Source organism: Drosophila elegans, unplaced genomic scaffold, assembly GCF_018152505.1.
Source record: "Drosophila elegans isolate 14027-0461.03 unplaced genomic scaffold, ASM1815250v1 contig_476, whole genome shotgun sequence".
NCBI classification, from domain to species: Eukaryota; Metazoa; Arthropoda; class Insecta; order Diptera; family Drosophilidae; genus Drosophila; species Drosophila elegans.
Window position 1 is genome coordinate 20,650,556 of NW_024545863.1, and position 64,860 is coordinate 20,715,415.

Sequence of the window (64,860 nt, forward strand, 5' to 3'; positions counted from 1 at the left end):
TGGATGCAACTTCTTACATACAAGGAGTATATTCAACTAAAACTTGATCAATACGATTTCTTAATGCCCGATACAATTATTGATCACCCAATCATGTCTACTATTAAATGTAACTTTAGATTTCGGAAATCTGATAAGCAGTATGTTATAGTAATAAACCAGTACGGTAACAAAATTGAATTTGATAGTGAGTCCTGGAGATCCTTACTGAGATTAGGTATATTTTTTACTACATTTTTATGTTGGAATTCAATATTAAGTCAACAAGTTATATATCTTTATTATAATCACATTATTCCAAAGTGTGTTTCATTACAAAAGTATGATGTTCAATTATCTGATTTGGAGGGATCTTACGATAAAAATGTTAAAATAGATTTAACACGATTGTGTTTTGAAATTTCAAAAAAGATGCGTAAAGAAATAAAAAACGATGTACTTGTATATAAGCAATCACTAATATCTAAACGTTCATCATCACCTAATAAAAAATAAAGAAATGAGTAAACAGCAAGTTGTTAATGAAATTCATAAACAAGCTCGAAAAAACTTTACCCGTCGTAAATTTGTACAAAAAGGGATAAATGATACCTGGCAAATTGATTTAGTTGAAATGATTCCTTTTAGTAAAGAAAATGGTGGATATAAGTATTTACTTACTGTTATTGATACATTCTCAAAATACGCTTATGCCATCGCAGTTAAATCAAAGTCTGCACAGGATGTAGTTGAAGCAATGAAAACTATATTCAAAACAGCTAAAACTACGCCAAAAAATATTCAATCAGATCAAGGAAAAGAATTTTTTAATTCTACATTTGAAAATTTGATGAAACAAAAACAAATAAATCATTATCATACCTACACACATTTAAAGGCTTCTATATGTGAACGATTTAATAGAACATTAAAAAATAAAATGTGGAAAATGTTTAGTATGCAGGGAAAATATATATGGATACACAAAATCAAAGATCTTGTGTATGAATATAATAATTCATACCACAGAACAATAAAAATGAATCCTGTGGATGTATGCCCTAAAAATGAAGAATTCATATTAAAATCAGTTTATAATATGCCAAAGATATTTCCACAACACAAATTTTCAGTGGGGGATTACGTTCGAATAAGTAAATATAAGGGTGTATTTATAAAAGGATACGAACCCAATTTTACGGCTGAGGTATTCAAAATAATAAAAGTAAAGGCAACTTATCCTGTAACATATGACTTGGAGGATTATAAGAGTGAACCTATTAATGGATCATTTTATGAACCGGAACTTCAACGAGTAAAAGACCCTAATGCATTTTTAGTAGAGAAAATTTTAAAGAAACGAAAGAATCAACTTAAAGTTAAGTGGTTTGGTTTTGATGAAAGCCACGCTTCATGGATCGATAAACAAAATCTACTGAAATAATAAGATGGAATAGAAACACATACACAAAATTATTTCTTTTAAATAATAATTTATTTATTTATTTATATTTATATAATATAATATATTACAAATTTACAATGTATACATTAATATATTTTAAATACATTTTGATTAATCTTAATTCTCATCTAAAATATTTCTAATTTTAAAATGACCGTAAGCTAGCGTATGTATATTATCGGATAATATAAATCTTTTATCATCCTTATAATTAAGACTTATTTTGTTAACAATCTCAGTATAAAGGTTATGAGATCGACTTCTAATAACTCGTTGTTCACCATAAAAAGTTTTCTTTTGTTTAATACATTCTATATAATTAGTATGTGATAATTTATTTACAACCGATTTTTGAACTCCCTTTATCTTTTTAATACAATCATAAGGACTTTGATCTGAATTTTGATTAGGTTCCTTTACAACTAAGAGCGAGTAGGCTTTAGCCTTTAACCCTGCGAAAGACTTCATTATTTGACCTGCATTTTCATCCTTCATTAAACCCAATTCTTTATTATTAACTTGAGGTATATTATAGATGTTATTTTGTTTAAAGTTTGAAGTATCAAACCGATTCAGATTTTCTTTGATTAATTTATAAAAATCTTCTTGCGTTGACAATATAAAGGAATCAGTATCCATATAAATAACTTTTGATGAAGGACACTTAATCGATAGAAAATTGTAGAAATAATCATACATTAACCATTTAGAAAGTTCTAAAACACTTGAACCAATATATATGGGCTTATCATAACGTATGCGAGATTTTGTGGCTTCTATTGCAGCTAAATTGGGTCCAAAAAGTGCTACACTGTGAAAATTGTGACTAGCTATTCGTTGTCTAAATCCAGGAGAGTTCTGTTTTGAATGGTAATGGGAAACTAGAGCTATATCTCGTCTCTTTTCAACGTTTTCCATAGTTTTTCCGTATATAGCATTATTCATTAATTTATAGAAATTTTTTTCAAATTCATTTTTAGCTAATTTTCTATGTTTTGTATTTAAATCTATATAGGGTTTTAACCAACAAGATTGTCTAAATTTTAGTATTCTGTGAATTTTTTTATTTTAAGTCCATGTTGAATACAAAGTTGCAGATATTTTAAATGAATAATATAATTTTCTTTATTACATAAGTCTGCAATTAATTTTGATATTTTGGAGTCTGGAGGTATTTTACTTTCAGGACAAAAAGGCAGCGAATTATGAGCATCATGAATTTCAGTAGGGTATTCAAGGTCTACTTCTAGCATAAATCCGTAATCCCCTTCTGTTGATATATTTTTAATATCGAATTGATTAATTTCCAGATTATTCAAAAATTTAAATTCTGATATAGGAAGAGGTTGACTCATAGCCCATCCATATAAATTATTAGCATCTATGTAAGCTAAAAAGTTAACAGGTTTGTTACTATCAAAATCTTTCATGTACTTATTATTAGCACACGAAATTCTTTGGGTGCATTGAGTCAATCCCCCTCGTATAGATCTTTTAATAAAATTGTACATATCAGGATTGCTTATTAAAGTTAATTCGGTTCGCGTGAACTTTAACATAGCATCCCAGGAAATTGATGGAGCTGTTACATAATTAACTGGGTCAAGCTTATATATTTGTAGGCATATTATTCTAAAATTCTCAAAAACATCTGCTAAAATCATAACATCACTTTCTAAATACAATTTTAAATAATCCCTAATACTCTTACAATTAAAGGTTGACCAAACCTTTTGAGCAAATTGGTAAGCCTCAAAAGAACAAGGTTGGTCTGTTAGGGAATTATAGAAATATTCAATTGGCGGGAGATTTTTTCTTCCATTTTTTCAAAACTATCTAAAAAGTCATATGGGAATACCCCTTTTTGTCTCATTTGATTAAATTTCTCCCCTTGAAATTTAGTTTTTAAAAGTTTAAAATTAGATTCATCCATGTAGCTAGCTAGTTTTTCTAGACTAGAATTTAAAAACCTGTTGGAATCTATGAATTGAATTTTGTAATAATCTTTTTCATCAAATCTAATAGTTTGGGTCAAAGCAATATATAATTCCTTATTACAAGGAATCGGTTTTAAATTATTTCCTAATTCCTTAATAAATAAATGAATGTCATACCTAGAAAGGTTATGAAAAACTACTGGGAAAAACGCTTCAGTTAACTTATAATCTACTTTACAATTTTTATGGATATAGCCTATATGGCTACCAGAGAATTGATCATAAAACATTTCTGCGTTATCCCGTATCGGTAACTCACAGGCACAGCAATTATCGTTGTCGACGGAGATCGGTTCGCATTCATCTTGGAGCCTTGTTTGGGTGGTCCAATATTTGTGGTATAAGCCCTTGGTAGTATCCTTGAGTGCTTGACAAAACTTTTTAATGCAATCATCTCCTTTAAAAGAAAATATATTTATTAATATTAAATCACTTTAGATTGTAATATTGTTTTTACCTTCATAGGTCCATTGTCTATTAAGACTTGGGTTATATTTATGTACCACAAAAAATGATACAGCGCAAGCAATATGCTCTTGAGATGTTGTTGTAGATGAAATTGATGGATCGTTTTGGGTTGTGTGAACTTTTTTAATACCGCTTCAATGTCTGCATATATAACTACCGGTGGTGATAGTTTTTTATAAAAATTTTTAAATTTTGTTATGGTATTCGGCTTTGGATATTCCGCAGCCACTTTACCGCATTCCTTGGTGTCATGTGTAGAATTTGTTGACGTTATAAACTGTAAACAGTTTTCACAAAAATAGGCAGGGGTTCTAGATTTTGAATGCTGTGAGTAGCATAGTGTTCTCATACAGGTTATATAAGCATAATGCATCAAATTGTTGTTTGAAATTGCCAGCAAATTGATATGGGATGGTCTCCCCTTAAAATCAGTTCTTACTACTGGTCCAACAATTTGTGTTCCTTTAGAATCGTGTTCGTATACGTTAACACTAAAGTTGGGGTTCAATTTCTCAAATTTTTTTATCCCCTTTTTCGTAATAGGAAACTCTATTCCTGAAAAATTAAGTTCCACTTGTTTGTACTTTATTTTTTCTTGTGAAATGTTAACATTTATATATTTTATGGGGAGTTGTAATTGTTCTCTAGCAAACCTCCGTTGTCTGGGGTTAGAAAATGTTTCCAAAGAATGACTTTTATAAGCTATAGAAGCTAGTATACTCCACTTAAAACAATAATTATCATTGTTTTTAACATTAATTAAAGCGTTCTTAGCCTTAATAGTAGGAGGTGCTGAAATATATCCTCTTACAGGAATGTGCTCCAGTTTTATTATTGTAATATCAAAATATTTAAATGCTTTTATTGCCCATCCAGAATCTCTTTCCTGGAACTCACTACTAGCATTTGATAAATAATCGATACCTTCATCAATTCTAGTAGGTAAGTTATCAACATCATACACAGATATGTAGGCCGTTCCAAAATGTTTAAAGGTTTCAATACACTCTCCCTCCTCTGTGTATTTTACATATAGTCCATATACTTGTAAACTGAATTTTATTGATATGTATTCCTCTAGCCATCTAGTAAGAATTTGTTTAATATTATTTTGACATTGATTATAGAATTCTTTTATATCAATAAAATTGGATGTGCTGGTTGATTGAACCCTATAGGATTTGATTGGGAATTCTGTATCTGAAGCCAGATGAATTATTTCAACATCTGTTACTCTTCTAGCAATTGCATTCTTATGCTTTTCCGATTTTAAATGTTTGATTTTTCCGGTTTGGGGATATCTTTCTCCACATAGATCGCAGATAATTTCGATTTGAGATTTAATCCTTTTTGGATTACTCTCAAGAGCGGAATTTTCATCATTTCTACTTCGCTTAATTCCAGCACTCGAAGTAGATGGTAGCTGGTCAATAATATCATATTCGTTGATATCTATCTTTTTTGTATTTTTGGCCCGGGCTTGCATTAGCGCATTGAAAGCATTTTTTGGTCCTAGACACATTTTATAATGATCACTAAATTTTTCACAATCTACATCAATTGAACATAAATCACAACTAATCTTATTTTTTGGTGCAATACCATTTCGAGGTTTTGAGCACTCCTCGTAATGAACTTCGAACTCCGACAGATTAATTTTGTTATTACAAATATCGCACTGCACTGAAGCCATTGCTTAATATTTTTTGTTTATACTTTTTTATTAAGCACACAAAAATTAAAAACGAAAATAGAGTTTTAAACAGAACGCAGTAAACCGACGATGTCTATTCGTTCCTTAGATCCAAAGAACTAACTTTTACCTGGTTGATATAATTGAACGAAGACTCTTTTTTAACTATCTCTGTTTGGAGAATAGGGTAGGGGAGACTCGTATATATTCGATAAACATATGGGATTGTGGGTGCGTGTTTGCTTGTGTGTGTGAGGGTGGAAAATTTCTAGAAGTACATGGTTCTCAAACAACTGTGATGGCGACTGAATAGTTGTGTGTATGTAGATGCACCATAGAGTATATGGTGGTGGAGATCTTGTCGAGATCTCATACTATTAATTAAATGGGTTTACAATCAGTAGTTCCATGAATTAATACAACTACAGCTTTAAGTAGCTACAACTAATGCATTCGGCCTTTAATTTTATTGGGGTTGAAAAGGGATTCAGTAATGCCATAGGTTTCACCGAAATGTTCAGTGTGCATGGTTCTGTATCCCAAGATTTCGGTCACCAAAAACACAGGTACTTTTCCCTATACCTAAAAAATAGCCTTTGTATACACATAGATAGGATAAACCTAAAAAATAGCCTTTGTATACACATACATAGGATAACGAAATTTCTGATTTTAACTAGAAACTATCCTGACGGCTGAGAGGCAGAGAAAGAGAGAAAGTCTCTCTTAGAAACATTTGACTAGCTCAACTAGATACTAAATTATTTTATAACAGGTATATTAATAATTTCAAATCAGAGCGCCTTAAATTAAAAGACCGTAATTATATATTATATTTATTAATTATATATTTTAATTATATATTATAATAATATTATTCTTAAACAATTTAAACTATCTAAATAAAAATTTAAAATATATATTATTCATAAAAATTAACTGACGATTTTAAATTTTTATCATATTCTTACATAGTTAAAATTATTAAGAAAAAATGTTGTTTGTTATTTATCATATTTTTAAATCAACTCCAGCGCTCAACCGGTACAAATACAGCGCCTGCGCTATCGGATTAAATGTTATGTAATGTAAAACAAAAATTCTAGGCTGTTACTTAACATATTTTAAAATCAGATCCTGATCTCAACAGAATCAAAAACAGTTTCAGCGGTTAACCTGTTCAAACGACTATTTTACATTCCAGAATTTTACATTAGTTCACTATTTCGCCGCCAGGGGGCGACAATGAGAGTAAGGATATATGTAATCACAGTTTTCAAAGGGATCCTGTCAAATTGATCCTCATATAGTCAAGACACAACCCAAAATTAATGACTCTTAGATGACGCTTTACGAGCTAAGCCGCGCATACTGAGACATAGATGGCGCTTTGGCCGTTTGGCGGGTTGCATATATCCTTACTCTCATTGTCGCCCCCTGGCGGCGAAATAGTGAACTAATGTAAAATTCTGGAATGTAAAATAGTCGTTTGAACAGGTTAACCGCTGAAACTGTTTTTGATTCTGTTGAGATCAGGATCTGATTTTAAAATATGTTAAGTAACAGCCTAGAATTTTTGTTTTACATTACATAACATTTAATCCGATAGCGCAGGCGCTGTATTTGTACCGGTTGAGCGCTGGAGTTGATTTAAAAATATGATAAATAACAAACAACATTTTTCTTAATAATTTTAACTATGTAAGAATATGATAAAAATTTAAAATCGTCAGTTAATTTTTATGAATAATATATATTTTAAATTTTTATTTAGATAGTTTAAATTGTTTAAGAATAATATTATTATAATATATAATTAAAATATATAATTAATAAATATAATATATAATTACGGTCTTTTAATTTAAGGCGCTCTGATTTGAAATTATTAATATACCTGTTATAAAATAATTTAGTATCTAGTTGAGCTAGTCAAATGTTTCTAAGAGAGACTTTCTCTCTTTCTCTGCCTCTCAGCCGTCAGGATAGTTTCTAGTTAAAATCAGAAATTTCGTTATCCTATGTATGTGTATACAAAGGCTATTTTTTAGGTTTATCCTATCTATGTGTATACAAAGGCTATTTTTTAGGTATAGGGAAAAGTACCTGTGTTTTTGGTGACCGAAATCTTGGGATACAGAACCATGCACACTGAACATTTCGGTGAAACCTATGGCATTACTGAATCCCTTTTCAACCCCAATAAAATTAAAGGCCGAATGCATTAGTTGTAGCTACTTTCGCATGAGTGATTTCAAGACACTTGAGCTCTCAGATGTGCAATTTTTCACATTTTTTTCTTCGGTGTGCCGCCTAAAGCCATCAAAAGGCGTTGCGGCTATTAATCTTCAAGTGTTCATCGTCACCGAGTCATATGGAGCGAGTGGCCAGCAGACCTGCCACAGATTGTGTTTGTGCGCGGATTGTTTACTTTCGAAACAGCCAAACCAAACGGCTAATGAACATCGGTCCAGGGCGTTATTGTGAAAGGAAACTGTGATAGTTTTGATAGCCACGAATCGCCCCGGGACTGGCAAGCACACTGGGCACCTACGTTTCCGGCCGGCTTACATGTCGTAACATCGGATTCGGTTCGGATTACGCGCTTATATCACTGCTGGCCATATCCGCTGACATTGGCCACAGCCTTGAACCGGCGTTCTTAGAACCGGTACTACATAAGTGCCTATTTAGATCGTAACTTGGCATTTGCGTCCGTCCAAGAGTTCTCCGAAAACACCCCAATTAAAACCAGTGAGTAAAGAGAACCAATAAACAAAGTGAATGTCGAACGGGCTTGGCCCAGGGCAGGGAATTTACACATGCTAATTAGAGTAATCATGGCATGATAATGCCCCCAAAAGTCAGCACTCATCCACGCATTGGTTATTTCGAGCAAGTAAACAAATTCCGTGTGTCTCAATGCAAACAAATACCGATCCGAGGCATTATTGCTAACATGGCTAATTCTGCCCGCAAACCAGTTTCGATTTAGCGGCTGCAGTCACCTTTTTTGCATAACCCCTTTTAAGTGGGGCTTTTCACGTTTTTTTTTTTGGGTTAGCTCAGCCAGCGAAAATCGTCGGCAGAGAACATTTTGAGATTTTCATTTGCAGACCTGGCCCAAAAGCCCGAAACTCAAATTGCTCGGAATACTTTTCATTTTCAATTGGGTGCAAACAAGTTCGGTCCCTCAAAAGAGCCGGCTTTTAAACTATTGGGCTTTCACTGGCTCCGATATTGGTCAAATGTAAATGGGTTTCTGCATGCTTGTTATGAAACTCGATTCCAGTTCGCCTTAGTTGGCCAATTCCAGTGAAAATCCAGTCGGTGTGCTAGGCTCCAGCACCTGTCCTGCATCAACAACTATTTTTTATTTAAATATAATCAACAGAAGGTCGAATATAAATCTAAGAGATAATTGCTTGTGCAATCAATTGTGGGGCCTTAAAAAATGTAAGTATAGTTCTTAAAAAATTCCAGTCCCTGCGCTGTTGAAAGCAAACAGATTAAAATAAATATATCAATTATTTAAGAAGGCGGAAAATAAAACTTGTATATGACTGGTCAATTATTAATTGTTGGGGCTTTAAATATTTCAATTCTTAGCTCAGCTGGAAATCTAGGGAACCAATTAAAGTTCACATACCCAACAGAAGGTAGAATATAAATCTCAAATTTGACTGGGCAATTACCGAAAATTCAAATGCAACATTGAGTATTCCCAAAATATGCATAAAACAAATCTTCATTTAAGCTGAACAGGCCTTTCGAACTGGTTGTGGTATTTTAATTGCCACCGAACACATTTAATTTATAACTGTCTGTTTACCTTAAATTCCGCGTCATCACCATCGCGGTACAATGGACTCTCCATTGACAAAAACAGTCGCCGATACTGAGATGCTGATATAAATATCGAATTTTGCGAAGTTTACGAAAATAAAATTCAATGAGTTATTTATTGGCAGCGTATATTGTTGATAGCGATAATGAACTTGTAAAGAGAGAAAATCCAATTGCCGCTGCACATAACAACAGAATTACAACAATTGGCCGACAAGTTGCCAGCAGTCATAACCCGCACACTTTATGATGCAAATGCAATGAAGCGGGCACAACGGAGCGTATGAGCAATGTGTGCAACGAAGAAAAGCTGCTCTGAATGTCCGTCGTAGCTGGGTGTATAAGAGTTGCAATGAAGGCTTGCAGCAGGAGGAGATCAATATTGCTGTTAGACAATCAACAAACAACAAGCTCTTATAAAATTCGGTGTGCCTGACAAACGAAACGCAGTCGCAAAACGGCAACCGCATCGCTCAGACGTGTCGCACGATCGGAAAAATTTAAAAGCAGTGACTACAACGTAAAATAAAATAAAATAAAGCAACAACCAGCTCTAGCAAGCTGAAAAGTGTATCAAAGTAAGCTAATGCCACATGGAGCACATATTGGCCTGGCCACAAAATACAAAAGACTTAGGCAACGAACGCGGCAGTTGCTACAGCGACGCGAAGTGCGGTTTCTAACGGTTAAATTGCAAATTACTGTGCATTTAGTTAACTGGCGAGGCGTTGCCAATGCCACTCTCCCCATAATAAAAATCAGCAAAGAACCAAATAGAGCCCATCGGTTAAATTGGCAAATCAATAGCCATAGCCAAGGGTATTCGGTTGCACAGTTGTGAGCTACTAGCCAAATGCTCCGATCGCGTGTGTCAGTGCTTTAATTTGGTGTGTGGCCAAAAGAAGCCGCAGTCGGCGAACGGAACTGTGTTAATTAAGCTTCGTTGGCAAACGCATTTTTTCTTTTTGTGATACTTTTGGGCCCAATTAAAATCGATCGCAGCCGCTGAGTGCAACAATCACTTCGACGTGACTGCTGATTTAGATTGGATTTATGACCGCATATCGGTCTGCACATGTCTTGGCTTTAAGGAAGCTGAGACGGCGACCTTTTCCGCCGCTGGCAAAAATACGAAATTTACAAGCAGGTGTTAATCAACCTTCCGCTCAACTCCGCACCAGTCTTGTGTTTTATGAGAACACCAAAAGTAGCCGATTCAAATAAGTTCAAGGAATAATAGTACAACTCAATTGTGATTAAACATTTTGGGTCTCATGGAACGCGTGAGAACACGTCGACAGACAAGGTGCAAAACATTGTGATTCAGATAAGGCAACACACGCTCCAATAGCTCTATATGAGCCGCAAAGTCTGTGGTACTAGTTAGCGCAACTGAGTTGAAGTTATTTTTCTTAATTGGCCTCTGGCGTCCAAGGGGGAGCCACACATTTTTGTTGCATCACAACTGGCTATGCAATGGTTTCAAAGGGACCTATTAATGAATGACCTGTCCAAATCTTGCTCACAATGTATAAATTTATTTTGTTAGCCCAATTGTCTCCAAAAAGATTTATATTTGAAATGCCTTAATAAACAAAACTAAGCCATTGTTCAAAAGGTATTTTAAGCCTACCCTTTTGTAGCTGTTATGTTATGCTTTATTAAGGCTAACCATTTGTTTTTTTATCACCACATAATAATTAAATAAATTTATTAAAAGCATTCTTCTTGCAAGTTATTATTATTAGTATATATTTATACAAGATTTAATGAAGCTAACAATGTAGGTATAACGAATTAGCTGTCTTTTAAAACTATGAAATGAAATAGGTAGTTTGTTAGTTTGTTCATTTATAATCGTTAACTTTTCAATTTAATGCTATTATCATTGATTAAAAGTGTAGACATGCAAACCAAACTAAACCATTTTCTAAAGGTTACTCAGCCGAAGCTTTTAATAAAAAACTAGTATTTAAAAATTTTCTCAAGAGGCTTGTATCGTGCAGACAATTTGTTTTGAGCATACGCTTTCGAACTACTCCGTGTTCAAATTTAATAGGCAAATTAAACGAAAATTAAGCGAAATTTTATTAAGCTGCCATAGCTCATCACCATGAATGGCTGCCAAACAAAAAAATAATAAAAAATTTGTATAAAAAGCCAAGTGGTTTGGTGGTTTGCGGTTTGTAACTCTTGACTTGTACACTTTTTGTGCACGGTTTGTTCCGCTTGTGACAGTATTTCTCTACATTTCTTTATTTTATATCGTTTTCGGGAAACTGCTCGAGTTTCCGGTTGCACAAGTGTTATGTAAAGTTCACAAGTACGTAGTAATAAACGTCTTTCATGCGTGTGTGGCGCCGAGATCAGCCTTGACTTTAAGCTTTTTTTTATGTAATTTATCAAATGCCAGTTACTAGCTTGAAATTACAAAAATTCAATTATCTTTAACTGCTTATCGTGGCACGCGCCAATGAAAGTTTCGTGCCACACGTTGGCCATGTTTGTCTGCAATTTGCCAAATCCAAACGAGTTTGGGAGTTGGCTGCGGCAGTAAATACTATATGATTTGAGCGAAATCAGACACAACTGCCCACTGCCAATTGGCCAAAATATTCAAATGCCAACCAGTGAGTTGTTTTCATAAATTAAACTGCCAGTTCCTTGTGTCTCTCAAAGGCTTACAGAAATTAATAAACGCTTGCGTTTTGATAATGCACTGCGTGAAAACGGCTTAGATATTTATATGTGTTATAAATTGGGACATTAAGAAATACATTCTATCATTATATGTAGATTATGTGATTAATATATAATTAAATATTATAACATTTGATTTTTATTTAAAGTTGTTCAATCAGTGCAAACAAAGTTAATTAATATTATTTAATTTCTTATAACATTGTCGTTGCAAAGCGTTATTAAATTATTAATATTGGCTGATGGAAAAGATTAACTTATAAAAAGTAAATATTTAAATCTAATTCCTTTCATAGAGCTAAAATTGAAAGTGCTGAATAAATTAGAAACGGGACACCACTTTATTATTTTTTTCTCAGTGCTGCTCTTGCATATGGGTATTAAGATCGTGACTGCGAGTGGGATACCACTGGCGTGAGAAATTGCGCATGCAAGCGCAAGTATCTGATGGATACGGACACTTCAATCGCAGCACACATGGGACGTCTGAACTGACCCGGGTGCAATGCGAACTCATTTGAATACAATCGCCAAGCCCACTCCGAGTTTTGCGGTCTGCAATCGACAATCTGCAATCCACATACCGGCAACGACACCGGAATCGGTACATTTACATGCGATCTGTAACATTGTCAATAACTATACTTGCGTCTAGTTAGAAAGGGCATTGATAAGACAGTTAAATAGCCTTTCTGGTTCCATTTGAATTTATAGAATCGGCTGGGAATCCTACGAAATAGGTTAAAGCATTGTATGCAGATTTATAACCACACCCATTAAAAATGCATCATCTGCAATTGCTTATAACGACTTGTTAATCGTTCGGGGCTAATTCATTCAATAGCACGAACCAGGGTCTTTGGTACTTCACTGATTGGTTATCCATTAATTGCTGTGGTTTTCAAAGATTTAACACTACAAGAAGTGATTAAAGATGGTCAATAAATATAATAAAATCAAAAACAAATTAAGAGCTTTTGAAGTTTTTGTATTTCACAAATTACAAATTGATTCCGAAACAAAAACCATAAACAAATCATTTAAAAAGTTTTCAAAATACGTTAATACGTATAAACAAATGATTTTGTTTTAAAAATGGATTTAACATACAATTATATTTACATATATATATTGGAAGGTTGTTGCAATGAATACGAATTTATTAAAGTATGATTTGTAAATATTCTCAACGATCAATGCAATAAACAGTCATTTTTATGGTGGGAAAATTTCTGATTCCGATTTCCCCTCTCGACGATTGTCCGGCAAAATGTCCGGAAATAGAAATGATAGATAAGCCGCAGCAAAAGCTGAATTGCAGCAGTTTAAATTCTGGTGCGACAGTGACTGCAACATCAAGTAATTCTGGCTTGTTTTTTGCTATATTCCAGCTCTCTATCTTGCCATGTTTCGCATCATCATTGGAGTGGTTTGCGCGGTCCTTTGGTCGCCGGTTAGCCAGGCTCTGACTCCTGGCTTGCAGGTGGCTAAGCAGTGGAAACTCCTGCGCTATAACTTCGAGCCCCAGGCGCCGATCACCGATCCCAATTTCTATAATCCGCAAAATGTTCTCATCACGGGAGTGGCTGTTACGGACGATCGTATCTTTGTGGCCACACCAAAGCTCTTCTCTGGAGTGCCCTCGACTGTGAGTTGGGTTCCCAAGGCCCAGTTCGGGGATTCCCCAACCCTGCAGGCCTTTCCGGATTGGACGTTCTCCAACACCGGACGCAGTGACTTTAACTGCAGCGATCTAATCCTGACTTCGGTTTACCGGCTGCGTCTGGACTCTTGCAACCGCATTTGGCTGCTGGATGCGGGCATTTCGCGTTCTCTGGAGGATTACGAAATCACCTGCCCACCGAAGATCCTGGTTGTGGACTTGGCCACGGATCGAGTGGTGCGTCGGATTGATTTCCCTCCGGAGGTCCTGCGAGGAGAGTCCCTCTTCACCAACATGGTGATCGATGAGACGACGGCCAAGGGATGCGACGATGTATTCGTCTATATTACGGACACCGTGGAGCCGGGAATTATTGTTTACGACAGTGGAAAGGACGTCACCTGGCGGGTCTCTCATCCAGCCATGTATCCCGATCCGGATTTCGCCCAGTCTGAGATCCACGAACATCGCTTTGTGCTGATGGACGGAGTGGTTGGGCTGACTTTCGATGAGCGCACCGGTGTGGTTTACTTCCAGCCCTTGGCCACTGATAGGTGAGACATCTATTAAAGAGTTTTTAAAAGTTTTTAAAAACAATTCCTGAAGCTGTGTAACACAACAACCGTAAATTAGTAAACAAAAGTCCCTCAAAATATATAAAAATACCCTTATTGACTTAAAGTAATTGGTCACGTATTTTTAGCAAGGAGTTATTATTTATAATGCCTTACATTAGCTACTTTCAAGTTTCAATGCCAGGTTAATGTTGGTTTTAAAATTCTGCAATAATTGAATGTTATGTTAGCTTCTCATTAAATCAAATTTGTGCATGGTCGGAATTACCTTAACAAAATAAATATATATATATTTTAATTGTAAGTAATTTCAATGTTGGATTGTCAAATAGTTAAGGTCAGTTTCAGTGAATGATTACATACTAATTAATTAATTTTACAACCTATAAGGTTACTTGAACGTGTTAAAAGATTTTTAAGATTTCTTTCTATTATAAAATAGATAAAATAATTTTTGAAAAATATTTTTAACTAAATTACCATACTTCAATTTTCCAGAGTTTTCTCCGTGCACAAGAATGTCCTGCGAGCGGGTCCTTTGCCAGATAACAAAATGTTGGACGTGAAACTGGTGGGCAAGAAGAGCTCCCAGGGCATTGGACTCGCCGTTTCGCCCTTCGACGGCAGTCTGATCTTCAGTCCCCTGAGCGAAACGGCCATCGCATCGTGGAACCCGACGACTAATCAGCAATCCGTTCTGGCCTTCGATCGCGATCAGTTGCAGTTTGTGGCCGACATAACCACTACGAAATCGGAACCGGGTGTTATCTATGCCATTGCCTCAAAGTTCCACCGCTTCTTTCTGAAGAACCTGAATCCCAACGAGTTTAACAACAGGATTGTCAGGCTGGAACTGACCGCTGGCAACTCCCTTTTGGGTCACCGAGTTGCCCTTCCCGCAGCGCCCACTCACAATAGTTTGCTCAACTATGGGGTCTACAATACCCACGGTCAGACCTCGACGAATGCCCTGCAAACGTACTTCACCAGTCCGGCGTTGACCACGCCCTTTACCACCAAAACGCCCTTTAAGTTCGAATCCGGCGGAATTGTAAACTATGCTGCCCGCAATCCCTTCACGGCTCTCAATCAGGGCGAGGCCTTTCCGCCCAGCAAGGCGACCAGGGACAACTACCAGCGGTCGTATCTGGACACCCTGGTGGGCACAACTGCCCCGGCGGCTACCACTCGTGTGGTTTCGGTGCCACCCACTGCCTTCAGCAACCGCCACAGTGGCTACTACTATCAGCGAGCAACAAGATCGTTGGGACAGCAGTGAAAAACTACTTGCGAACACGCTGCGTATACGCAATGCGAGGAGAAGCTGATGTAAATAAATCTCTATAACTGTAAAATGAATAAATTAATTTAATAACAAATTTGACTGTGTGTTTTATCTAAGACGGCATACATTAAGAACTTTTTAAATATATTAATAAGCCAAATAGTCTATGAAAAAACAATTTTTTGTTCGTTTGTGGGTGGCCCCCAACATATTTAAATAGTCTACCTAAAGCTATATTGTATCGAAAGCCAATTAATTTAAAAAATTGTTAATCGATGAATTATTAATCCTTTCTCATTTGACTTTTGGCTCCCATGTACAATCTTGTAGTTTATTTATGCTCCATCAAGAAAACAGAGTGAAAATGTTTATTAATGTTTTGCATTTAACTTTAAACTGCTATGAGTATTTCTTTAGTTTCTTTTCTCTAGCAACAAAGCTACCAACTATGATTAATGCAGGCAATAGGGGAAACTCTTTAAGACTTTCAAACCAATTAATTTTACGTTAATATCAGCGGTGACACTTTACCGTGGATTATTTTCGCATTTGTATGCATTGAATGGCAGTGCCACAGCTTTATTGATTAACCAAGACATTAACTATAATGTCGGTGTGAGACTTCAACCTGTTGCAGATTAGTGTGGTAACAGTATCTGGCCATATCTGGAACAGGGTATTAGAGATTGTTAAAAATTTGCAAGGCTAGATACTCTTGCTTCCGGCAGATGTTTTATTTTACGCCTCGTTGGCTATAAATGTTATTCAATTTGGAATTTAATATTTTACTTTAGCACCTCTTAAAGATTTTTATTAAAATTATGGCAAAGTGGAGTAAGGTTAAATAAAATGTGCGAAGAACATTTTTTACGCTTATTCCAAACTGAGCGACCGACCAGTTTAAGTTGTCATACAATATTAGTATTTGAACGGCATTTATAATTTGAAACTTAAACCGGTTGATGGCAGGCGTCGTTGGGATTAGATAGTATCTCCTGCTCGAGACATTAATTGATGAGAAAACAAGAAACAAATTGTACAGGGGCAAAGTGGACAGATTTGTCTGTTATACCAGATTGCGATTTTTGTATGCAGTCAAGCGAGTGGGATTGGTTAATTGATTAGAAATTTGATTTTGGGGTGCAATCAATTTAATCACTTTCAAATACCAGTAATCAAATATGTCTTGCCTTCATGTCCATAAGGTAATCATGCAGAAATGTGTAAAAGTTACTTTCAAACATATTTGCAAATTGTGTATCTTTGACCAGCCTTAAAAAATCAGGAAATGTGCATTTGAGCTTAACAATTGTTAATGAAATTTGATTTTCAGGAGTTCAATAAATAAGTAAATATAAATAAATAACTTCCTCTTATCAGTGGATATACATGTGATAATTGAAAACCGAGTCTTATTTAATTAGTTACTTGTCATTAAATATCGAAACAGATCCCCATATTCATTAAAATTGTTTTTTAAAAAAAAAAAAGGAGTGAGTAACGAGCTCGAACTCATAAACATTTTATGAGATTGAGATCATTAAAAATAAACATTTTGAACGTTCAATAAAAAATTTGATTTTGTGACTAGATTGGACAAACTGTCTCAATGGACAAAATGGGTTTTGATTAATTAAACATATTAAACCAAGCTACCGACAAATGCACCACCGTTGCACTCAACTGCCACATTAACGAGGCGTGAAATGACAGACCAACTAGTTTTTTGCCACACTTAACGAATTGATTTGTTTTTTTTCTGGTTTCGGTATAATTCTTAGTGGCGTTCGGCCCACCACGGTAGTTTGCATATAAAATCAAAAGCCTATCAATACCCAATGATTTATTCATAGCTTAGTACTTACAAAGCTAACGGCTTTAACATAATTCTTTTAGATAATATAGACATGGTTAGTTCAGTGTCAATTTAGCTAGTAACAAATTTATATTGAACTCAATACCAAACAGAAACCGATTTTTAATTAAATCCAAAACATTTAAACCCACCAATTTATCTGATGAAGACCCTAAATAGGTTTCGGAGGTCTCATCATCTTTCCATGAATTCGTTTTGTTTTTTTTTCAAAACCAAAACATTGGATGAATAACAATTTCAATAAATAGGTTAGTTTATAAACATACATAGCTATTTGATGATGAATCTTATCGCAATTCTGTACAAAAGTTTAATACATTTGTTTTCATTAAAACTGAAAGTAAAAATAATAATAGCTTTAATGGCTTTTATATAAATTATGTATTTAATTCAGAAACAATTGTGATTTATTTGCATAGATTAGTTTTATAAGTTAGTCATTCGACTTAAAGTTGGATTCTACCAATGATGCATTTTTTAATTTACTGTACCGGTAGCCCAAATTTTCTGCAACCAATAAACTATCAAAATTCACCGGCTTGTCCATGGGCATTTGGATATTTATAAGTTTGGTTAGCAAGCCAGCTGATAAGAGCTTTGACATTAATCAGTCCATGGCTTGTTCGTGGCATTTTCAATGTCAATACATTAAATCAACACTTTCCTACCTGTTAAACTATGTTAGTGGCTTAATTAAATTAATCATCAAACTTCCTCGAGTCGACAATTTTCATTCCCTTTTGAAGTTTGTAGTTTATCAACTTTAAATTTATATATTAACATATACTTGTAATTAAATATGATTTAATTATCATTTTAATGATATAAATTATTTGTTATTAAAATATTCTTCGTTACCGATATAAATAACTTAAAAATTAGTTTTTAATTACTGAAGAAAGTGAATTACTTAACTTACTTTTTCATAGCTGTACAAACGTTTTGTCAAAAGCTAAATACTCTTAAACAGAGTATGGTATCAGAAGATGAGACTCTAGAGAAATGAGCGTAAATAAACAACCGAAGTGATACAATATATACAATTTAAAAACCAGTTGGAGCGAGTATGATATACCATCTTTAAATGGCTTTTGTTTTTGTAAATTCACCATTTGTATGGTTTTTTGGCGTCTGGTAGGTTAGTATAATCGCAAGAGCCCTCGAGTAAGGATCACTCACTGACCTGAAGAAACTTAAAAATGTAAACATTAAACTACTTCAACTGGTGACAAAATTTAGTGGTAACAATGTTTTCTGTTTCAGGTTTATTTTACCTCTTGTTCTGTGGATAGCTTCCACAAATCTTTGCCTGGCCCAGTATTTTATTAATCGCCCCAACCACAACCTTCGGGAGTTCAAGTTTCCCTCAGAAAACAAGGCGCTGCCAATAGTTTTTGAGTGGAAGAACATTCAATATGGTTTTCCCAGCGAACAGGAAAGGGAGCAGGTGCTCCGAAATGGTCGCTATAACCCAGATAGTCCTATACCCATCGATATTGATGTTTATTACCCACGTAAGCATAACATAAATATAAGGGGGATTTACATAACAAGTTAATTAAATTCGGCCTACAACCAATTTAATCTAAATTTATAAATTACGCAACTTTCATATATTTTAATAGGAAGTGGTTGGCATTTTTGCTCTTTGCTATGTTTTCAATGAAACCATTTTAAGCTTTTTTCAATAAAACAATATGGGATTCATAATACATATACTATTTATATAAGCCATTATTCTTTTAAATATACTTGTCCAACTTTTAAACGAATATCATCAAAAGTTAAACAATTTAAAATCAAATTCTGTTACTTCTTTATTTTTGTCTCCTTCTTAATTATATTGAATATTTCAGGCAATGGTGGTCCCGCCCGAAACTTTGTGACAACACCTCGTTTTGGACAGGGAGTTCCCTATTCTCTGGCCTACGTTACGAATGTGCAGGGGCGAAATGGCAGTGAGATCCAGGCATATCCCAGTTACCAATGGCACAGCAGCCATGGAGCGAACTGCGATGGTCTGACGTCCGTGTATCGGGTCCACATCGATCCCTGCGGTCGGATGTGGGTCCTGGACAGTGGCGAAATAGAGTTTGTGCAGCACTGCGCCCCGCAAGTGGTGGTCTTCGACTTGGCCACCGACCAGTTGGTCCATCGCTATCGCTTACCCGAAACCTCTTACAAGGCGAAAGTAAGCAGATTCGTGAACATCTTAGTGGACATCAGGGATCCACCGCCCAAGGGACAATGCAATGAAGTTTTTGCCTATCTGGCTGATCCCACCAGTAAGGCCATCGTGGTGTACGATGTGGCAGGACAAAATTCGTGGCGCATTGAGAACAAGTTCACCTATCCGGATGCCAAGTTCGGCACCCACACGGTGGCAGGTGAGAGTTTCGAGCTGTTGGATGGACCTCTGGCCCTGGCAGTGACTCCATTGGGTCTGGGAATGCGCCGTCATCTGATTTTCCACGCTTTGTCCAACGAACTGGAACTAGCCGTCCCACTGGATATCCTGAATAATGCTACAAACTGGAAAAGTGGCTTTAGTGCCTCCCTCTCGGCATTTGTATCCTTGGGCAGAAGGGGAGTTCAGTGCGCCTCGCATGCGATTAGCAGGCGTGGAATATTGTTCTGCGGCTTCCTAGAACCCATCGGCATTTTCGGCTGGGACATACGAACACCCTACGACCGGCAGAATGTCCAACTATTGGCCCTAAATCCGGATACCCTGCAGTTTGTGAGCGGAATGAAGATTGTGCAGAGGCCTGCGGATGGGCGGGAGGAACTGTGGCTGCTGTCGGACCGGCTGCAGAAGATATTTACCGGAACCATCGACTACAGGGAAATCAATTATCGGGTGCTGCGCTGCGATGTGGACGACCTGCTGCAGGGGCGGGGCTGCTTTTAGAACCCAGACCCTTCAGAACTGAGAGGCTGGCTGTGTAAACACTCTTTAAGCCGCCATAAAAGATGTCCATCCATTAATCTTGGGACTATTCGAAAGTGTTTGCTTGGCCGCCACAGGTACACGACCTTTGTCTTTGATTACGATTGACCATCGTAACATGGTTATACACTCGGAAAAATAATTACAAATAAATCAAATTTGATCGGGAATTTAATTTATTTTGTAATTATATGCAATTTTTAATTTCATTTTTAGTTTCATTTTTTGAGATTTAAGAATCCCATTGAAAATGGTTGATCCCAACGTATTAATAAATAAAATATTTACAAAAAATGTTTGAATCTTTATAATTTTTATATATATTTTATTATATATTTAATATTACTGTTTGAACATTTCTGAAAAGATTTCTTTAATTTACCAATTAAAGATAATTCAATTTCTAGCATAAATGGTTTGAGTGCACTTTCGACAAAGGCTAGCACCTTTTGCGCCTACCTGCACATCTTCAGTCTTCGGAAACCGTTTGAACAGCATGGAACTGTCACTTTGCAGGTCCTCACTTAGTGTCATGATAACAATCTTCCTCGGCTTGTTCTGTGTGGTTCGGGGCCAGCAGTTGGTCCTCAAGGAGCTGCACACACTCCACAAATGGACGAATCTCAGTTTGGGTGACAGCCTGTCCAAGGACAATCGCTTCCTGCCGGTGGATGTGGACATTGAGTACGGCGATGAGGGTAGACATCGCACCTTCCTGACAATCCCGCGTTTGGGCATGGCCACACCCTTTACACTGGCCACCGTGGTTGCGGATGACAACGCAGTGGTGGAGAATCCCAGGCTGGAGGCCTATCCCAGTGAGGAGTGGCATGTGCCACCCAATAATTGCTCGGGCATCACCTCCGCCATTAGGACGTATGTGAGTGCCGTGATCCTTATTTCTTTATATAGTTATACAGAACCTGCCTATAGTTATAGTTTATTTTACAAAATAAAACTAGTTTGGAGATTGTCCACCAAGCGTATACGAATTAGACAAAATGCAGAGCAATAAACTTTTAGAACTTTTAGTTTTAAGTATTCCTTTATAGCAAATCTGATCGTTTTATGCCATGATTAAAAAAAATACAAAGAAAGGACGTCTGTTGGCAACAGTGGGCATGAAAGTTCTAAGACGTTAAAAATCATATCTATGGGTTTTTAAAAAATATCATAATTAATTGTATGCAATTTTTAACTAAATTTTAAATTAATATCTAAGCTTTATACTTTAAACAAAAATGCATAACTTGCACAGATAGACGAATGCTGGCGGCTCTGGGTGGTGGACTCGGGACAGGTTAACTCCATACAGCTGTGCCCGCCGCAGATCCTGACCTTTGACCTGGTCAAAGATGAACTAATACAGAGATACTCAATTCCGCCTGAAGCCTACACGCCCAGCGTTTCCATCTTCACAGCTTTGGTGGTGGATCTAGCGGAGAGTGGGACGCCCAATCGTTGTGTCGGTGGCACGGCCTATATAGCCGATGCCTGGGGATATGGCCTGATCGTGTTTGACTTCCTGTCCGGCCGATCCTGGCGCATAGAGCACGAGTCCATGAAGCCCTCGGATTTGCTGAGTGCAGGATTGCCGCGATCCAGCACCTCCCAGGCGGGAATATTCACAGTAAGCCTGAGTCCCAGCGAAGTTGAAGGTAATTTCACGTAATTTCCAGCTGATAACTCTGAAAAACTCAGAAAATACATATATATTTTAATTTGAATAACAATTTCAGAGCGCTTCCTTTACTTCCACACACTGAATGGCTTCAATGAGGTCATGGTGTCCCTCGATTTGATCAACAATGAAACATTCTGGAAGTCCCCGAACGTCAGTGAAGTCGAAGATCATTTCCAAATCCTGGGCACCCGCGGAATCCAATGCGAATCGGAAGTGATGGATCAGTCCGGGAATCTCTTCTGCAGCCTCATCAGCTTGGGGGCTCTCGTAAACTGGCAGGAGAGCTCCAATTACACGGCGGACGACCTGCGAGTGGTGGCCTACAATCCGCACAAGATCAAATTCGTCACGGGCCTCAAGATCAATCGGAATTCCAAAGGAGAGGAGGAGCTCTGGGCCTTGAGCAGTCAGCCGAAGCTTTTTGTGGGCGGTGCTCTGCCCCAGAACGAGGTCAAGTTCCAAATAATAGGCTGCCGCACGGCTGACCTGCTTGCCAATACCCCGTGTACAGTGGGCGCTACAGAAACCACGCCCACTAACGTTTAAATAAATCTTAGTCTAACGAGTTTTAAGCTACGCATTTGAATTGCTCACTCTGGAAAGCTGACTGCTATGGTATTCGATTCTCTGTGCCAGAGAATGGCGTTGCCAGTTCAGGAAGATTATAATCGAAGTACGGTATCGACTGAACATATGTTTTTGTCCCATCTCTATGTTTACGTGTATAATTTTAGTTTCGATTTATTTACCATTAAACTTATTAATTAAGTAAATATGACGAACCTCCAACGTTGGCTGTTTTACGCATCGATATTTGCGGTGCCATATCTTTCAATTTGCTTGGGAACAGTGCAAACGCAATTTACAAACAAGTATTTCTTGCATGTTCAACTTTTACCTCTTTTACTTCTGGTGATTTTCGGCGTAAGTTCTTGGAAATAATGCCGCTGATAACACATATTATAAGTCTTTATGATTGTATCCTCAGATCTATTCCGTTTGGACTGTTCTATATAGAACTCTCACTTTTAACGATTGTCCAGAGGCCGCCAAGGAACTTCAGGATGAGATTCTGGAGGCACGCAAGGATTTAATAGCCAAGGGATTTCGGTTTCGCGACTGAAGAGCTGGGACTTCAACCTCCCAAGACCTGTGCATGTTGATCTGTAATTCCATTATTTATAAAAATTCACGCAAATGTTCTCTAGACCACATTTTGTGGGGGCGAACTGCTTGTAAGGGTTGATTTCCCCAGGTGCCTAAGACATTTTGCTGAGGTTTTGTAGACCAAAGCTAAGAAAATTCTTAAGAAATAAAAATGGACAGCATTCAGGAGTTTTACGTGCAATTCCTGAATCGTAATAGAAAGTAGTCAGTTTAAAATAATCCTCAACTAAATAAAAACTACTTAATACTGTCGAATTTTAAAAACCTTTTATTGGTATAATACAATTTAATTGGTTTTTAATATGTTGTTAAAATTTGAAATTTTTCAGGTTCGAATATGCTTTTTTACTGGGTTTTTATAATATAAACGTCTTGACTTAGCAAGTAAATAAACTTTTATATTTTTGAAGAAGAGATCGGGAAAAAAAATCAAAAAAAAAATCTTTGCATATATTTTATTTTAAGTGCGTATATTTGTTTATACTTAAAACCGAATTTGGAAATACTTTTTAAATCTCGTCTATACATTTGATATGGCCGTTAAATACGATTTCAGTATAGTTTTTAAGATTTATCATTATTGGCGTTAAGTTTAAAGTTTGGTTTTTAGAGTATTGAAGTTTGGCTGTACCTAAATCTTTCCCAGCACTAAGCTCAGAACTTCATCACTGACTGGAATACACCTCGATCGGGAGTCTAGAATATTGATGCGCACACGTACGGCTGAACCGAGCCCAGCCCAAGCTGTGCAGGCAGGTCTGACTCTTTCTCTGCCGTCGCCGTTCCAGTCTGGAAAGCGTCGTGGGGAATGGGGCTCATAATGCCAAGCTCTCCGTAACAAACAACAGTTTGCGCTTTACCATCGAACTGTTCACATCACGACTACCACTCGTCACGTGCTCAGACCATATATGTACATATATATAAAAAGAAATAATTTCAAAATTCTCAGAACAACAAGAAGCGTAAAATGAGTCACAAAGTCGCTGCGGTGTGCCTCCTGATGAGCTGCCTAATTGCCTCGGCTTATAGTGCTGCTAAGGTGAGTTTTCGTCTAAGCAAAAAACCCAAAAAATTGACATGCAAAAAAGCCAGTAGCCAAAGCGCAAATCATTACACAACAGCGAAGCATGTCAGGGGCGCTGAAAAAATAGCATTTACCATCTAGGTGAAGACGTGATTAAGTCGAAAAACTAAATAGCTTAGGAAAAAACGAACACATTGCATAGCTGCACCCTTTTCGTGGCAGCAACAAGTGGCATTTCGAGGGTTTAACGAACTGCTGCCAAGTCGGAAAATGCCGCAGCGGAAAAGCATAGAGCATAATTGACATTATAAATAAGCCAGAGAGCGCCTGTTGCTCTGTTGTTATTTCCATTTGGGTACAAAAACCGGTTCTGGGACCAGTTTCGATTTCTCATAGAAAGAACCGGTGTGCCGGCAGCCCAACTGCAACTTCACTCCACAAAATGAACAAATTGAAACGACCCTAAAATTACTCATATTAAACGGGTAATTTGATCAAAATTGTTTTATAATAAAATAATATTAAATAATAATAATTTGTCTTTTTTTAAACAGAAAATAATGTTAGCACTTTAAAACCCATAAAAATATATTTATACATTTTCTATATCACACCCAAGAATATATATATTTTTGTTCAGTGCACTTAATTGTGATACATACATATTTACTGAGCTGTGGCAAACTCTGTTGTTGTTTAGATCGACAAGAATGGCTGCTTCCTCCAGCGATGTGTCAGCAGTCGCTTTTTATATAACTTCAACTTCAGCACAAACAATTTGCATTTGTGTATATACGTTGGTGATTATTTTATTTATTTTGCCTAAGCATTTTCCGTTGGCATTTTTCAATCGTTAACGTTAGTCACGATCTGTAAAAAACTATTGGAACCAAATGTATTTTTTTTGCTGGGATAACATCAATTTGTTCATGTGTATCTATACTTCGCCTTAATTTGAACAATAATAATCAACGGAGATTAAATTAAACGAATATAATTTGGTTGTACATCCTCGAAGCAAATGTATATCAGTTGCTGACCCATAAAATAAACATTTTTCACAATCACGAAGGTCTGAAATTAAAGCTTTAAAAGATTAGAATAAGTACCAGGTTTTCTTTTAATATATAAATTTATATATTTTTTTTTGCTTTTTAATGTCTTTAATTACTTAAGAAGATGCTGAAATTGCGTTCTCTTGGCGACTTCGTTCATTAGATCCCACATTTTGAAATTCATTTAAATTGTTGGAGTATACGCAAGCTAAGAAAACACATGTTTAAACCACTAAAGAAACAAAATACAAATTATTTATATTTAAAATTCAATTCATTGTATATTTTTTATTAGATAGACCACAAATTATGAACTATTAAATCTACATTTTGAATTAAACCCTTATAGATTCAATAGACATTTATTTTCTTTATCTATCTCTTTCATATACATACCGGTTCAAGTTCAACAATATTTTGGCTTGTTGATTGGAGCATGTGGCAGTTGTCCCCAATTGATAAACAAAGAGTAACAATATTTGGACCCTGTCCACTCAGCCGCATGTGATTTGCATGCCTCAGCTTGGCTGCACACTCTAAAAATGCAAATTAGGAAATGCACCCTCAATTTAAACGAGTGCAACCATTTCTATCACAGAAAAAAATTAGCAGTTAACCATACAAGTGCTTATGATTTTTATGTATTTTGTATAAGTTTAAAAAGCAATTTATTGAAAAGTATAGGTATAACATTATACTATCAATTTGAACTTTATTCCCATACATTCAAATATAGATTGTTTTAATTTGTAGTTATGTAGTTTTATCTTGTGCAAGTAATATTAAAATATATTTTTAAATTTATTTTTCATATCTGTATTCCATTTTGCAGGTGCCCATCTCCATCTACTACGAATCCCTGTGCCCAGATAGCGCCAAGTTCATTACTGAGCAGGTGTACCCGGCGATGAAGGGAGAGCTGCGCGATGTGGTGGAACTCACCTTCGTGCCGTTCGGAAAGTCTCAGGTGAGTGGCCTTTAGCCTCGTTCATCGGCAGGACAATGGCTCATTTGCATGGCTCTTTTCCTTGCTTCCTCCGCAGTTCTTCACTCAGGGCTCCGAGGTGACGTTCACCTGCCACCACGGTCCGAATGAGTGCTATGGCAACAAGGTTCATGCCTGTGCCATCGAACACATCCAGGCCAACTCCTACCAGGTGGAGTACACCCGCGAGTCCCTCACGATCGACTTCATCAACTGCCTGATGAAGGCGGGCAAAAACTTCCCGGACAACGTCTATCCGGGCCAGCGTTGTGCCTCCGAGAACCACATTAACAGCTGGGAGAACATCAAGAGCTGCGCCAACTCCACCGAGGGCAGCATCCTGCTCCGAAAGGCCGGAGAAACCACCAACCGACTCAAGGAGCCAATTGCCAGCGTGCCCACCATCCTGTTCAATGAGGTATGTGATTTACAGTAGATCAAGAAATAATAAAAATAACAAATAATTATTGTTATAATTATTATGATGAAGAAATAATAATAAATAATAATGTTTGAAATGGTTACTCCCATTTTTAGTCGAAAAAGGCAAAAAAAAAAGGTTTTCACAAAGAAACTTATGTGAACGGTACTTTTCTTTTTATAAAATCATATCATATACTGCAGAGGTTTAATTAATAAGTAAATATTTGTTGTGAAAGAATTTTAATCTTAAATTACTTAACATATATTATTTTTAATTGCAGCAATTTGACAAGAATGTTAATGAACGCGCCCAGGTGAACTTCGTTGGCACCATCTGCAAATACGTATCCGCCCCGCAGCCCCGCATCTGCAACCAGCACAACGGAGCCTCCACATCTTCCTTGGCCAGCGTAAGCGCCATCCTTGGCTCCCTGCTCGGTCTTTGGTTTATCCGCTCCTTCCACTAAGCTGTCTCTGATTTTCCCACAAAACTCTTTCAACTAAACACACACCTCTGGCGATCGTGAATCTCAAGATCTTGTGCATTGTTTTACTCTTGAACTTTTTATTGGTATGTTTTTAGGCCAATTGAAACGCAAGTCGTCCAATTATCCAGCTAGAATATGTGTATCAGAGATCAAAATAGTTTTTCCAGAGCTGATCTTAATCTAAAACAATTTAATAAAGTTTAAAATAAACAGGAAACTTTGTGTATTTATTTCATTATTTATACTTAGAATGAATGACATCATAAACATTTTATTTAATTTTTAATAAATGTTACCATTAATTAAATTAGATTATTGACACCAATTAGATAATGTACAAGCCCTACATTTATGTGCTGAAGATTAAATGAAATTTTCGTAATCTTAAAAATTGTGCCAAAATATTCGATTATACTTTCGCCGAAAAGTATGCAAGACTAAAATATATATTTGAATGCCACTTACAAAAGAATTGAATTGGATCCGTGGATAGACAACCCACTGATATAGTAAAAAAAAGCGAAAATCAATTAAAGTAATTTGATTTGAATGTCTTTTTATTGTTCTCTATTTAATCGTTTTATTAGGTCAATAAGTACAGCAGGCGAGACTCGTTTACTTCTTCTTCAGGAAGGAGCTGACCACAGCCGGAGCAGCGTAGGTGGTGATGGGGGCGGCGAAGGCGGGACTGGCGGCATAGGTGGTCACCGGAGCGGTATAAGCTGGAGCACTGTAGGCGGTGTAGGCAGGAGCGGCGGCGGCATAGGTGGAGTAGGCAGGAGCGGCATAGGTGGCCACAGGTGCGGTGTAGGCCAAAGGAGCTGCTGCGGAGTAAGTGGCGTCATAAGTGGCCACTGGAGAAGCGATATAACCAGCCTGGGCGGCGGCAATGCAGAGAGCCAAGCAGACGAGGAACTTCATGTTGATTTGGTTGATTGGGTTTCTTGGTTTGTCAGTAACTGATACTCTTGCCAACTTTACTTATCCATTTTATAGCACAATTGTCATCAACACACTGTCAAACGGGTTTCGTTTCCGAATTAAAAAATCATAATTAGAACACAATTGTGTCCGCATTGAGATTTGTCGTTGGGTAATGTTCGTTGAACGCGGAAGCTGTGTCTCGGTTTTTACCAGCCAGTGGCGTGTCAAATGGATTACTTTTTTCTTTTGACTATTGATCTTTTTATCTTTCGTCTCTGAGTGGTATTGTCCTAAATATTTAAATATCTATTATCTTGAACATATCGACATACGTAAAAATGCAATTGATATTTCAATGTAGTGACGAGTATATTTAAAAAATAGACTAATTTGTCTTCTCTTATATAAAATATGGTTCCGAAGGCACATCTTTAAAATGCATAATTAATAACTTTTTTTTATATAAAATATATAAACCAAGTTTAAAATAAATTTTTTTCAAATATTGTTTTCAAATATCAAATAAAGAAAGGGAGTAATGTTTTTGGCCCTGCTTACTTGCGGGAGCAATATATATCATCATATATTCAATTCTGTATCAACCAAAAATACGCACTATATAACTTTTTTTTCTGTTTAGGAACCTATTTTAGATATGAAGGCTTAAGAAAGGTACAAATTACATTTGGAAGAAACAATTAAATATTTCAAGAAAACCAACATATGCATTTGCAATTTTTTTATGCTCAACAAATGCCAAACGCAGAAGATAAATTATGGTATGCTTTTTTGATACACTCCTTCATACTATTTTCTATAAATCCCTTTTAAGTGGAGTACTTTTGAATCCAGAATGGAATCATCGCAACTGTTTGGTACTCATAGTTAAGATTACGACACTCGACCAATTACCGCCAACTTAAGCACCAAATATTTATCATAGATAGCTATGCATCGAATAGAGCCATAATTAAAAAAGGTAATGATGAGCAATCAATATGATAACTGTTGGAACTGCTATAAGTGCACCAAATCCCACCAAGAAATGTGTACCAAAACTTTGATTGTTTTTGTTTTTATATTTTATTCAAAGGAAACATTTTTTTATCATATCATTTGGTCGGATCAATTTGGTAAGCAGACAAGTCCGGTTTATTTCTTTTTCAGGAATGAGCTGACCACAGCTGGAGCGGCGTAGGTGGTGATGGGGGCGACAAAAGCGGGACCTGCGGCATAGGTGGCCACCGGAGCGGTATAGACCGGAGCTCTGTACACCGAAGCGGAGTAGGAGGAGTAGGCAGGAGCGGCATAGGTGGTCACAGGAGCGGTGTAGGCCAAAGGAGCAGCAGCGGAGTAAGCGGTGGCATAAGCCGGAGCAGCAGCATAAGTCGCCACTGGAGAAGAGATATAACCAGCCTGGGCGGCGGCAATGCAAAGAGCCAAGCAGATGAGGTACTTCATGTTGATTTGGTTGTTTGGGCTTGTTGGTTTGTCAGTAACTGATGCTCTTGCCAACTTTACTTAACCATTTTATAGGCATTGGTCCACAAACGTGTTTTCAAGTACTAAATTAGAACACAATTACCATGGCAAAAGTATTATTGCTGAGTAATGTTCACTGAACGTTGGTCGGTTACTATAAGTGGTATAATCCTATTACCACTCAATCGATAGTATTTCAGTAGTTGCATACATGTAAATAGCTTACTAAAAAATGTTTTCTTTATATGTAACGTTTTGATTATATTAATTTAAGTAGTGTTAAACTATTAATGAACCAAAGATAAATTATACTTTTAAGAATGTATCCCATTATTATTTGTATGTTGATGTAACTCTTTCTCTTAGCTAAAACCAAATTATAATTAAATAGACAACACATCTTCCTAGTCTAGGGCTTTCCCGACTCCTTCAAAGAGCTTGTTTTTATGAGAAATATAGGCAAGGGTCAAAGGTCGGACAGATGATGCAGCTCGTTGATAAGGATTTCGCATTTTTAGATGATCATCGATGGGCAAACTCATCACTATATGCTCCGGTATTTGTTGTCAAATATTTTGATGGCCGTGTGTTGGGCACCGTCAGCTGCTTATCGGCTAATTTGTTTTTGGTGCAAAGCGATAAGCTGCGGGGGAGATTGGCGGTATGGGTGTAGGTATATTCACTGTAGCAACAGGCTAAACAGAAGCTAAATCGCATTCATCCGGACAGATTACACCAGATGGACATGAAATCGGAGGTGGAGGTGGCAATTGTTGTAAACAAGTCATTAGCGAATCAATTTTCTCGCCCTGTTGATATGCAAGCGAGAATTGATTACCCAGGGGAAAACTTAAAATTTCTGAGTAAATCAGTAATACTAAACTGCACATATTTCAAAAATAGTCTATTTACTAAATGCTGAACCTAAACCGAATTGTTTTTGCATTAATAACAGTAATTAAAGAAATGTAATTAATATAATTTTATTTGTTCAATGTATAAATTTACAACTACTGTGACAGGACAATCTACTTTGCTTTTCTAAATATAAGAGCGACTTACTCATTCCAAATAATTTTTATTAAAACGCTTACAGCATCCAGTATTTCTTTAGATCCAATGATTAACAAATAAAACAGTTTAGCAATCTTATTCAAATAAATAAAAAGGCTTTAGTCATCATTCTGTTAGTGTCTAAAATAACTTACTGTTTGGAACTTATAAATTTGTATATATTATTATATAGTTTCTTGGGGTCATCTCTAACCCACAGATATAAATTAAATTAATATGCAAGGCGAGCTCAAAGAGAATCTGTAAGTTCTGAGCGTGGGGATTCAGTGAATTGGATTTAGACCTAATTAAGTTACAAACGAATTTTTGGGGGCAGGTTGGAGACAAAGGGGAAGGGATTAAAGGGGAGAATGCATTGGGTCAAAACAGGGGACTTTGGCAACTACGTCAGCAGCCACTTGTGACTGCCAATGATGTTCATTCATTCACATCCGCTGGCCCAGGCAGTGTCGAGCAAATAAATCTGAGCGCGCTGCTAATTTGACGTTCTCCCCGAAGCGACCTTACCCGCCCCATTTCGCCGAATTTTATTGCTAGCCTTTTGCACCCACGCATTAAATGAATTTTCGAGCGCCCAAAAATATCGCTGCATACTTCTGGGCAAAACGCTTCGGGAACCGCTCGGCATTTCGCTCGCTTCTGATTGGCCGCACTTACTCCGGCCCACGCATACACTCGCTAGCTCACGCACACCATCACGCACACACGCTCACAACCAGGAGCTGGTGTTGCAGCTATAAAGCTGTCCGATTTCCCTTTAGCGGCACCAAAAGAACTCTGACTTGCAGTCGAACAGCAGCAGCGGCAGCATAGCGAAACCATCCGGCAAGGACGAGGACGAGGACCAGGACGAAAGACAAGGACATTCGTTTCGGACAGCAGCCTACCACCCAACAACAAGTAGGTTTCGCCTCAGAAAGTGATTTACATTTGTGTTAGATTGTCAAAAAATCAGAACGGCATTGCAATAATATTTTCAAATTAGCCCCAAAAAATGTGTTCTTAAAAAAAAAGTTACATCAATATTCAAGCAAATTCTGAGGCATTTATTTGTTTTGATTTTATTTTGTAAATTTAGATATAATATACAACAATAAATTAAAGGAATTTAGGGTATTAGGAGTGCTAGTAGTTGGTTAATGGACTCATCCACTTCTAAACCGGTATTTTCTGTACATGTGTACATTTTAAAAAATATTATTTCATTTTTATATCACGGCGCCACTAAATTAACATAACTTTTTTATATTTAAAGCTAAAAAAGTTGTTTTAAATTTATTTTATTTTATTTTTGTAAATAACACCTAATTTTATAAAGGAAAAGTTTAAAAATTGAATGTAATTATGCTAAGATATTCAGCCTTTCTTATAAACATTTGGCTTAATTGTTAGCCGCTTGCCTTGATCAATTAATTTCCGAAAGCCCTCAGGGAAAGTTTGGACTTTTGCCGTTTTTGTTTATTTGTCTAATCTAATTGAATCAAATTAAATTAGAAACCATTATTGTGGAGCCTTCAGTCTTCAGTGTCTGTGGGAGGGGTCTGTCTACTTCCTACTTCCTTATCCGCTTTGATTTATTTTTAATAACTCCCACTTAAACGCTGCTGGCTAGGCGCCCCCATTGCCAAAGTTGAAACTTCAAATCGCTGTAAGAAAACACACAAAGTTGTAAGATATTAAAATTCAAGACATTTTTACAAGCAGCCGTATAAATCATGCATTATCCAAAGCGAAGAAAAAGACAGATGCGAATTTCAGACAACTTGTTGCTGTTGGACAACAGAACTTTGCAACGGACTTTAACTCGATTTAAGCGTTTTCCCTTCCCTGAAGAACCTTTGCATTCAGAGTAAAAATTTTGGCGACCCACATGCGATACAATTAAATTACATTGCCTGGTCGTAAAGAACCTAACAAATCCAAGCCTATATTGATAATCAGCTAATTGAATTTAAGGAAGAATATTTCAAACGTATAATCACGTCAAAAACAAGACATTTTTGTAAATCAAACTATTCTATGTGTTCTATAAAGAATCATAAAAATATATTTTTGGAGAAATCTTTTTGATTTTATTTTATAAATCCATTTTTAAATGTGACAGTTTTCAATCTGCCAACTTCACCTTAAGGTCAATATACCTTGAATGTAACTTTCCCTAAGACTACTGCATTCAACTTTTAACTTGGCTGCGGACTTTGCTAAACCGCGAAAAATCGCACAAACTCTTGACCTAACTTTATGTCGCTTTTAATTTGATTTAATTTTACTTCTTTTTCTACTTGACTAAGCCTAATTAATCTGTTGCCGATTGTACTGAATCTGATCTGATTCGATTTGAAATGATTTGTGCCAAAGGCACGCTTTGATTGGATGACCTGGTTCGAAGCTGTTTGTGTTGTCTTTGCGTGAATTATCAGCTTGTGATTAGAGAATTTCACACGGAAACTGATCGGCCAGCTGCTCGTGAACTTTGCATTCGGCATATCACTAACAAAAAATGTTATAGTTTAATTGAACAAACTCTAGGCTTAAAAAAGGAAAAGTTTCTAAAGAAGCAAGAAGTGCACTAAGGAGATTACAAATATAATAAAATTAAATATTAGTTGATGATTAAAGCAAAGATTATAATTATAACATTTTGAAACTTAAATCATTATTTAAAAGAACCATAAAATTTATAGGTAATTATTCCATTGTAATGAAGCTCTTTACCTATTTTTATTGCATTTTATTTTAATAGAAGATTCATTTTTTAAGTGTCAGATTAGAGAGAACGCTTGCACCTGTGGAAAGTTTTCGATGCTCGCCATTTACGGGCCTCGGAACGGGTATTAGTGGCCGTGTTTAGCAAGAGTTGTGGCAGCAATAGCTCATTAAGGCACTATTATCACAACTAAATAGCTGGGAAAATTGATAAGCCAAAGGGTCGAGTGCTGGCACGGCCCTGCGCCTCGGTAAACAATTATTATATATTTTCTCGGGTAATGAGAACGCTGTTATTGTTTTCGCACTGCGTGGGTGCGTTTGCTGTGTTGATTTTTACTGGTCTGGCACTGGTGGCGCTCTACATATTAATTTTCACTTATCGGCCGGTCATAAATTTAGCCCGACCAGTGTCTGAAAATAGTCCAGAGATCGGAGGGGAAAATTGGAAATGTGTGGGAGCGCGTGTCACGGATTGAGCGAAGATTACGAAAGAGATCGCCGTTTATCAACGGGGCGCAGATTCCCGATGTGGCATAAAGATCGAGCGACTTTATAGATCGGCCTCAGTCGCCGGCGGGAGCTTGAAAATGTGAAATCGCGCTCAGGAATTCGGCTGGTGGAATTGCCATATCAAACTCGAATTGGCAAAACATCCGCCACAACCATATCTGTGATTATATAGTAGCCATCTAGCGAAAAAAATTGTTTTAAATTAGTGCTGATAATCCCTGTAACAAGCAAAAAACAAAGAAAACTGCCGTATAAATTGCACAAAGCCCAGTTCAGCTAATCAGTCTGATTAAGGTGAGTTATTCAAACTGCAGTCGAAAGCGACACGCGACCAGGTTTGGTTCTTAATAAGAAATTTAAAGGGAATAACATGGCGTTTGATTGATGGGTATTCCCATCATCAGCTGTTACAACCTTAGTTCTAATAGCCAGACAATCGTGAAGTTGTATCTAAGTAACTACAAGAGATCTGAAATGTTATAATACAAATTATCCATATTAAATATTTGGAATCGAAACTAGTGAATACTATTGATTATCCTTTATGATATTTTAAATATTAACTATACTTGATCCACTTTGTGTAAATGTAACACTCAAACAAGTTCGGTTTCGTATAATGTACTTAATTGCGATGACATGGCGTATGATTGATGGGAAGAAGGAGCATCAGCTGTTGGCAAATTTTAATCGGTTTAATTTCGGTCCTAGGCCCACACGCAAACTGAAATTTAGTGGGAAATTCATGTAGGTCCCAGCCAATTAAATGTATTATCTTCTATCTATGAATTTTCTTCGGCTAGATGTCCGCAACACTTAAGAAATTCAAAGCACGTAATATACAAATGTTTGTGGAACTTCAACCTTTGGCCATCAGGTCACACACTCACACGAGCAGGCTAAATGTCTTAATGTTTGTGTGGGCGTTACATCAATCATAGTTCAAAAGTTTTTGCGGCCCCGGATTAGCTCCTTAAATGCATGTGGACCTTTCAGATTTGATTTCAACTGGCTCGCAGCGCTGTGCTCGGATTTCCTAATTAGTGCGGCGCCCCCGGCCAAAAGCCACATTGTCAGTGCCAGACTTCAACAGGTGCTCATCCCTTTGTCTCCGCTCCTTACTTGCAGGTAACATGAAATCCACAATTTCTTTACTGCTGGTCGTCATCTGCACCGTGGTCCTGGCCGCGCAACAGAGCCAAGCGAAAAGTAAGTACATCTGCTTAATTATTCTCCGCAGTTCAGTTTTTCAAATCAATAAATTAAGATATTACGGTCATGGAAAATATTTTAATTTCCACGATGCGAAACAAAGCTAATAAGCTAGTAATTTCCAAAAATTATACAGAAAAGTACAAGTATATAAACAACGATTTACGTTTAAAATCTAAAAGTCTCTAAAATAGCAAAGTTTATTTTTTTCCAATATCTACAGGTTTTATATAAATTTGACGTCTGAAAAATAATTTCTATGTGTTTTTTTAGTTTAAGGCTTTATTTGAAGACGATTTATATTTGCTTTTGATACTTTTTGTAGAATTCCCTTTTATCTTTTTGCAAAACATATTGTTGCACATTTATATAAATCTTTTAGTTATTATTTTACATTATTATCGTTTGATTGGATTTGATGAACAATGTTTTTCCTAGGGTGCCTGTGCCACCACATCAACACCTTTAAAGCTCTTCCATTGCAAGGTGAACTAGCCATGAAATATTCATTAAATTTGAGCGCGAAAAACAAAGCCATAAATGGGCGTCATGCTCGATTTCCGCACACCCTCCCCCAAACGAGGCAGCATCAATTGTTGCAGTTTAATGCAACGCAAACAAACGGGCTTCTTTGTTTTTCCAGCTGCGGGAACGTCAAATGGCAACAACAAGGGTGTTCAAATAGGGGCAGAGGGTTGTGGAAATGGGGCAAATGGGGAGCCATTTCCATTTCCCTTGCATGTTGCAACTATCTCAGATACACGAGCCATGTGCGACAACATTTCCTTGAAATTATTAATAGTGAATGTCGAGTGGCTCAAGGAGTGGTGACTTCTAGTCATCCGCTGCCATCAGAGCCCATCTGTTTTCCCATTCACTCTATTAGCAAAAGTTCTTGATTTGATTGCCTTTGAAACGGCATTTAAGATGCTTGCCAAGCTAACTTATTTAGAGCTCCCCAAGCGATTACATGGACAGTATTCTAAGCAGTTAAATAGCAAATTCACAGATACTCTGTAAATGTTACAAATGTTATACCCTTGTTATGGAATTCTAAAAAAAATTGTGAGACTTATTGAAAGCTTTTTTTAGTGCAATTTTGTCTAAAGGAAAAAACCATTTTTAGGTTTATATTTAAAAATTGTTCGTAGACTAAAAAAATTTTAATAATCTAATCAAAAATTGCTTTAACTTTTAAAAATAAATGGATAGCATAGACTAGGAGACTCTTATATTCGACATGGTTGCTGTTAAAGAACGAAAGTCCTTCAGATTACAGAAACCCATCAGCTTAGGAAAGTACGCCCCGCCTCCTTCCAATATTTAAATCCTGCGTATGTCAAGGACAACTCCCAAGTGTGCAACAGGGAAATTTATGTTTGTGTGGGCGGAAATTCAAAAACAGCAGAAAGTCAAAAGTTTGTTCACACACAGCCAGGCAAGCAAACAAAACGAATCTGAACCGTCACGGGGTCAAATGGTTATCGCCGGATGTCTCTCTTGAGCATTGGCGAACGATTAAAGATTTTGGCAGTAACGAAATCCACAGGAGCAGTCTATCTCCCAGTTATGGGGAATATATTGTGGGTGGTGCGTTGGGAAATGCACACGCGTCAGAGGGAACTTTAAGTGAGATGGGGGAGATCCCAAGTATCGATTAGTTACCGAGACAGTCTTTTTAGCCTTTTTTGCTGTCGGTTACTAAATTTAATAATTAATCACCAACCCAATGGGTATAATATTCGAAAACAAAGCTAAAAGCAATACATTTTTAATAAATTATTTACTTTAATATTAGACAGTAATTAAAGCCAAAAAATGGAAATCTTAGACCAGTTTATGTTTATCAAAATGTTTTTACTTTTGAATATGTGTTTCAAATGTATTAGTTTTAAATTCAGCTAGACTCTGAATTCCAGAAGTAAAACTAATGTTTTTGAAGAAACTTCTTATTATCTATCACACTTTAATGTATAAAGACCATTTTAAAATTCAGGCGTAGGTATAAAAAATATCTTTATTCTTTATAGCTCCTAAATTCAGGCAACACCACACGACTAATTCATTTTTCAATCATTTTGCAGAGGGATGCCAGGCCTACGGCCATGTGTGCTACGGAGGTCATGGCAAGCGCTCCCTGAGCGCCGGATCCGGGTCTGGAACTGGAGTGGGAATGGGAATGGGCGAGACAGCCTCCGGAGGCCAGGAGCAGGACTACGTGCGTCCAAACGGACTGCTGCCCATGCTGTCGCCGAATGAACAGGTTGCGGTGGCGCCCGAGGCCGACTTTAATGACTATCCCGCCCGTCAGGTGCTCTACAAAATCATGAGATCATGGGTAAGTGTGAAACATTTTTGAGTGCTACACACAACAACATTTCGAAATTTAAGAAATAAGGTGTTTAAAATAAAAATCCGCATGAAAAGTTGTTTAAAATTTATATTACAAAATAAGCAATCATGATATTACAAATATAGGGTTTCATATTAAATTAAAACTTAATCAATACACAAAATATTTAACTCGATCTTTGCTTTTTAGTTTAACCGGCCACGACGACCGGCCGCACGAATGGGTGAACTGGATTATCCTTTGGCCAATTCCGGCGAATTGAATGCCTTGAACTAAGACCAGCAAATATATCCAATTCACGTTTCCACAACCTACAGCGAAAACAACAAGAATAAATCTCAGAAAATGAGAGCAACCACAATATCAGCAGCAACAACAACATATGAATTACTTATGAATGTTAATTACTTTCGCAACTTGTATAAAATGTTTGATAAATGTCTACACATACCAAGCAGTCAATTTTCATGCTAATTGCATAAACATTTAACCAAAAAAACCCAACTGAAATTTTTAGGGGCTGGTAAGGATTTCAGTGCCAAAAAAAGGAGCAGACGACAAAGAATAAATCAATGAAAACGGCAAGACAGCGTGTTTCAATGTTTATATCAAATATATACATATATTTTATTTATGTTAATTTACGAGGAAAGCGAAAGACTACATATAGCTGTAATTTTACTTTAAATATATTAACTTCAAGAATAAATTCAAAAACCGAAGCTCAGCGCATCGAAACACTTTGTAAACTTTGTATGTTAAACGTTATAGGTGTATATGTTACGACAGCGCAACACAAACAAAATGTTCACAAAAGTTTTATTTATAAAAAGATGCTTTGTTAAATAAATAAGATAATGTGCTATAAAAGCAACAAAACTTCTATGATTGAACATTTTTTATTTCCTTATATTTTAAAACTAATTATGGGAAGTTCATCGCATATGCCTATCGAAAGCTGATGATTCTGGAATTCTTTGTTTTGGCTGTCATTGAGATTACGAGTTAATGAAAAGGAATGGCGACGAATCGTCATATTTAGTTCAGATGTCAGATGTAATGAGGTTTTGTATTCCACACCAGAAGCTTCGCCATTAAAAAAAAGTTGCCAGCAACTGGCAATCTTATCAGTATTATAGCTTTTTTTATTTGAATATAACTAATAACCAAAGAACAAATTAAAAAACTTAAAGTAGTTCTGAAGGATTTTTAAGTGATCGTTATTAATATTATAAGTGATATAATAAAACTGACAATGTAATGATTATTTTTTGACCGAAAAAAATGACTCAACAATTGATCAATATTTAAAAAATTATTTTGAAATTTAGTTGTGTTTATTTCACTTAATAAACTTTAAATATTAAGCAAAAAATATACTAAAAACATTCAGCAGCTACTGGGTTGCTGAACTGCTGAAATTTCAGCAAGTTGAATTTTATATAATTTATAATAAATTTGAAGAATGCTGGAGAAATCTTTTCCCGCCACTTCGCAACACTTTTTCCCAAAACTAGAACTGAAATACCCTTATTAAAACTTTTAATTTAACTTAACGTGGTATTTATCACCCTTTCAAGCTGCGGTCACACTGTTCCACACGTGTTTCGCCCGTAAACAGTTTTTTGCGTATGAGATCGTTCAATTCCTTATAGAAAATCAAGAAAAGGGGACAAATAAGACGATAGGATGACACACCTGCGGACGGAGGAAAAGGCGGACTCGGAGGAGCCAGCAGAACGGGCATCCGTGTTCAAGGAGAGCAGCTGCATCTTCCGGCGGAATCGGGCCCTCGGCTACGTGAGCAACCAGGTTCCGGCGGTCACCCGTTACATTCAGCGCCGCCGGGACACCTTGCTGATCACCTGCATCGGCAGATCCTTCCAGGTGTACACCGCCAACCATTTCCGGCTGCTGCACGTCAGCGGTCTGCATCCGGACGAGATCACGGCCTTGGCCACGGATCGCCTGCACACGTACTCGGCGAGCAACAAGTGCATCTACGCCTGGCGGGCGGGCAAACACATCCGTCACGTTTACCGCGGTCATCAGAAGGATGTCCACCTTCTGCTGCCCTTCGGCTCCAATTTGATTGCCATTGATCGCGACAATGTGCTGAAAGTATGGAATATACCCACCGAGGATGTCTATCTGGAGGTGCCCTTCCGCCCCGATGAGTTCCAGATCACCGCGGTAACCCATCCACCCACGTACATCAACAAAATTGTGCTTGGCTCCCAGCAGGGTCAAGTGAAGATCCTGAACATCAAGAAGAACAGTGTGGTGTGCACTTTGAGCCATCACGAGAGCAGAATAACCTGCATTGAGCCGTCTCCTGCTCTGGACGTGGTGGCCGTGGGCCACGGCGATGGAACCATTATGCTGCTCAACCTTAAGTTCGACGAGGTGCTGATGAACTTCCAGCAGGACTGGGGACAGGTCACCAGCCTCTCCTTCCGCACCGATGGCCCACCCATTCTTGTGTCCGCCTGCAGCAATGGTTACATGGCCTTCTGGAATCTGGAGGAACGCAAGTTGGCCGGTCAGCTGCAGGCGCACGAGGAGCCGGTGACCACGGCCATTTGCTTGCCCAGTGAGCCCGTGGTTTTCACCACCTCGCCGGACAACTCCATGAAGATGTTCGTCTTCGACATGCCGGATGGTGGGGCCAGGCAGCTGAGGATCCGCGAGGGGCACACCAAGCCACCGCTCTGCATCCGCTACCACGGCAGCTCGGGAGTGTCCATTCTCTCCTCCGGCGAGGACAGCACAATGAGAGTGTTCTCCACCATCTCCGAGTCGCTGAACAAAAGCATGGGCAGGGCAACCTATAATCAAAAGGCCACAAAAAAGAAGAGTATGTCATTTGTTTATTCTCCTGTTAAGAGTTTCCCTTTCATAGACAACTATTCCTTGCAGATCGCTTCCAGTATGACAAGTTCGGTATGCCGCCCATCCTGGAGTTCACATCGGACATTGCCCGCGAGAAGGAGTGGGACAACATTGCCGCCATCCATGCGGGCGTCATTCAGACGACCACCTGGTCGTTCGACAAAAACCGCATGGGTGAGCACCGTCTGGTGCCGCAGCAGTTCCAGAACAGCAACCGCACAAACTTCCAGAGCGAGACCACTTGCATTATGCTGTCGCATTGCGGCAACTTCGTGATCATCGGCTACAGCAGTGGCGACATCGAGCGGTTCAATATCCAGTCCGGCATTCATCGAGCTAGCTATGGTTCTCCAGGTCACAAGATGGCAGTGCGCGGCTTGGCCAGCGACAATCTTAATCAGACCGTCATCTCTGGCTGTTCGGAGGGTCTGCTCAAGTTCTGGCCGTTTAAAGGAATTAATTCTTTTAATTCGTCGGTTGATAAGCCCCTGGCCGTGCTGCGCCTGGCGGATGGTATTGCCCTTATGCGACAGCACCGCGAGAGCTCCATGGTCGCCATTGGCCTGGAGACCTTCAAGGTCTTTGTGGTGGACATGCACACGCGAGTGATTGTCCGCAAGTTCGTCGGCCACACGGCCAAGCTGAATGACCTGGCCTTCAGTCCAGACAGTCGCTGGCTGATCACTGCCGCCATGGACTCGACGATCAAGGTGTGGGACATACCCTCCTCCTACATGGTGGATCACTTCCGGGTGGAGACGCCTTGCATATCGTTGAGCATGTCGCCCAATGGGGATTTCCTGGCCACCGCTCATGTTGGCCTTCTGGGCATTTACCTGTGGGCAAACAAGACGCTATTCAATCAGGTATCCCTGCGCTCCATCGATCCCTTGGAGGCGGCTCCCTATGTGGGATTACCCACCAACGTGTGCGATGCCATGGAATTGGAAGACGGCATGCAGGAGCTGCAAATTGACGAAGAGGATGAGACGAAACTAGGGGAGTTAATCGATGCCAAGTATGAAACACCAATTCAGCTGTCCGAGGATTTAATAACGCTATCCGGTCTGGCTGCATCTCGCTGGCAAAATCTATTGGATTTGGAGCTGATCAAGCAACGCAATAAACCCAAGGCGCCACCAAAGGCTCCCAAGCAGGCTCCTTTTTTCCTGCCCACCGTTTCGGGACTAGAACTGCGTTTCGATGTGCAGAATGGACAAACGGAGGAGGCCAGCTCGCGAATCCGAAAGGCTTCAACGCTTAATAATCTTACTGCCTTTGGACAGCTGCTGGAGGAAACTTCTGATACCCAAGAATTCGATCCCGCTGTGGCGCACTTGACGCAACTGGGTCCCTCGATGGTGGACTTTGAGATCAAATCCCTGCACCCGGAGGCTGGAGGAACCCTTCTCGCCATGCTACAGTTCCTCAAACTCGTAGAGTTTATGTTCGCCACCAATCTGAACTTTGAGCTGGCCCAATCCTATTTGAGTGTCTTCCTGCGATCTCACGGTCTCGGCTTGACGGAGACTCCGGAGTTGGTAAAAGCGCTGCGCAGTGTTTCCCTGAAGCAGCAGGAGTCTTGGCAGCGAGTAGAGGAGAAGCTGATCTACGGCACTGGAGTCGTGGCTGCACTCCGAAATTTCGCACATTAGTTACTAGCTTCTACAAAATTTTTGTAGATTTAACATTGAAATTTTGTAAATAAATTTACAAGAATTTAAAAAAAAATGAATCATGTTTTCGATTAGTTCTTTTCGAGTATTTGTTTTGATCCTTTGACAATTCAGCGCAATCCAGACACATTTGGACAGGCAAGATTTAAATTCAAAAACTTGACAACAAAAATAGGATCATAAAAAATTGAACTCCCTGCATTGAAAACAAAGATGATCATAACTAATCCCTCTCCCACTACTTTTAAGGGTTCGCAAAATCCAAAGTTATGTCCATTTACCTTTTATCTCCTACTTATCCCAGATAACATTTTAAATAATATATTCAGAAATGAAAGTCATTCATATTAATCACGCCAGGCACTTTAACGGCTGCTATATGCTAGATATCTGAAATTGGCATTAGGCAAGTGATTCACACCCCAGATGACGGTGCAGCGATAATGAAATCAAGCAGATAACTCGGGTAGGTGAAACTGGATGTATGGAAAGAACAAAGTACAGCGTTTGAGTTGAAATTGTGTATTAATTATTTATTTGTTATATCCGTTTAAACTAACGCTTTTATTTATGCTGGAATTAAATAACTTAAACTTGTTGCTAGACGCGTTCGCTGGCGCGGACTTTAGATACGGTTCTAGTGGCGGCTGATTTTCCATTTCAGTTTAGTTTCAGTATTCGTTTCGTTTCTTTGACAATCCAACGCAACATAAACGAAAAGAAAAATGTCCCATTGGTTTTCAAACAACCACGCGTTATAGACATAGTGCATATATCTGATAAGTTCCTTTGATTTATACCTAAATATCGTAGCTTGCATGAAATAACTTTAAATCTCGATTGGTTGGGTCTCCTAGTGTATGTTGGATGGTGTGTTTGGGTGCATTAGGGAGTTCTTCGGCCATTGCAAGCGCAGTTACAGTGTTCCGGGAGCTGGTTTACATATTATTACTGCTGGTTGAATGGGGTACTATTAGGGGCGTGTGTGTGTCCGGGGTTGAAACACGCAGCGGGGGCGCTTAACTCGATGTGCACTGCTGGACGCGAGGGCCATCCTGATAGCCGCCGTCGTCCTCATCGTAAGCCATGCGCTGGTGTTGCTGGCGGCGTTGCTTGGGATCGAAGTCCTCCTGCGGAATAAAAGACAATCGTCAGATTAGCAATGTCATAGTATTTACTTTAGATTATATTAGACTAGGGGCTGATTATTACTATTAACTGGAACAAACATGTCAATACAAAAGAGACAATAATGCATATTTCCAATAATTTTGTTCCTGTCTGTTAGCATGCAGTAAACTTCAGGTGTAAGTCAATAGGTATTAAACCAACATTATTCCTATGATGACCCTAAAATAGCCAAATAATTAAATATAAGGCTCGCTCTTTTGCACTTTTAAGGTATTATTCTAAGCCTTTATTAACCATATTCCCGACTCCCGAAACTCACCAAAACTGTCTGCTCTGCATCGATTGGAATGTCAACCTCCGGCGCCGGCGGAAGGCACTGTTTGAGCGTGGGCACCACCGACGGATTCATCACCTCCGGAAAGATAACCTCGAACTGAATGATCAGCGTGCCCTTCTCCATGGGGTTCTTGAAGATGGGCATGCCCTCCTCGGCAATGCACTTGGTCATCTCGTGCCTAATGACCTCGCCGGGCTGGGTGGACACAATAAGATCGCGATCGTCCAGGGTTTTGACGATTCGCTGGAATCCGCAGAGAGCCTCGACCAGCTGCAGCGGCATCTTCATCATCAGATCCTGGCCGGCGTGCGCGAACGTCGCGTGCTCCTTCTCGTCCAGCAGGATAATAATATCGCCCGGCTGAGATTCCGGCTCGTGATCGCCTTCGCCCGTGAACACGATCTTCTGACCGTCCCGCATTCCCTTCTCAATGTGCACTTCGAGGACCTTGCGTTCCCGCACCGTTTTCCGACCAAGGCAGTGCTTGCAGCGGTCCTTCTCCTGAATGGTTTCGCCCGTTCCCGAGCACTTGCGGCACACCTGTTCAATGTGCTGCATGATGCCGGGGGCGATTTGCTGGACCCGGGTCTCCACACCATTGCCCCGGCACTGCATGCACTTCTCAATGCTGCCCTTCTTGCCGCCGCGTCCCTCGCACTTGTCGCAGATCACGTTCTTCTGCAGCTGCAGCTTTCGGGTGGCTCCATTGTACAGCTCCTCCAGCTGCACGGACATCTGGTGCACCACATCCTTACCACGTCTCTCGCGTCGCCGTCCACCGCCGCCACCACCGAAACCGGCGCCGAAGAACTTCTCAAAGAAGTCCATCGGATTGCGGAAGTCCCCGGAGTCGGCACCTCCCTTCTTGATGGCCGCCTCGCCGCCATCGTCGTACACCTGTCGCTTGTCCGCATCAGACAGCACCTCGTACGCCTGCGAGATGGCCTTGAACTTCTCGCCCTCGTTGGGATTCTTGTCGGGATGGTACTTGAGGGCCAGCTTCCGGTAAGCCTTCTTCAGCTCGTCGGGTGTGGCGTTGGGCTTCACGCCCAGCAGGTCATAGTATCCAGTCTCCTTGACCATTTTGTTGGCTGTTTACTGCAAGTAGAAGCAGGTGGGAGGAAATTACTACCAGACTTTGGCAGAAAACAAAAAACTAATTCAAATAAAAATCAATTGATTTCGATTGTAACATTTTTAAAACTAAAACAAACTAAAGATTTCAACCACTTCAGTGGTTTTGCAAACAATATTTTTAAGAATGTATTGCTTAATTAAAGTCAGAGTCAACTGCATTTAATAAATATCGATATTTGTCCAAATCTAGTCGTATAATTTTGGGTAAAAATAGATAAGATAGATAGATTATATTAACATATTTTGATAGATCACAAAAAGTGAAAAAAAACAAAATTTGTTTTATTGTTTCTATGGCGTTTTTAAGTAGAGTTAGAAATACTTTTTAAACTACAACTATAATCGACATATTCTTCATATTTTGTGTTTTATCGACCTCCTTTTTATTTTTGCTGGTTGATGGGCTAGTCTAAGCATTTACCGGTTTTTATTTAGGTTTTCTAAAACTTTTGGCTTGACCATCTTTATTGATTTGTACAGCTGTCTTGATTTTGGCACAGTTTTTTCTCACTGCATGTGGGCGGTCGAAAGGGGTGGAGGAATTACCGGAAGCTAGAGCCCGGGTTTCAAGGTCGGCCCGCCGCCATGTGTTTTGCGAAAATAAATGCGACGTTTTCTCGACGATTTCTAGAACTTTTTCCTATTTCAATACGGCGAGCAGCTGACGCTCTCTTTTCTACCCTCCACCACTCCTCCCACGGTTTAGCGTACTCACACATACACACAGTTTCTAGAAATTTTCGTCAGCACGATGCAGCCCTGGCATACGAACGGCGACCGAAAAGCGAAGAGCGTGATAATGAAAAACGGGAAAGAGTACCACACAACGGGGAAAGGGCAAAGACTCGAAAATAAAATGGAAATAAATGCAAAACTGCTATTGATTTAATCTAAATCAATGAGTAAATCAATTATAGTTTTACCAAAGAAAGTCGAACACACATATACACACCTTTAGTGCGTTTGTATGGGTATCAACATGTGCCGCGCAAGACGCTGCGTCAGAATAACTCGATTGAACAAAGAGGAGGTGCAAATCCAGAGAGCCATCGATTTTGCAAAACTATGGCCAAAAATCGAAGCGAAATCTTTGGCCGAAATCAATTATCGCTGATTACTTAACGGGAAAAAAGAGAATCAAGCGAAAAGGAAGTGTCTACCAAGTGCACACGCACACTCACACATTTGCCCAATTCAAAGCGAAATGGGCAAAATCAGGTGGAATTATAGTTAACCCACCGTAACTCACCTTTTCCGCGTAACGTGTAGTGTCTAAAGCAAAATGGGCACTTTAGCAGCTGGGTTCCGTGAGGTTACACTTTTACAACAATTTTAATTCACTTCGAACACTTTTCAACAGCTTACTATGGCCGCCACGCTAGGAAGAAAATTCAAGAAAAGTGTGACCAGGGGGACAAGACGAAAAATACATTAAATTATACAGACCTAAATCGTGGATGGGAACTGTGACTGAAAGACCTGTTTAAAAATAATCTTACAACTTTTGAAAGACGTAATAACAGCCAAGCAGCGTTGGTATAAGACACTATATTTGTATATTGTATATTATTTAATGTTTGTTCGAGCCAGATCACCTATTTCAAAATAAATAACGTTCATATTAAATGGAGAAAGCTATCTCAAAGTTTCTTTGGACTTTTGCTATTTGTACGCATATATAGACAAATGTAAATTATTAAAACACATAAACATATTAAACGCAATTTTTTGTGACATACAAAGAAACTGACTGTTTCAAAGCCGATTACTTTAAAGGTGGCGGAGCAGAAAAACTTGTTCAGTGATAAGTTATCCAACACTGGTCAGTGATCATGTTCTGGTGAACGCAGCCAATATTCACCAGCCCTGCCAATGGTTTTTCGTCAGCTGTTTCGGCCTTTTCGATTGGTCACACTGTTTCCGAAATTGGTTATTCAATAAATATTTATTATATTTAAATTAATGAAATAAAATTGGATTGCACAAATGAGGCACGTACAATTCCTGGCCCGCACCGTCCTGGTGCAAAACAACAATGTAGAGGAGGCGTGTAGGTTGCTAAATCGAGTGTTGGGCAAAGAAGAGCTCCTCGACCAATTCCGCCGCACTCGTTTCTATGAGAAGCCCTACCAGGTAAGATTCTACATTTATTATGACATTAATATATAATTTATGGTGTTTCAGGTGCGTCGTCGCATCAACTTTGAGAAGTGCAAAGCCATTTATAACGAGGATATGAACCGCAAGATTCAGTTTGTTTTGCGCAAAAATCGAACCGAACCTTTTCCAGGATGCAGTTAGTCGATGTTTTGTAGCGTGTTTTTGGGGCAATAAAATCTAATGAAAACTTGTAGGGAAAAACTGAAGTTGTTTCACTATTGTTAAAACTATGGGGTTGCTAATATGGAGATTAAGAAATGGAAAGACCAAGTAACTTTTGTGCTACACACTTACTACCAAATATTATAAAGCAACGTATTTGCTTAAAAAAGTCAACTAATGCCATAGTTGGCTTTTAGTTTTCAGCCTTATGCTTCATATAAATAAATCAAATTACCAAGTTACGTTTTCAATTAATAAATAAATAATTTCTGGAAATATAAAAACTAAAATAAATTAGTTATTTTAATATTTGTTTTTTTATCTTTATACCCTGAAAGTATAAATATTTGCATAAATTCGTCCAGTGCACTATTGTTTTCTCCAAATATAGATTTTTAATTTCCTCGCCAAAACTGGCACAGTAATAAAAAAAAAACTAATCAAAAATTAAATCCATTTGGTAAACATCCGGAGGAGCGTTTGCTGCGCTGAAGATATTTATACTTTATGACGAAGTAACTTAATATGTTTGTTCTAGTTATAAAACATTTGAAGACTACATTATCATAAACTTTTTTTTTGATTTACCGTTATCCCTTTTAGCTTCACGGTTCTACACTCAATCAATTTATAGTATGTATACTTCTACCTGTTTATACCCTTGCAGAGGGTATTATAATTTCAGTCAGAAGTTTGCAACGCAGTGAAGGAGACGTTTCCGACCCTATAAAGTATATATATTCTTGATCAGCATCACTAGTAGAGTCGATCTAGCCATGTCCGTCTGTCCGTCCGTCTGTCCGTCTGTCCGTCCGTCTGTCCGTCTGTCCGTCCGTTTATATGCAAACTAGTCTCTCAGTTTTAAAGCGTTCTGCATGAAACTTTCCCAAAAGTTGTCTTTCTATTGCAGGTAGTATATAAGTCGGAACGAGCCGGATCGGACGACTATAGCATATAGCTCCCATAGGAACAATCGGAAAAATAATTGAAAAAAAATTATAACTTTGCTGTTTTTTAATTTTTTGTTTAGTTCTTCGACATATAGCAATGGTTAAATAATTCAGAATTATGGTTTAAATTTCATCAAAATCGGACGACTATAGCATATAGCTCCCATAGGAACAATCGGAAAAATAATTGAAAAAAAATTATAACTTTGCTGTTTTTTAATTTTTTGTTTAGTTCTTCGACATATAGCAATGGTTAAATATTTCAGAATTATGGTTAAAATTTCATCAAAATCGGACGACTATAGCATATAGCTCCCATAGAAACAATCGGAAAAATAATTGAAAAAAACTATAACTTTGCTGTTTTTTAATTTTTTTTTTAGTTCTTCGACATATAGCAATGGTTAAATATTTCAGAATTATGGTTTAAATTTCATCAAAATCGGACGACTATATCATATAGCTCCCATACAAATAATAAAAATATATAAAAGAACAATCAAATAATTAAGCTGCAAATCGTCATAGCTTCAATGTTTTTAAACATATACGCAAGTAAATCATAATTTTAATGTTTTCAAAAATATTTAATTCTTGCGATAGCTGCAAGGGTATATGAACTTCGGCTTGCCGAAGTTTGCTTTCTTTCTTGTTTTAATATGATTTCGTTTAAATTTATATACTTTGTTTATAAAGAAAATATCAACGAAACCCAATTTTACAGAGAATATGGACACACTATCGTGAGATCTACAACTTTTAAACATACATTTATTTTAAACATATATGTATATACGCTTAATAGATAGTGAGTGGTTTTTTTTATTTAAATTGAATTATAAATTTTGTATGTCAATAAACCGTTGCATACCATTGAGCACAGAAAAGTTTTACGATAACATTATAAGTTTCACTTTATTGTAATATTTTTTACAGTCTATAAATTTGTTTAAGGCCTTAATTGCCTCTTTATCCAACCTACAAAAGGTCCAATTTTTGTGAAGACTTCTGGATAGCCGCAATGTATTTGTCCATAAGAGGAAATGCCGGCTACATATGTGAATTCTTCGAAGCCACGTCCCTTGGTGGCCATTAGTACCCCGCCGGAAGTGAGCCCACAGGGGTATCTTTCATCCACAGCACAAAATTGTGTCCAAAAATCAAAGTCTCGATACAGTTTTGGACAGGTACTCGACCTCTTGACCATATTTTTCATCAATACAGTAGGGGTAACGTTGGTTTTCGTTTTCCCCCAGCCGGCTAGTTCTAGTCTTGAATTTTTTAAGTAGTGATTACCGTCCAGAACACATATAGGGTTGATTTCATTCGTGTAGCTGAAAGCGTAAAAACGTTGTTTAATAAATTCAAGCAATGGAATTAAGCATTACTCACCGTACTGGCATTTCAAGTCGCAGCAAGGCGATGTCGTTTTGGAATTCACTGGTGCTTCCGTATGCTGGATGCACAATAATATTTTCCACGTCGATTTCCAGATGCGGAGGAGCGCAAGTCTTCCTACCATTAATTTGTATAGTGCAGTCGGGATTGGTGGTGATGTCATGCTCGCCCAACCGCACACTCTTGAGCACTATGTCCGAATAAATCGTCCACTTACTGACCACACAATGTGCTGCTGTCAGAACGTATCGGTTGTTGATCAGTGAGCCCTCACAAACAGAGTTAGGGGACAGCTTCCAGGTCAGGCGATTCTCATATATGAGCAGAGCCATCCAGGGAAACTGGTTAAAGAAAGCCTCTTTGCTGTCAGTAGATCGGAAATCAGGTGGGCCCTGTCCGCAAATCATGATATTTGGCAGGAGGTCAGCTGGCTTCGGGCAGCAGATGTAACTCTGCCGAGAGATCATGTTAAGTGGGTCTGGGTTAGGACTGCATATTCTTTGCCTCAGCATTTGATGCACGGAATTCGTAAGTCCCTTTTCCTTAATAATATTCCATAGATGGGGACAATGGTCAAGACTGGTGCATTCCTCATCCAATGAACATAACGAATATCCTGCAACACATTAAAATGGGTGTCATGTAATAACTGAATACGAATCCCGAAAGATCTAACACTCCTGTTTATGCCAATTACCAGATTTTGCTAAATGCGCCACAAGAAAAACCCGGAGCAACAGCAGTACAGAAACTTTTATTCCGGGGAACATGTTGACGATGCTGCGTTTAATTTAAAACTGTACATTATTATTATCGCCTTTTGTCATTTTTCAGAGTTATAAAAAATGTGGGATTTTCACTGCGGGCAGCAATCAAATTTACGCGATTATTAAATATATATATTTTTAAAATTCGTTCTGTTATGACTTATGCTTCAAAAGATTTTAAAACAAGATTTTTGGTGTTATTCGAAATAAAAATTGTTGAGCCTTTGTCGGCTTTACAACTTTATTTAAAGAATCCTGGAATTGTTATTACTGTGTTCAGCGAAATAATTGACTGATTAGTTTGAAAATATGAGTTTTGAGATATACCCAATAGAGCAATCACTAATTTGTGAATTATTATTATCATAATAATTTTTGAATCATCGTCAAAAATAAGCACAGCTTATGATTCATTAGTGAATTTCGATACAAAATAGTTATGAGTTTAACATTGGCTGTCACCTAAACTCATAAAAAATGTTCTTTTTAATCGGAGCTTAAAACTTTTTTTAATAACCACGGTAATGTACATAAGTATTCTACTTTTGATGAGTAACCAGTGTTCAAGAAAAAAATGGTTTATTACTTTAATTTTAACCGATACTTTCCCTTAACGTAAATATGGTTATTTGTAATTCTGTTAAGCAAGCCCAATTACTCATCTTTATTTATTTAAATAAAACAACAAAATATATACACATGTGTTGATAATGTTCAGATTACGTATATTTTCTATGTAAAACTATAGTTTGTTCTTGGTTTGTTAATTTAATAATATTAATGTCAAATTAAAAACAGATAAACAAGATTTTTGCTTTTAATGATATATCCCACTAGTTTTGTTGTATTTGATAGTTTTGTTTCGATATAAATAGTGAAATTTCGTTAGCATAATGGGTTTTAGGTATTAAAGTTATTACAATTTTTAAGATAATAAGTCAAATTTATCTCCTTTTGCCTTCTCTCAGCTGACATCGTCTGGATCGATTTTATTACAAAATAAAATGTTAAGCTTGCAAATTCTGCTTTATCCATCCGAAAAATGTTGCAGTTTTTGTGTAAATAGATGGAACATTGTCCATTCCGCATATTTTCCGTCCATACGAAACGATGCCAACCACGTATATGTTTTCTTGGTAGCCCCGTCCATTAGGCGCCATTAGCGGACCACCAGAATCGCCCTGGCATGTGTCCCTTCCATTCTGGCCCCCTGCACAAATTTGCGATCTGTAATTAAACTTGGTTTCTCTGGTTTTGCATTTTTCTATATTGCTGGTCCTAATGGTGTTGTGCATCAACACTTCACTTTTTGATCCTTCTTCGTTATTCGTATGCCCCCAGCCGGCAATTGTCAGATCCAAGTTTGTCAAGACGAAAAAGTCTGGTGGAACACAAATGGGTTGTATTTGAAGAGTATAGCTAAATGAGTACGAATATTCAATAATAACATATTTTATTTGGTCAGGAAATCATTACTCACCGTACTGGTACTTCCAGTCGCAGCAAGGCAATGTCGTTTCCGGTTCTCCACCCCCTGTATTTGGGGTGCACAAAGATTTTCTCCACGTCGACCTCCAGATGCGGAGGAGCGCATTTTTTTTTTCCATTCGGTAGTATGATGCAGTCCAGATTGGTGGAGGTGTTATGCTCGCCAAGCCGCACACTCCTGAGCACAAAGTTAAATGGCAAATCGTTTTTGTCTACACAGTGAGCTGCGGTCAGGACGTAGCGGTTGTTGATCAGGGAGCCCCCACATAAGTGGACGAGGTTTGTGGAATTCTGGTACATTAACAATGTCATCCAGGGGAACGCATTAGGCTCCGTATCTTTGCCATTCAAGATTCTAGCAGTTGCTTTTCTTTGTCCGCAAAAATCCAATTCTGGCAGCTTGTTACCAGGCTGTGGGCAGCAGACGAAACCAGAATTCCGATTGTTGGGCCTATATATTGTATTCTGCTTTACGGATTCGAGAATGATGTGAATATTGCGGCACTCATCTTCTGTGACGCACTTCTCGTCATATTTACAATCTGAACATTCAGCTGGAGATATTGGGTGGTCATTACCTGTTGACGGGCAGCAGACTTCTATGTTCTTATTTAAGAACATCTTATCGATGCCACATCTCTTGCTATTTAGCGTTTTGATCACATTGTGCATATTTCCATTGGTCCTATAAAAGTTATATAAATCGGAACACATACCAAGACTTATACATTTCTCATTCGATTTACATGGTGCTGGATAGAGATTTAAATAAGTAACAGTTAAAATGTAAGCCAAGTAATAGATAAAGCCATCGGAGAACATATTTTGATCGATCTTGGAATATCATCGGGGCTAGTTACCATGTCTATACGAATGTGCCAGAAGAAAGGACTGGAGCAGGATCGAAATATACACTTTGAGTCCAAATAACATGTTGAACCGTAAAGGTTTAATATAGCCCGTATAGCTCTTTTTAGCCGTTGTATGTATGAGTAGTTGGTCAAAAAGGTCTGAACTGGAAAAAAAGAAAGACATACTTTGATTTCATTATTCAATCCAAACACAAATTTTTGTAATGTCTATCCCATCTGAATATATGAATCAGTTCGCGAAATACATCTGGGAGCAGCTTTAAGAAAAAAAGCCTTGGGCGGGGTATTGAAGACCCAAAAAATGATTATTCAACTTCAAAACTGGGCTGTTCTTGGATTTGAACTTGCAAGCGAAATGGAGGAAAAAACGACAAGAACACGTTAAAGCCGCGTATCTGCCACCTTCCCAGTATTGATATATATATATTTAGTGAACATCTTCGATTTTGATTTCTCGGGAGTATAGTACTCCTCGATGTCTCTCAACCGAATAGGAGGTGACTTCATGCCTGTATACACTCATAGGGTACATCACTCAAAGGAGTCCTCCATTAACGCAACAACATTGGACGACTATTTTGTCATAGCTGGAGTTTAACAAATCAACACCCTTGGGCCACACAATGGTTGTTTCCGCAAACATAAACAAAACCGATTATGTGGTCATAGTTGAGAAGTGGCTTGCAAAATTTTCAAAGGTTTTTACTTTAAATTAAACCTTCACTGAACTCGAACTCGAATCAAAATAATCGGTTAAAACTTAAAGGTCCTGGTTTTAAATTACACTTTTTAAACAAATTGCGAACAGTGACTGGTGCACCACGGAGTGTTTCTTATAGAAAACATCTGAAAGGGATTTTCACTCCGACGTTAAGAGGTAAAATATCCAGTGTGTTAAAAAAAAGTAATGAAAAGTGAAGCAAATTGTATATAAAAACCTTCGGTCCGTTAAAATGATGTTCCTCCATCAAAGTTTTATTCACTACTGCTCAACGATATAATATTTTATGTTCGTTGGCAGTTCAGTCGCTTAGGGTTTACCCATGTATTGGATGCCTTTACAATTTGAATGAGTAATGAAGTGAAATAAAAATACATTTTTTTTTGTTTTTTATGTTTTTAATTTAATATAGAAGAAAACATTTGTGATGGAAAAAGGAGTGTCTTTTATCTAATAAAAAATATAAATTAACCATCTCGATGAAAATGTATTTTTATATAACTAAAAAATAACACAACCGGCAGCAAATTTAGAATCTCCAGTTTTGAATAATTAATAATGTAAGGACTTAAATTTTAATACTTTACTTTTAGCCAAATTTGTTTTGTTATTAAAAGGGTATTTAATATTTAGCTGGGTTATTGACAAAATGTAGAAATTTTGTATCTCTCGTTTTCACATCTTGACTAGTAGCTTTAAGTGATGTAATACATTTTTGGCACAACAATAAAGTTTTAAATTTAAAATCAACACTCAAGGCCTTAGACTGCGCTGTATCCATCCGATAAATTTCTCAGTTCTTGTGTATACAGCTGGATACATTCCACAAGTATGACCTCCATAGGAAGTAATGCCGGCTAAATATACGAATTCATTGACACTCCTTCCCATTGTGGCCATCAGAGGACCGCCGGAGTCGCCTCTACAAGTGTCCGTTCCGTCCTGGCCACCTGCACATATCTGAGACTCTGGGCGGAATGAAAACGTTTTGTAGATTTTTTGGCATACAATTGGATTACTTCCATTTATGTTGCCCTGCATCAATGCATGTGAGCCTTGCTTCTGCGAAGTGCCCCAGCCGGCAATTTTAAATTGTTGTTTCCAATAAATAACAAAGTTGTGATTTGAGTAGTCAGGGCCGGGCAGAACACAGATTGGTTGGATTGCTTCTGTATAGCTGAAGGAATACGTTTGGGTAAGTAAATTAATACATATATTAATTAATATTTATAAAGCAGGGGGAATACATTTGTGGCATTAAAAAGTATACTGTACACTTATTCCATTAGTTCGTATCTATAAAGAAGTATTCTTTGATAGTTTCTATATAAAACCCTTACAGAAAGTGTTATAATTTCGGTCAATAATTTACTATGTAGTTAGGAATACATTTGCGACCTATAAAGAATTTCAGCATCACCAGGCGAATCAATATAGCTATATATATATATATTATGGTTTCTAAATGCAACTTTCCCAAAAGTTAAGTTTCTATTACAATATAAATATACATTTTACACATACTTTTATCCTTTTTAACTGGAAATCAGACATGTTTTTTTACAGAAGCTTTTTTAATCGCCATAAATTAAGCCGAATAAATTATTCAAATATATTTAAGTTTTTTCATTATTTTTCAAATTGGAAGTAGACTACTGAAAACTGTGTCGGAATGTAAAAGCATGACATGAATTGAGTTAGAAGCCACTTACCGTACTGGGAGTGCGAGTCGCAGCAAGGCGATGTCATTAATGTTTTTTCCGTCATTAACGTAATCCTCATGCACGATTTGCTCCTCCACGGCGACTTCCAGATGCCGGCAGGCGCATATCCTTTTTCCATTCCCTAGAGTGACGCAGTCGGGATTGGTGGCGGTGTTATGCTCGCCCAGGCGAACACTCTTGACCATCGAGTCTTTTTCCAATACTTCCATGCCTTTCAAGCAGTGGGCTGCGGTCAGAACGTAGCGGCTGTTGATCAGAGATCCTGCGCAGATGGTTGTGGGGTCCGGCTTCCAAGTTCTTTGATGCCGGTATAAAATTAGGGCGATCCACGGGAACCCGTTGAGGTCCGCCTCTTTGCCACTCATTATTCTCAAAGTGCCCTTGGTTTGCCCGCAGGTCCTGCTATCTGGCAAAATGTTACCTCTCAGGTCGTCACCCAACGGGCACCAGACGTGAATTCTGTCTGATAAATCCATATTTATATGACTAGGGTTATAATGGCACATTCTTGCCACAATATACTTGACCTGGGCCGTCGTCGTTAATGTCATGTCATTAAAAACATTATTTAATATGGGGCAACGGGACAGTTCGACGCAAGTCTCACCCTGCGAACAAGTCCAAGGCCTAGCTAAAGATTAAAATGAATTTCATGTAAATCAAGAACAGAAGCCAAAGTTAATATACCCTTTCAGCTATTACAAAAAATAAATTACTCTCCAAACAACTATCTTCCGGTTTTTAAAAGAAAAAAAAACATTTAATTTTGAAAGAGTAAACTTTTATCTTTAAGTATATTTAAATAAATTAAAAAATATGAAAGCTTTAACTTTTTAAATTATTTAATCATCAAGATAGCTTTAAAACTAAGAGACTAGCTTGCGGAGGAACAAAGAGACTGACATGGCTAAATTGACTGTCCCATTGATGGGTCTAAAAATATATCTACTTTATTTATTTATATGTACAATAACACACAAGGGCGTATCAAAAATATTGTAGCCCTACGACTTCTGATGAAATTCCAAATAACCTTGTCGCCCATTACCTGATTCAGCCAAATGTGAAAGGAGACAAGCCTGGAGCACAAACGGAATATAAATGTATTGTCCGAAAAACATGTTGAACCACTAGAATCTCAAATAAGACTAAGCTTTCTCTAAAGTCTGCCAGCATGATATAAACTTAATTCGGGGGACCATGATTCATGTAACAGAAGTCAATCGTATCACCCTTCCTATGGAATTTGTGACCCGATTACTACGTAGTAAAGTACAAGTTTTTTTTTTTCGCCCTCTGTGCTTTACTAGGAAACAGCTAAATTTAACTCGAATACAAATGCGTAAGTTAAGCCCAAGAACTGGGCGGTTTCCTTGAGAGGACATCAGTTGTGGTTATGATTAGCGGGTTGTGGCTCAAGTCCAAAAGGGATGCTGGAAGGGATGCTGGAGAGGGGGGCGTGGCGTCTAAATCTTGTTGTGCGCGTAGTTGTAGACCTGCTGGAACCCTTCGTCGTCGCCCTCGCCATCGTCCGAGTCATCGGAGTCGAATGTGTTGTCTGGGATGTCGTACAGACGGATGATCGGCTTGTTGGGGTCCTTCATGATCAGGTATTTGCCGTCCTTCTGCTTCATCACCAGATCGATGATGCACCGCAGGACGCCCCAGGCGTTGTCCATGCTCAGGTTGATCTGGGTGGCGAACTCGTGCGGCTTGAACTGCTGTGTGCCGAGGATGACATGGCGCGAGTGGTCCCTCGGGTTGATCCGGGAAACGTAGCCCAGCTTCAGCTGATCAGAACCTGCCAGCACCGCCTGTACAGTCCACTTGGCCAGCTTGCAGGCGTTGTTCCTCAGCTCATTGGCCAGCACGGCTCCGCGCTGCGTGTCCAGCTTTTGCCGCCACTCCACTCCGTTGGCCAGCTTCGAGTCCCACTCGTTGAGCGCCTTGATGGACATGAACTGCGGCTCACCGCTTGGCGTCTGCAGGACACCATCGTGCTCGCAACGCGCCACCAGAACCTAAAAGAAAAACACAATGTTGTTGGTTGGTTACTTTAGTTACATGAGTCCCTTACAGTCCAAAAAAATATATATTATCCCCTTCCTTGCGTTATAAACCTATGAGCTATTTTAAAATAACAAAATAAAAAATTATATACAGTAGAAACAGCAGCAGTTTGTGATTGACGCTCAAAATAATCACTTATTCATGCCTATAACATTATTTTGAATGAGTATGAGATGTAATACATCATTCATTTTCGGCTTTCGTGATAATTATAAACGAAAAAAAGGAAGTAATCTTCTGCTGATTCAGCTTAAAAAATATAGAAAATGGCCTTGAAAAACAGCGGGATATATGATATCTTTTGACTGTTTGGAATACATTTTTAAAATGACCTCTTAAAAGCAGCCAGTTCTACGATATCTTTTTGCTTTGACGGTTCAGAGAATTTATTCATCAAACAAAAATTATGAATTAGGCTGCTGACTCAGCATAGTAAACAAAATAACTTCATAACTACTAATTTAATAGAACGACTACTCACAATATCGCTTCCCAGCTCCCACTTCTTGTAGCGGTAGCCCACGCTGGCCACTTGGATATCCTCGTCTTCGCTAATGAACGGGTTGGGCTCCTCGAACTTGTACTTGGCCTCCTGGTCGCCAGTCTTCAACACCTGCTGGCTGAAGTTGTGGTTGATGAAGGTGGCCTCGATGGCCAGGTTGCGGGGCGAGTTGCACGAGCTGTCGTCGTCGGTTGGGGGTTCCACGCTGCTCTCGTTCACGGTCAGCAGGTCGAACTCGGTGTGGTCCCGCTTGTCCATGAAGATCTTGTCGCCTGCGAAAAGGAGATGTTATTGAGTGCGGTTTCTTGTTGGGATAGGTTTTCTAATTTGAAGCTACGCTTCTTCCACATAAAGTGTGTTTCGATTCTAATCTAAATTATAAACATTTTAATGACAAACTTTATAGTCTTATAAAGACTTAATTATCTTATACTAAAATGGTTACTAAAACTCTGTTTTGTTTTTCAATTTACAGTTCCCAGTAGTTGTTTAATATCAAATATGATCTTCCCCATGCAATTTATTTACACATTGCTCTTGAGTTATTTACAACTACCAACACCTTAATTACATATATATATAGTTTACAGTCCATAAAAATATTTGGTTGGTTAGCTAAAACTAAATCTTTGCTCTGCCACATATAGATGTGGCATAGATACGTACTGATAATTTTAAGGATGTTGATGATGACAACACATTTATCCTAACCATTCTACCCCTTTTATGCTTTTCATTAAACCCATCGATTTTGTCGAAGATATTTTCCCCGATGTAGCTGTATACTAAACCCCAAAGTCTCTGTGATAAATGTTTACTTAAGTATATCGCTTTTTTAGCTGTCATCTTCAGTCACTTGTTCTTTTCCTCTTCAATGGAATATGAAACATACCGACTTTCTCGATGACAATGTCCCAGGAGTAGTTGGATCGCGTGGAGCACATGATGGTGGCCAGGATGGCGTCCGTGGCGAAAACGTTGCCCACGGTCTTCGAGAGTCGCCGGATGACGGGATCGTCTGTGGTGGTCACCGTGTGCACGATGCGGTCGATCTTTTGCAGTGGCTTCTCATTCTTCACGTTGATGCGGTCGTAGGTCTTGTCGTAGTACTCCAGCGTGCCGCAGGTGGTGATGTCGACGCCCTCCTTGATGTTGGGCAGCGACAGCTTGATCAACCTGGGGAAGTCCATCTCCTCGATGGAGGCCCAGTCGGCGCGCACGGCCACCGAGGATTCGCGCATCTTGGGTGGCGGACCGCGGTGTCCGAACTTCTTGCCCATGCCGCGACCATGACGCGGATCCCGGGCCTTTACGTTCTTGCCACTCAGCGTGGTCATGCCGTGGGTGTTCAGGCCACCGCGGGCATTCCTTCCGCGTCCGGAGCGCGAGTTCCTCATGTTCCTGAAACGACCGCGCTGGTGCGGTGGCTTCTGGACACGGGCCGTGTCCACCAGGTGGAAGGTGGTCTCGTCCTCCTCATGGTAGTACGAGTACTGGTTGCCCGTGCCAAAGCTGGAGGCGTACTTATCTGAGGGGAAGGGGATGCAAAAACACCAAATGATTACAATGTGCAACATTTATTGAAGTTTACAGTGCAACCGTATTGCCGTCGGATTCTGAAAGGACTCATCGTTCGTTCTGATTTAAAGGCGATATATTTAGCTTTAATGTGGGTATGGACAAAAAGTGTACCCAGTGTTTAAATGTGTCGGAAAAATACCTTCATATTATATGTTGATACTGATTCTGCTTCTCTGTTTTGAAAACAAATGCTTGTACCTTTTACTTTGTGGTGTCTTAAGATACAACAATGTAACGGACGTTACGAAACAAGGTATAAATATAAATACTAAGTTGAAAGGTATAAACACACTTGTTTACCTTGGTAATTTAAAAAGTATATCTGCTTAAGAGTGTTTATACCTTATTTGTTATGCAGTTTTATTTACCTTATAAATATGCCGAACTTGCTAGTAAAAATACTTATATCTTTAACTAGTAATACTTTTTAGCTAGACCCTTACCTAGTTATATGAATCTAGGTACTGCCCTACAGTGCTTAAGAGATACTCCAAATCTTTATGTGGCTATACTTTCCAACTGCGAGCTTAGCCAATGGACCCCCAAAAGGGAGTTTTACTAGTTTTGATGAGTACATTCAGTTTATCAAATCCAAAACGCAGTAACATTTTCCTTGTTGCACTGTGTTACCTGCCACGACACAGCTACATAACCTCACTTTCGGCGGAAAGTTGGGGGCTGGCCGGGATTGGATGACTACTCACTCTGGTACTTCTTGTCGTTGTTCGAGGTGCTCGTCCAGTCGCAGATCTTGCCCAGACGATCGTTCTTGCTGAAGGGCTGGTAGGGGACATCCTTGAAGGTGTCCGGTAGTTCACAGGGACCCCATCCCTTCTCGTTAAACTGCACGGTCGGCTTCTCGAAAGTCGGGAACTGCGCCGCGGTATTTATGGTCTCGCTCATCTCGCGCGTTTTCCTGTTGCACTATCTGCAGTCTGATATCCGTTCTGAATTCAGCGATTTACCAGCAATTAACAAATAATTGTGGAAAATAGTTTTGTCGCGTGTTGCGAATTCCAGGGCTGCCAAAAAGAGACAACTAGTCTGGCAAGCCTGGCGAATTTGTTCGCCAGCCCTGAACTAGGTGGCACTCTTTTGTTATTGAGTCCGGTGACGCTGCCAAATAGAGGTGGAGAAACATCGATGCCAAAATCGGTGTCATCGATGTTTTGAAATCATCATCAGTTTCATCAATGGTCGTTTTCAGCAGAACAACATGATCACTTTGTTCTGCTGAACGTCTATGACATTCACAGCACGTACATATAATTTTGAAAAAGACCATATATCAACTGCAATGGGGATATAAACTATGCTCGCCAAAGCCAAATAAGATCCAAATTGACAAACTTAAATTTTTTAAGCAGGAACATAGAAACAAAAAAGAATAAAAGTTTTCTTAAAAAAATGTATTTAAAGACATTGATGTTTCGATGTTTATCCACCTCTCACCACTACTGCCAAAAAAATACTACGAAAATACTGAGTTATCGATTGTTGCCCGTCTGGCAAGTCTGGAAAATAAGTTCGCCACCCCTGCGCCAGGTGGCAGCCTCAAACGAGGTGGCACTCTATTTTTCTGAAACTGGTTATTCTGGTTGTGCGTCTGGCAAGCTTGCTTTCTAATTTTCAAAAACTAAATATCTGGCAAGGCTTAAACTTAGTGGCAGCTTAGTTGACTAAAAAATTAGAACTAGATGGCGCCACATTTGGGCGCGAAACTTAAATTTCTGGCAAGGATTAAACTTAGTGGCAACTTAGCTGACTAAAAAATGAGACCTAGATGGTGCAACATTTGGGCGCGAAACTTAATTTTCTGGCAAGGCTTACACTTAATGGCAGCTCAGTTGAATTAAAAAATGAGACCTAGATGGCGCCACATTTGGGCGCGAAACTTAAATTTCAAAACTGAAAATTTAAGTAGGTAGTTCGACGTTAATACTAAAATACAATATAAAGAAAGTAGATCAAGGAACATATGTTCCTTTTTACAAATTTAATTAAAAGTAAATTTAAAATAATTTTAAAAATAAGTAGGCAATATGCACAATTTATTATTCGTAGCCGTGTGCTCCTATAGACTTTTCGAATTCTATTTTAATAACTTTTTAATGTGGTTTTTGTTGTTGAAAACTGTGAACGATTGTTTCTTCTGCTCTTGGTTGTGCAAGGAGCACTCGACCAGCTCAACAGGATTCGTAGAAGCAAGCCTATACAAGTAAAGCACTCGAATGTTGTAAATAAATTAATAAATATAAAATGTAATAATCGAATTTGTTTTATAAAAAAATTTGTTTCAGCATTGATGCTCTGTAATAATTCAAATGTTGTTTTTCTTAATTTATTTATTTTTATATATCAAGAACCGATATAAAATGGACGACATATTTACTCGCAGTCGTTGAGCTTCTTTTGAAACTTTATCTGATACGCGGCGCAAAAAAAGTGATCAAAATCTTCAGTTAAATTCGCTGACAGGTTGGCATCATAAATCTGAAAATCGATAAGGTTCGATGTATATTTCATTACTGTCTCATTGCTTTTACCTACGTTATCCAATGCAATAGCGGGCACTCCCAAAAACGAGACCTTGGACGTTTCTTCGCCGTACTTTTGCAGTATGTCGTCTACCTGACGCGTTGCTTTGCAGTTTTTGACTTCGGCCACGTCGATTTGGTAGCGATCGGAGCACTTGTCCAGCCTGTTCTTCTTGCCCCTCATCATGCAGGCGATCAGCTTCAGGGACTCGGCAATGCTATTATGTTCCAATATACAGGCATGCCAGGCGTTCAACTCACATTCCTGGACTCCATGCTGGCAGGCCACTTTTCCGGCGTCGTCGGTCTGGGGAGGATTAAGTGCGGTTTAAATGCGGCTTAAATGGTGATTACGTTTGATGGATCCTAATAAAACCCACAGTGAGCCTGTTTTTATTACCGTTTAATTAAAGAGTTTGCGAATTATCAGCTAGTTTGTTCACCTATAAAATTTACAACTATAATTTTGGTTTTTTTACGAATCCTAAATTTAATTAATTGACTTACTTCAATGACTATTAAAAAAAAGAATGGAGAAAGAAAATGTTAATATATATCTGACACCTTTCACATTTTTAAAATTAAATGGTAATTTTTAAATATTTCTTCGGATTATAAAAGTTACCACTTCTTACAATTTTATATTACATATAGATGTTACATGCAAGCTATTGTACTTTATATAAGATTATCGAGAAATATTGAAGAAAGGTAAATAATTCTTAGCTTATTTTACGAGGGAATCATTTGCTTAATAATGTTTGTTTAATGGTTATTATTATTCTTGTTTTTTTATGTTGAAATCCATTTCAGCTTTGAAAATACAAATTTTATATATTAAATTTATGATTATCAAACTTGTGCTGGTACCCAATTTTTTTTCTCCATTAATTTTAAACCTTTTAAATTAACTGGGCAAAAGATTTAATCTTCTTCTCTCTTAACTTTTTCACTTATTATTATAGAACTTAAAAAATTTTAAACTTACTTTGGCATTTCCATAGGGAATCAGCTTAAGGTTGGTGTATGGCAATCGATCTAGTCGCACCATCGAAGGACTCAATTGGGTGGTGACGAACTCCATGCAATAGGGACACAATGCCTCATAGTACAGGGTAACTGGCAGTCTGTCAGTCTGCGGTCCACTATGGCGCTGCAAAGTCATATTCAATGATCGTCGCAAATTCGGTGTCAACTGGGTCACTTACCCTTGCCGTGGCCACGCCCACCAGTCCCATCAGCAGGCACACAAATGCAATCGTCCTCATGGCAGTTTTAGTTTAATTCCGAGCTGATCTTGAATTCTTCGGCCGTTCAACGCCAGTGGCCGCTCGACACTGAAATAAAGTCTGGATTTGTTATTCCCAGCTTTGTCGCTGCTTTTCGACAATTTTAAAGCGGACAGTGGCGTAGCCGAAAAAAAACAAAGGGGTGCTTGAATGTTTACCGTAAAGTAAATAAGAATTGCCTCAATAGCATGATTCTTACAATGATATTATTCGAAAGACATTTATAAAAAAGCACTGCAGAAAAAGAAATTCTTATATTACATTACGATTTACATCCATTAAAAACAATACAGCTTTGTAGAAATTTGATGGTTAATTCTAAGTGTTACGTTTTTTTAATTTAATATATTTAAGAAATTAGATTTCGTTGAGTTCTACAAACAAAATGCTTTAGATTTAATTAAATATTTTATATTGTTAAATAACATAAAAATTGGACACATTTATAAACATTTATATATGTATTAATGTCAGTTAATTAAAATGTTATATCAATGAGACATACGATGTGTTTAACTTTTATTATATTTTGTACATTTTTCTGTGTAGAAGCTATATTTATTTAATCTTTTCTTCGGTAATTTGTTAAACAAACGCTAGCTGGAATGCAAATATTTCCCTATTATTTGTTTTTAATTTAATGGGTATAGGGGTCACTAGCCGATTCCGTTTAACTACCAATTAAGGTAAATAAAAAATACGGCGAAATGAGGAACTGAGGAATCTAACGACTTGCTTCCTCTATGAAAACCCATTGTCCCCTGTGGTCGGCGCCCCTGCTGCCAGCGAACATTTCCTCGCAGATTCATGCTGAGCCCAAAACAAAGTCCACAAAAACCACAACTGATTACGGGGAACAACACACAGTCCAGAGTCATTTAATCTTATTATTAGCCGCTCAGAAATCTGTTCCCGATTAGGATCTGTATACAAAAACGTTGCTGATAAGCTGATCTATTTAAATTTCTATTTACCTAATCTGAGTCAGCCAAACGACCAACTGACCGGTGGAGTGTAATTATTGTTTATTGGTTTTGGCGCATTAAAAAACATTACTCATCATATCTCATTTATAAAAGTGCGCCACAAGTGGGCAGTGTAATGTTGAACTTCTTCAAATACTGTTTACAGAAGTGCTTCTCAAAGTTGTTGCGAATGCTTCTCTGTCCGTAGGGATCAAAGTCCTGAAAATTAAATTTATAATTAATGACTGAATTCTGGTGAGTATGTGGACTGGAATGATGTTACTCACATTCTCGAACACAATGCTGGGCACGAAGGAGAGGCCCAGTTCAAGGGTTTCCTTGCCGTAGGGCGCCAGAATGTCGGGGGTCTTGCGCGAACTTTTGCATTCCCTGACTTTGCTCACATCCAAACGCATGCTCCTGGCACAATTGTCCAACTCATTTGAGTAGGATCTGAGCATGCAGAAGACCAAATTGAAGGCCCTTCGGACCTCAAAGGCCTCGATAATGCAGGCGTGGACGGCATTCAGTTCGCACTCTTCTGCGCCGTGCTGGCAGAAAACCTCCATTTCACCTTTGGATGTGTTGTTGTAGAACTGGAAAATACAAGGTTTTAATAAGGTCATTAGCCATTAATCTAAAATGAACATAATCTGTGAATATCTGTGAATGAACATAAGCTCTTAATTATGAACAAAATAATTAAATTATATATATTTGACTCTTGCAACCATATGAACTAATTTTAATTCAACCGATCTTTATCCTTTAGAGAAATTGCAGTTTTCATAAGCTACATAGATCGAAAATGTTATTTAGTTAAAATCAAGATATTTGTTTTGAAGATGTTTTGTAAAATGTTCAGTTGTCTTTTCCTAAAGAGTTTTATGTTTATTACTAAAACTTTCAAT

The 64,860-nt window shown here is 38.2% G+C and overlaps 17 protein-coding genes across 21 annotated transcripts in view; 8 read left to right on the plus strand and 9 right to left on the minus strand.

Moving 5' to 3' along the window:
- The first annotated feature begins 9,890 nt into the window (after positions 1 to 9,890).
- Positions 9,891 to 15,765, plus strand: LOC108147301 (major royal jelly protein 1). The gene is made up of 3 exons (XM_017273724.2): positions 9,891 to 10,026; positions 13,540 to 14,365; positions 14,885 to 15,765. The coding sequence occupies exons 2-3, from the start codon at positions 13,554 to 13,556 to the stop codon at positions 15,663 to 15,665; spliced, it is 1,593 nt and encodes a 530-aa protein (XP_017129213.1). The 5' UTR covers positions 9,891 to 10,026; positions 13,540 to 13,553; the 3' UTR covers positions 15,666 to 15,765.
- Positions 15,766 to 18,681: 2,916 nt separating this feature from the next.
- Positions 18,682 to 20,791, plus strand: LOC108147109 (protein yellow). Its single transcript, XM_017273399.2, has 3 exons — positions 18,682 to 18,748; positions 18,811 to 19,061; positions 19,404 to 20,791. Coding segments are annotated over exons 1-3 (1,308 nt in total). The 5' UTR covers positions 18,682 to 18,746; the 3' UTR covers positions 20,459 to 20,791.
- A 197-nt stretch (positions 20,792 to 20,988) lies between these two features.
- On the plus strand, positions 20,989 to 22,770 carry LOC108147098 (protein yellow). The gene is made up of 3 exons (XM_017273384.1): positions 20,989 to 21,377; positions 21,756 to 22,155; positions 22,237 to 22,770. The coding sequence occupies exons 1-3, from the start codon at positions 20,994 to 20,996 to the stop codon at positions 22,725 to 22,727; spliced, it is 1,275 nt and encodes a 424-aa protein (XP_017128873.1). The 5' UTR covers positions 20,989 to 20,993; the 3' UTR covers positions 22,728 to 22,770.
- Positions 22,771 to 22,872: 102 nt separating this feature from the next.
- LOC108147327 (dolichol-phosphate mannosyltransferase subunit 3) lies at positions 22,873 to 23,603 on the plus strand. The gene is made up of 2 exons (XM_017273754.2): positions 22,873 to 23,105; positions 23,170 to 23,603. The coding sequence occupies exons 1-2, from the start codon at positions 22,956 to 22,958 to the stop codon at positions 23,302 to 23,304; spliced, it is 285 nt and encodes a 94-aa protein (XP_017129243.1). The 5' UTR covers positions 22,873 to 22,955; the 3' UTR covers positions 23,305 to 23,603.
- A 588-nt stretch (positions 23,604 to 24,191) lies between these two features.
- On the plus strand, positions 24,192 to 27,543 carry LOC108147326 (GILT-like protein 1). Its single transcript, XM_017273753.2, has 4 exons — positions 24,192 to 24,390; positions 26,263 to 26,397; positions 26,474 to 26,833; positions 27,120 to 27,543. Exons 1-4 carry the CDS (start codon positions 24,319 to 24,321, stop codon positions 27,303 to 27,305), a joined length of 753 nt encoding a protein of 250 aa, XP_017129242.1. The 5' UTR covers positions 24,192 to 24,318; the 3' UTR covers positions 27,306 to 27,543.
- Positions 27,544 to 27,865: 322 nt separating this feature from the next.
- LOC108147133 (pupal cuticle protein C1B) lies at positions 27,866 to 28,286 on the minus strand. The gene has a single exon (XM_017273427.2). It carries the CDS (start codon positions 28,245 to 28,247, stop codon positions 27,942 to 27,944), a length of 306 nt encoding a protein of 101 aa, XP_017128916.1. The 5' UTR covers positions 28,248 to 28,286; the 3' UTR covers positions 27,866 to 27,941.
- A 1,077-nt stretch (positions 28,287 to 29,363) lies between these two features.
- On the minus strand, positions 29,364 to 29,739 carry LOC108147141 (cuticle protein 16.5-like). Its single transcript, XM_017273434.1, has one exon. It carries the CDS (start codon positions 29,709 to 29,711, stop codon positions 29,403 to 29,405), a length of 309 nt encoding a protein of 102 aa, XP_017128923.1. The 5' UTR covers positions 29,712 to 29,739; the 3' UTR covers positions 29,364 to 29,402.
- Positions 29,740 to 31,580: 1,841 nt separating this feature from the next.
- LOC108147318 (neuropeptide CCHamide-2) lies at positions 31,581 to 38,287 on the plus strand. Of its 2 annotated transcripts, none has more exons than XM_017273746.2 (4): positions 31,581 to 31,706; positions 35,154 to 35,234; positions 37,322 to 37,575; positions 37,780 to 38,287. In XM_017273746.2, the coding sequence occupies exons 2-4, from the start codon at positions 35,159 to 35,161 to the stop codon at positions 37,864 to 37,866; spliced, it is 417 nt and encodes a 138-aa protein (XP_017129235.1). In that variant the 5' UTR covers positions 31,581 to 31,706; positions 35,154 to 35,158; the 3' UTR covers positions 37,867 to 38,287. The 2 variants fall into 2 exon arrangements, with proteins under 2 accessions (XP_017129235.1, XP_017129234.1); XM_017273745.2 differs by lacking the exon at positions 31,581 to 31,706 and adding an exon at positions 34,073 to 34,319.
- Positions 38,288 to 39,169: 882 nt separating this feature from the next.
- On the plus strand, positions 39,170 to 42,213 carry LOC108147282 (WD repeat-containing protein 36). The gene is made up of 2 exons (XM_017273699.2): positions 39,170 to 40,447; positions 40,510 to 42,213. The coding sequence occupies exons 1-2, from the start codon at positions 39,280 to 39,282 to the stop codon at positions 42,135 to 42,137; spliced, it is 2,796 nt and encodes a 931-aa protein (XP_017129188.1). The 5' UTR covers positions 39,170 to 39,279; the 3' UTR covers positions 42,138 to 42,213.
- A 457-nt stretch (positions 42,214 to 42,670) lies between these two features.
- LOC108147288 (dnaJ homolog subfamily A member 4) lies at positions 42,671 to 46,164 on the minus strand. The gene is made up of 3 exons (XM_017273706.2): positions 46,013 to 46,164; positions 43,609 to 44,724; positions 42,671 to 43,288 (listed from the first exon to the last, which is right to left on the minus strand). The coding sequence occupies exons 2-3, from the start codon at positions 44,707 to 44,709 to the stop codon at positions 43,178 to 43,180; spliced, it is 1,212 nt and encodes a 403-aa protein (XP_017129195.1). The 5' UTR covers positions 44,710 to 44,724; positions 46,013 to 46,164; the 3' UTR covers positions 42,671 to 43,177.
- A 478-nt stretch (positions 46,165 to 46,642) lies between these two features.
- Positions 46,643 to 47,124, plus strand: LOC108147124 (28S ribosomal protein S21, mitochondrial). Its single transcript, XM_017273416.2, has 2 exons — positions 46,643 to 46,896; positions 46,948 to 47,124. The coding sequence occupies exons 1-2, from the start codon at positions 46,750 to 46,752 to the stop codon at positions 47,062 to 47,064; spliced, it is 264 nt and encodes an 87-aa protein (XP_017128905.1). The 5' UTR covers positions 46,643 to 46,749; the 3' UTR covers positions 47,065 to 47,124.
- A 1,799-nt stretch (positions 47,125 to 48,923) lies between these two features.
- On the minus strand, positions 48,924 to 50,214 carry LOC121467583 (spaetzle-processing enzyme-like). The gene is made up of 3 exons (XM_041709340.1): positions 50,131 to 50,214; positions 49,428 to 50,049; positions 48,924 to 49,369 (listed from the first exon to the last, which is right to left on the minus strand). The coding sequence occupies exons 1-3, from the start codon at positions 50,201 to 50,203 to the stop codon at positions 48,985 to 48,987; spliced, it is 1,080 nt and encodes a 359-aa protein (XP_041565274.1). The 5' UTR covers positions 50,204 to 50,214; the 3' UTR covers positions 48,924 to 48,984.
- A 786-nt stretch (positions 50,215 to 51,000) lies between these two features.
- On the minus strand, positions 51,001 to 53,547 carry LOC121467621 (spaetzle-processing enzyme-like). 3 transcript variants are annotated; one of them, XM_041709642.1, is made up of 4 exons: positions 53,499 to 53,547; positions 52,549 to 52,703; positions 51,681 to 52,440; positions 51,001 to 51,619 (listed from the first exon to the last, which is right to left on the minus strand). In XM_041709642.1, the coding sequence occupies exons 2-4, from the start codon at positions 52,619 to 52,621 to the stop codon at positions 51,208 to 51,210; spliced, it is 1,245 nt and encodes a 414-aa protein (XP_041565576.1). In that variant the 5' UTR covers positions 52,622 to 52,703; positions 53,499 to 53,547; the 3' UTR covers positions 51,001 to 51,207. The 3 variants fall into 3 exon arrangements, with proteins under 3 accessions (XP_041565576.1, XP_041565575.1, XP_041565577.1); XM_041709643.1 differs by having other exon boundaries at positions 51,002 to 51,619; positions 51,681 to 52,373; XM_041709641.1 differs by lacking the exon at positions 53,499 to 53,547 and having other exon boundaries at positions 52,549 to 52,733.
- A 198-nt stretch (positions 53,548 to 53,745) lies between these two features.
- Positions 53,746 to 56,182, minus strand: LOC108147271 (spaetzle-processing enzyme-like). Its single transcript, XM_017273675.2, has 3 exons — positions 56,054 to 56,182; positions 54,994 to 55,636; positions 53,746 to 54,458 (listed from the first exon to the last, which is right to left on the minus strand). Exons 1-3 carry the CDS (start codon positions 56,124 to 56,126, stop codon positions 54,035 to 54,037), a joined length of 1,140 nt encoding a protein of 379 aa, XP_017129164.1. The 5' UTR covers positions 56,127 to 56,182; the 3' UTR covers positions 53,746 to 54,034.
- A 102-nt stretch (positions 56,183 to 56,284) lies between these two features.
- Positions 56,285 to 60,206, minus strand: LOC108147270 (eukaryotic translation initiation factor 3 subunit D-1). Its single transcript, XM_017273674.2, has 4 exons — positions 59,863 to 60,206; positions 58,470 to 59,105; positions 57,557 to 57,849; positions 56,285 to 57,026 (listed from the first exon to the last, which is right to left on the minus strand). The coding sequence occupies exons 1-4, from the start codon at positions 60,059 to 60,061 to the stop codon at positions 56,472 to 56,474; spliced, it is 1,683 nt and encodes a 560-aa protein (XP_017129163.1). The 5' UTR covers positions 60,062 to 60,206; the 3' UTR covers positions 56,285 to 56,471.
- Positions 60,207 to 61,485: 1,279 nt separating this feature from the next.
- Positions 61,486 to 63,032, minus strand: LOC108147177 (GILT-like protein 2). Of its 2 annotated transcripts, none has more exons than XM_017273516.2 (4): positions 62,904 to 63,032; positions 62,684 to 62,848; positions 61,709 to 62,002; positions 61,486 to 61,651 (listed from the first exon to the last, which is right to left on the minus strand). In XM_017273516.2, exons 1-4 carry the CDS (start codon positions 62,961 to 62,963, stop codon positions 61,547 to 61,549), a joined length of 624 nt encoding a protein of 207 aa, XP_017129005.1. In that variant the 5' UTR covers positions 62,964 to 63,032; the 3' UTR covers positions 61,486 to 61,546. The 2 variants fall into 2 exon arrangements, with proteins under 2 accessions (XP_017129005.1, XP_017129006.1); XM_017273517.2 differs by having other exon boundaries at positions 61,705 to 62,002.
- Positions 63,033 to 63,831: 799 nt separating this feature from the next.
- LOC108147176 (GILT-like protein 3) overlaps positions 63,832 to 64,860 on the minus strand; it is a 1,775-nt gene continuing 746 nt past the window's right edge. Inside the window, exons 2-3 of the mRNA XM_017273515.2 lie at positions 64,237 to 64,545; positions 63,832 to 64,168 (exon numbers count right to left, since the gene is read on the minus strand). Coding sequence (XP_017129004.1) covers positions 64,055 to 64,168; positions 64,237 to 64,545 — 423 coding nt within the window. The 3' untranslated portion in view covers positions 63,832 to 64,054. The remainder of the gene's footprint in view (positions 64,169 to 64,236; positions 64,546 to 64,860) is intronic.

Coding starts and splice junctions, on each gene's coding strand:
- LOC108147124 (XM_017273416.2), top strand. CDS start 46,750: ATGAGGCACGTACAATTCCTGGCCCGCACCGTCCTGGTGCAAAACAAC. Junction 46,897..46,947: donor TCTATGAGAAGCCCTACCAG/GTAAGATTCTAC, acceptor ATGGTGTTTCAG/GTGCGTCGTCGCATCAACTT.
- LOC108147177 (XM_017273516.2), bottom strand. CDS start 62,963: ATGAGGACGATTGCATTTGTGTGCCTGCTGATGGGACTGGTGGGCGTG. Junction 62,003..62,683: donor TTCCCTATGGAAATGCCAAA/GTAAGTTTAAAA, acceptor AATCCTCCCCAG/ACCGACGACGCCGGAAAAGT. Junction 61,652..61,708: donor CCGCTATTGCATTGGATAAC/GTAGGTAAAAGC, acceptor ATCGATTTTCAG/ATTTATGATGCCAACCTGTC.
- LOC108147098 (XM_017273384.1), top strand. CDS start 20,994: ATGGAACTGTCACTTTGCAGGTCCTCACTTAGTGTCATGATAACAATC. Junction 21,378..21,755: donor CCTCCGCCATTAGGACGTAT/GTGAGTGCCGTG, acceptor TAACTTGCACAG/ATAGACGAATGCTGGCGGCT. Junction 22,156..22,236: donor GAGTCCCAGCGAAGTTGAAG/GTAATTTCACGT, acceptor TAACAATTTCAG/AGCGCTTCCTTTACTTCCAC.
- LOC108147270 (XM_017273674.2), bottom strand. CDS start 60,061: ATGAGCGAGACCATAAATACCGCGGCGCAGTTCCCGACTTTCGAGAAG. Junction 59,106..59,862: donor CAACGACAAGAAGTACCAGA/GTGAGTAGTCAT, acceptor CCTTCCCCTCAG/ATAAGTACGCCTCCAGCTTT. Junction 57,027..57,556: donor GGGAGCTGGGAAGCGATATT/GTGAGTAGTCGT, acceptor TTTTTCTTTTAG/GTTCTGGTGGCGCGTTGCGA.
- LOC108147327 (XM_017273754.2), top strand. CDS start 22,956: ATGACGAACCTCCAACGTTGGCTGTTTTACGCATCGATATTTGCGGTG. Junction 23,106..23,169: donor TACTTCTGGTGATTTTCGGC/GTAAGTTCTTGG, acceptor TTGTATCCTCAG/ATCTATTCCGTTTGGACTGT.
- LOC108147271 (XM_017273675.2), bottom strand. CDS start 56,126: ATGTTTTTCGGACAATACATTTATATTCCGTTTGTGCTCCAGGCTTGT. Junction 55,637..56,053: donor TTCACATTTGGCTGAATCAG/GTAATGGGCGAC, acceptor TTTAATCTTTAG/CTAGGCCTTGGACTTGTTCG. Junction 54,459..54,993: donor CGACTCGCACTCCCAGTACG/GTAAGTGGCTTC, acceptor GTATTCCTTCAG/CTATACAGAAGCAATCCAAC.
- LOC121467583 (XM_041709340.1), bottom strand. CDS start 50,203: ATGTTCCCCGGAATAAAAGTTTCTGTACTGCTGTTGCTCCGGGTTTTT. Junction 50,050..50,130: donor GGCGCATTTAGCAAAATCTG/GTAATTGGCATA, acceptor AATGTGTTGCAG/GATATTCGTTATGTTCATTG. Junction 49,370..49,427: donor CGACTTGAAATGCCAGTACG/GTGAGTAATGCT, acceptor TTACGCTTTCAG/CTACACGAATGAAATCAACC.
- LOC108147109 (XM_017273399.2), top strand. Junction 19,062..19,403: donor TATTGATGTTTATTACCCAC/GTAAGCATAACA, acceptor TGAATATTTCAG/GCAATGGTGGTCCCGCCCGA.
- LOC108147141 (XM_017273434.1), bottom strand. CDS start 29,711: ATGAAGTACCTCATCTGCTTGGCTCTTTGCATTGCCGCCGCCCAGGCT.
- LOC108147288 (XM_017273706.2), bottom strand. CDS start 44,709: ATGGTCAAGGAGACTGGATACTATGACCTGCTGGGCGTGAAGCCCAAC. Junction 43,289..43,608: donor ATGCAGAGCAGACAGTTTTG/GTGAGTTTCGGG, acceptor TTTATTCCGCAG/GAGGACTTCGATCCCAAGCA.
- LOC108147133 (XM_017273427.2), bottom strand. CDS start 28,247: ATGAAGTTCCTCGTCTGCTTGGCTCTCTGCATTGCCGCCGCCCAGGCT.
- LOC108147326 (XM_017273753.2), top strand. CDS start 24,319: ATGAGTCACAAAGTCGCTGCGGTGTGCCTCCTGATGAGCTGCCTAATT. Junction 26,398..26,473: donor TGCCGTTCGGAAAGTCTCAG/GTGAGTGGCCTT, acceptor CTTCCTCCGCAG/TTCTTCACTCAGGGCTCCGA. Junction 26,834..27,119: donor CCACCATCCTGTTCAATGAG/GTATGTGATTTA, acceptor TTTTAATTGCAG/CAATTTGACAAGAATGTTAA.
- LOC108147282 (XM_017273699.2), top strand. CDS start 39,280: ATGACACACCTGCGGACGGAGGAAAAGGCGGACTCGGAGGAGCCAGCA. Junction 40,448..40,509: donor AAAGGCCACAAAAAAGAAGA/GTATGTCATTTG, acceptor TATTCCTTGCAG/ATCGCTTCCAGTATGACAAG.
- LOC108147318 (XM_017273746.2), top strand. CDS start 35,159: ATGAAATCCACAATTTCTTTACTGCTGGTCGTCATCTGCACCGTGGTC. Junction 35,235..37,321: donor GCAACAGAGCCAAGCGAAAA/GTAAGTACATCT, acceptor ATCATTTTGCAG/AGGGATGCCAGGCCTACGGC. Junction 37,576..37,779: donor ACAAAATCATGAGATCATGG/GTAAGTGTGAAA, acceptor TTTGCTTTTTAG/TTTAACCGGCCACGACGACC.
- LOC108147301 (XM_017273724.2), top strand. CDS start 13,554: ATGTTTCGCATCATCATTGGAGTGGTTTGCGCGGTCCTTTGGTCGCCG. Junction 14,366..14,884: donor CAGCCCTTGGCCACTGATAG/GTGAGACATCTA, acceptor TCAATTTTCCAG/AGTTTTCTCCGTGCACAAGA.
- LOC121467621 (XM_041709641.1), bottom strand. CDS start 52,723: ATGTCTTTCTTTTTTTCCAGTTCAGACCTTTTTGACCAACTACTCATA. Junction 52,441..52,548: donor GGCACATTCGTATAGACATG/GTAACTAGCCCC, acceptor ATCTCTATCCAG/CACCATGTAAATCGAATGAG. Junction 51,620..51,680: donor CGACTGGAAGTACCAGTACG/GTGAGTAATGAT, acceptor GTACTCATTTAG/CTATACTCTTCAAATACAAC.